The sequence below is a fragment of the Carcharodon carcharias genome, chromosome 25 (genome assembly GCF_017639515.1).
Source record: "Carcharodon carcharias isolate sCarCar2 chromosome 25, sCarCar2.pri, whole genome shotgun sequence".
Lineage (NCBI taxonomy): Eukaryota > Metazoa > Chordata > Chondrichthyes > Lamniformes > Lamnidae > Carcharodon > Carcharodon carcharias.
In genome coordinates, this window is record NC_054491.1 from 19,119,220 (window position 1) to 19,171,719 (window position 52,500).

At 42.7% G+C, this 52,500-nt stretch overlaps 1 protein-coding gene across 5 annotated transcripts; it reads right to left on the minus strand.

Annotated features, from left to right (window-relative positions):
• Positions 1–942: 942 nt before the first annotated feature.
• ttc12 (tetratricopeptide repeat domain 12) lies at positions 943–51,400 on the minus strand. Of its 5 annotated transcripts, none has more exons than XM_041174064.1 (21): positions 51,386–51,400; positions 44,383–44,576; positions 31,907–31,934; positions 31,392–31,469; positions 30,651–30,772; positions 29,401–29,460; positions 27,048–27,119; positions 25,977–26,037; positions 25,149–25,337; positions 22,579–22,648; positions 20,628–20,716; positions 19,646–19,814; positions 17,569–17,661; positions 15,522–15,585; positions 15,137–15,271; positions 13,066–13,170; positions 11,519–11,587; positions 11,242–11,343; positions 5,945–6,044; positions 2,969–3,194; positions 943–2,306 (listed from the first exon to the last, which is right to left on the minus strand). In XM_041174064.1, the coding sequence occupies exons 3-21, from the start codon at positions 31,914–31,916 to the stop codon at positions 2,237–2,239; spliced, it is 1,884 nt and encodes a 627-aa protein (XP_041029998.1). In that variant the 5' UTR covers positions 31,917–31,934; positions 44,383–44,576; positions 51,386–51,400; the 3' UTR covers positions 943–2,236. The 5 variants fall into 5 exon arrangements, with proteins under 5 accessions (XP_041029998.1, XP_041029996.1, XP_041029999.1 ...); XM_041174062.1 differs by lacking the exon at positions 51,386–51,400 and adding an exon at positions 51,073–51,144; XM_041174065.1 differs by lacking the exon at positions 51,386–51,400 and adding an exon at positions 35,431–35,578.
• Positions 51,401–52,500: the final 1,100 nt, after the last annotated feature.

The following is a 52,500-nucleotide window of genomic DNA, read 5'->3' on the forward strand; positions in this document are numbered from 1 at the left end:
TAAATTCCAACTTTTCCTGTTATTTATATTGCTTAATTCAAATTACTCAATTATTTCATTTTTTTGCTACTCATCACTACAAATTTTCAGTAATCTGCAATAGCTTCTCCAAATGAGTTGCTTTTACCATAAATTATAATCTCAAAGCGTTCTTTGAATTTGCAGATTTTTCAAGGTTTTATCTTATGCAGTGAAATCAATTAAGAACACGTAATTCTGTAATTGAATGTTCAAAGGCTTTGCTGAAAATAAATTGATGCGATGATTGCAGCAACCAGCATTGGACACGTGATCAACAGCAGGCAAGGCAGCTTGCAGACAATTGACAAATTTATTTATTTAAATCGGCAGATTGTTAGTCACGCCCAAGGGCAACCCAATCTTTGAAACTGAAACTTCCGCTCTCCGTTTCTGTGTCTTCAGATGCGCAGACGTTGACAAGAAACCACCATCCCCACTTGCTCAGTTCGTTAAGTGAGCTGCCCAGTGAGCCATACAGAGCAGACAGATTGCAGACCTGTGTCAAGGTAGCTGATCAGAGAGCTCAATGATAATTGAACCTTGGTGCCCGAGTTTGGGGAAAGTGTAGAACTGGGGAGTGTTAATTGTCTGAGGTGCTGTCTTCCATATCCAATGTCAAACGCCTTGTTCAGGTGAATGCAAAAGATCCCGTGGCACTATCTGAGAAGATAAGTTCACCTGTTGTTTTAACCAACAATACTCCATCAATTAGCTGGTCATTTGTCTCATTTTTTTGTTTTGTGGGATTTTGCTGTGGGCAAACTGGTTGCCACATTTGCCTATGTAATCGTGACAACCTTTCAAAAAAGTAATCATGGCTTCAAAACATTTGGGACTTTTTTTTAAACACTAGCTTTGAGTACAAATAGCAGTTTGTTTAGACTCTGCTGTTGAAATAGAAAACGCCTTGAACAGCAGAAATGTACTTAGTTTTCTAATATTTATTGAGTTAACTAGTTATACACAAAGATTCAAATTATACAAAAACAAATTACTTTTAACAATTTCACCAAAGATGGAAGAATTGGTTCAATGTATGGAGATGAGAGGAGAATCAGCAGAAATTGACATTTACAGTTCAGTAGAGTCTTTGACTGGTCTAATTTTCCAACATCTATGGTGAGAGCTGAGAATTGCAAAGACTCTGTTCGCAAACAAAATAGAATATAAATAAAAGCTCGCATTATCTATTATCCCGTGTTAATTCCTGAAAGAACAGGATTTAATACCAGTGGGAGTCATCAATTCATACAAATCTGGGCTGCAGTTCTTCGAAACACCTTAAAACTGTGCTGTGCAAATGTTAGGATACAAAATGCTTAGTGTGTTTGTGTGTGATCTTTTTATCCTCTATTTTAATGGAGATGTAAATCATATTTAAATGGATCAACTGCTCTAGTAAAATAGTATCAGGTATTCATACTGCAAAATTTCACAATCAAACAGCAGAAGAGTTGTGAAATAAATTATCAGGAAAGGCCATTGAAACGGGCAACATAAACAGATTCAATGTACAATTAAATGCATTTTTGGAGATTGTAAGAATTGAGGATAAGGCAAGAATAATGGCAGATGTGATGAGAATATATAAAAATGTGACAGGATTATAAGGCTTAACAGTCTTTTCTTTGTTACACTGATGTGTTATGTTTAAAATTGTTAAAAGGATAAAGGATAAATAATTAAAATTGATTTTTTTTCATTGAGAAACCTAGTTTAGGAGCTGAGAGTTAAGAGTCTGGGATATTATCAAGGTTGGAAAACAAAGAAGGGAAGACTGAGCAAATCGAGAATTAACATTAGCTAAGATTGGAACTGAAAATGTTGCAGATAATTAGGTGGATGGAATAATAAGCGAGGGAAAGCATTCCAAATTTTAGAGATAGTGAGAATGAATAAGCTAGAAAAGAAGCTGTAATAATGAACCTTGGTTAGAGCGCAGAGTGAGGCAGGGAACAGGACTGTACAGGATGCTGATTTTACAGCTTAGAAAGAATAAGTATGTAAAGCTTGTGGGAGCATTGTCCATAGCAGTGTCGATGAAATGGGGTCAGAGTGCATTAAACATCAATGAGCCTCAAGTTGAATCACTTCTGCCTCCAATTAATCCAAGTTGCAAAATGTCCATTAACATAACCAGTCTCTTTAGATGATTCCTAAGAAGCATTATCTTCAGGTAAGCAATCCCTGAGCCACAACTGATAATGTCACATCCTTACTTTATGTACTTCATGCAGGACGTCAGAATTTCCAATCCATGTAGTTCTCGGAGTTCAGTCCTATGCCTGCATACAGCAAGAAAAAAATTAGGCAGAAGGGAAACTCATTTGTCAATTTCAACGAAAGCTGTTTCTCGTTAAAATTTACTAGTAAAGTCAGAGACCTTTGGCAGGTTTTTGATCTTTAAAACAATGTTATATTAAAAGTACCAACTCGAGATGGTGGCTGATCCAAGCAAGGCAGACACAAGTAGCTGTGCCAGGGACAAATGGCTCTCTAGCCAGGGAAAATTTATTTTTATTCATTCATGGGACATGAGCATGAGCATGTGAGGCATTTATTGTCTAACCCATGGAGTTATTCACAGGAATGGGTAGAATGGATGGAGACACACATGGTGCATAAAACCAACATGGCCCATTGAGCCCAATGCCTGTTTCTGAACAGACAACTTTATGTAGCGTTTGTAATGATGCATCTGAAGAGCTCCACTGACTAGTGTCAAAAGGCTGGATAAATGTTAATGTTAAAGAATGGATAGCATGATCAGATCTCTGGTAATATTAAATGTTAAGTTTAAATGATTCGCATAATTATGAAAATGGCTTAAATGATTAAATGGGAATTTTTAAAGTCACATCCCATTAGTTTCATTTATACCGCAGTCTGTGTGAAATTGCAGACATGTGATAATCCCTTAATGTGGGGAGCTAATGTTAAACCTTACCTGGGTTCTGCCAAGCAAAGTTTGCCCAGAGCGATTGCTGCATTCTGTTGAAGGCCATTTTCCTTGGCGTCACCACCAGCATGTTTTAACAACGTTCTGACGATGTCGGACTTGAGTAGAGATGTAGCAGCTCCGGGGATCTCGAAGCAATGTGAAAGGCAAAGGGCAGTGTTCCCCACCACCAGCTCATCGTCTGAACTCAGCAGCTTCCTTAGCGCACTGAACTCTGGCAATAGACAATGGAATGAGAGAGACAGAATCATTTAGGGAAAGTGGGTGGTATTCCTAAAAGGCTAATCAACACATTGGCAAGGGAAAATAAAAAGGACTTTCACCATCAGCACCAGTCCCGTGTCATCTCACTGGTTTAAAATGAGCACAGCATGAGAGAAGTTTTAAAATCAGCTCTGGGAACCAGAACTGAAGCTGGGAGGAAAAGCTGCTGTTTAGACATCAGAGCTGTGGAGCAGCAGACCAACGGCTTACAGAACTGCAATGTTTGAAGTGTGAAACAACAGAAAGAATATAGAAAAATTCAAGATGAAAGTGAGAATTATGGTGTTGAATTTTCCCAACTGCGGGATGAGATGCAGGTCCCGAGCCCTGCTTGTCATCAAAGGTCTCTTCTGGAACAAAGTTACGTGAGGCACGCTTCAAATTGTTCGTCTCTACAGTAACCAAGGCGGGAGAGCCAGTGAGGGAGTCAGCAGCACTAGCTGGTCAGCAACCACACCGGGAGAGGTGAGCACTGCTGAGGCAGAAAATTGAACAGGAGGCTGCCTCCAAATGGAGATGCTTTTGGAAGCCTGCTGAGAATGTAAAATTCAAGAAGGCCCACAGTTGCTAGGATCATCAATGTGGAGAGACACCCTCCACAGGAACGATTTTGTCCAAGGCTACCGCCTTTTCACACCTGCGGCTCATTCACTGGGCCAGTGACTGGAGGAATCGATAGCCCTGAGGCCTACCGCTGGTGGCAGTCTTCAAGTTTCTCCCTGCCTCTGGACTCAACAGGGGCCAGTCTATTGCTGGAAAAATGCTGGTGGGCAGTGAAAATGGCCCTTAAGTTGGACCTTAATTATCCCAACTGGTTGCCTAACTCCATGGAGCAGGATGCTAATTCCTGGGGCCCGGGTAACTTGCCAGGAGGCAGGACAGCATCAGATCAGCCATGCCAATATGCAAATAGTAGCATTTCCCAGCTCCTTCCAAGGCAAAATTCAGCCCATGTTTATAAGTTTCAGAAAATTCTCCTGCGCCTTCCACAAGGATCACCAATTTTTTTTCAGGTTTTTTTGAATGGCATTTTGGAGAGCTGTCTTAAATATGGTCACTATGTATGCAAGCATATGCAGTACTAACATATATATCAGCAGCTCACCACCACCTTCTCAAGGGCAATTAGGGATGAGAATAAATGCTGGCCTAGCCAGCGACACCCATATCCCATGAAAGAATAAAAAAATATATAAAATGTATCAAGTGCACAACAGTCCAATCAGCACTGCAAGAGAGAAAAATAGACGCATAACAAAAACGCTACACTATCAGTTGCACGTCATTCACCACATGTCCATCAGACAATGGTCTGCACATAATGTCCTAGGAGCCCTGCAGGAAAAGGAGATGGTGGATCCTGTCGGTTGGTTCCCTCAGCAGACTGTCAAAGTCATTTGGCAGAATGCCTTCGGGCCAGAACTTTCAAACAAGCACCAAGACGTAGCTTGGCTAGTGGTGAGAAAGGCCCTCCCCGTCAGGTCCTTCCTACACAACTGGAGTCTCACCCCTTCCACACGTTGTCCACGAGGTGGCCGTGGAGGGGAAGAGGCTGTTGTCCACCTCCTTTTGAAAAGTGCCTATGCAAAGAAGGTCTGGAGAGAGATGGAATGGGTTTGACCAGGTTCATCCCGAGCAGCTCTGTGACACAGGACTCTGTAGTCTATGGGTTGTGCCCAGGGAGGCACACTGAGACAAACATCAACTGCTGCTGGAGGATCATCAACTCAGTGAAAGACGCTCTTTGGTCTGCCCGAAATTTGCTGGTTTTCCAGTGCAAACAGCTGTCCACGGCCAAGTGTAGCAGACTGGCACATTGCAAGGTCCAGAACTACATGCTGAAGGATGCACTAAAGCTTGGAGCAGCTGCTGCAGAGGTGCAATGGTGAAAGGTCACTGTCTAAGGCCTTTCATCCATACTGCACTGAGGGGCTGGAAATTGTATAGAACCCCTCAAGCTGCATTACTCACATTGAATGTATACAGTAAATATTACATGTATCACCATTGTATTGAAGCACCAAAGAGTGCAACAAGACTTATGTAGATAATTTGAATGCCATTGCACTTTCTGTAATGACCATTTTGAAATGCTTGTGATGTTCTTTTAGATATTTTATGAATAAAGTATATTTTTGCAAAATTTCTACCTTGAGCATATAGTGCCATTCCTTCATCACTGCTAACTCAAATTTCATGATAGCACCGTCAGCAAATGCACTGCACCCAATAGCAGGCGACACTAGTAAAGTAGCATTGTTTTTAATCTATAACTAGTATCTTTGTGAGCCGTAGGTATGGCTACTAAACACAGTTTCTGACGGCCTCAGCCATTATCGGACAACCAATAAAATTAAGCTGACAATTGAGTTATCTTTCTCTTTCAGGTGCTTATTATGTGCACTCCATCTCCACATTCCTTTTACCTCCGATTCCTGGGGTTAGTGTTTTTTTTTAAATCATGATTATACAATGTATTAACAATGGCAGTGTACAGACCCACCATTATAATAATGTTCTGTTTACTGCCAATACTGGAAAAACACCAGAGGGTGCTGTGTGTAATTATTATGGATTATAAGTAGATTGTTCTGCATTTCAATATATGGAGTCCGCCCCTCAGCCCCAAATGCCCTGTTCAAACTTAGTGACAAAGTCATTTTAGCAGATTGCTCAAATCAGAAGATAATTATCACGTACTTTTATCACATTTGACAATCTCTTCTCGGGCCTGTTCACTATTACTGCTGCAGACTGCCAATGTCTTCACAGCATATCGTATAGTTGTCTTCCCATCCGCCTGAAACACAAACAAATCAAACTGTGGTTGTGCAGACAGTGGGACTCAGGCAAGCAAGTGAACAAAAATTTAAGAAAGCTTAAATTTTCCTTTCTCCCTCCCGACCCACCCCATGGTTCACAACCCCCCTACACCATTAAAAGTATCCATTCCTGCTGAAGTATGTTTCCACGGGCACCAGCTGTTCTTTGGTACCTTTCCCAAGTGACCGTTATTCAAGTGGGAGCCTGGTTAGTCTCAGCGGGCTATTGAACTGAAGACATCACAGCCAAACACAATACTGCTCTCGCCTGACGCTCACGCACAATAGGTCCCAGCTGGGGAGTCACTGAACAGCAATCAGGAGCACCAAGAACAAAAGTAGCCCTCAGGCCAGCAGAAAAATCAAACCTGATAGCTGATTCATTTGCTTCTCATTTCACGCATTATTTATCTCCTCTTCCAATGCCTAGGAGAAAAGATGCCCAGCTGAAGAAAAATTAAGTCACTGATACGGACAAGGAGCTAAAGTCATTTAAGTCGAATCATAGAATGATACGGCACAGAAGGCCAATTGACATCATGCCAGCTGTTTGGTAGTTATTAATTAATCTTACTCCCCTGCTCTTTTCCCATATATTTTCCCTTCAATTCCTTAATCAGTTTTACTTTAAAATTTACTATTGAATCTGCTTCCACCAACCTTTTAGTTTGTGCATTCCAGATCACAACAACAGAGTTATTGAGTCATTATGGCATAGCAAGAGAGTATTCGGCCCATCAAGTCATGCTGGTCAGAGGCAGCATAAAAAAATTATTTCCTTATGTCACCTTTGGTTCTGTTTCCAATCACCTTAAATCTGTGTCCTCTGGTTACCGACTGTCACTGGAAACACATATTCCTTATTTACTCGGCCAAAACTGTATGGCATGTATATTTAAAAAGCTGATTTGTTTCATGTACTAAAGTTTCTCCATCTTGCTGTCATGCCCACATTTTTGTCATTGGCCTTCTACATTGCTCCAGTAAAACCCAACGCAAACTTGAGGAACAGCACCTCATCTTCCAATACGGCACTTTCGTTGGAGGTCCCTTGGAATCAAGGATGACGTCCGTCAGGCTTGGTGAGACTTCAGGTGACTGAGGAGCCCAATTCTGGATCCACATGTTCTTCCGCAGTGGAGGTGTGTTGTTGTGCAGAGGAGTGGAAATCACAGCCCCAGGTAGGCTTCCTGCTCCTTCCTCTGCCACCACTGTTTCCGCCTCACTGTTGAGTCACTGAGCCTCGAAGTGGCGTGCGCCTTGATGGGCTAGGTGATGTCATTCTGACAACCGGCAGCATTATAAAGAAGACAAGTGCACATGGAATACAGGGTAATTTGATAATGTGGATTCAAAATTGGCTTAGTTGTAGGAGACAGAGGGTGATGACAGAAGGATGCTTTAGTGACTGGAAGCCAGTGTCCAGTGGCGTACCACAGGGACTTGTGCTCGGTCCCCTATTATTTGTCATTTATATAAACTACATAGATGACTATGTGGGGGGTAGGATTAGTAAGTTTGTGGATGACACAAAGATTGACCGGGTGGTTAATAGTGAGGTTGAGTGTCTTGGGCTACAGGAAGATATAGACGGAATGGTCAAATGGGCAGATAATTGGCAGATGGACTTTAACCCTGAAAAGTGAGGTGATACACTTTGGAAGGAGTAATTTGACAAGGAAGTATTCAATGAACGGCATGACACTAGGAAGTTCTGAGCAACAAAGGGACCTTGGCATGTGTCTATAGATCTCTGAAGGAAGAGGGGCATGTTAGTGGGGTTGTGAAAAAGGCATTTGGGACACTTGCCTTTATCAATCGAGACATAGATTACAAAAGTAGGGAGGTCATGTAGGAATTGTATAGAACCTTGGTGGGGCCACAGCTGGAGTACTGTGTGCAGTTCTGGTCACCACATTATAGGAAGAATGTGACTGCACTGGAGGGGGTGCAGGGCAGATTCACAAGGATGTTGCCTGGGATGAAACATTTAAGTTATGAAGAGAGGTTGGATAGACTTGGGTTGGTTTCATTGGAGCAAAGAAGACTGAGGGGCGACCTGATCGAGGTGTACAAGATTATGACGGGTGTGGACAGGGTGGATAGGGAGCAGCTGTTCCCCTTAGTTGAAGGGTCAGTCACGAGGGGACATAAGTTCAGGACGAGGAGCAGGAGGTTTAGGGGGGATGTGAGGAAAAACTTTTTTACCCAGAGGGTGGTGACGGTCTGGATGCACTGCCTGGGAGGGTGGTGGAGGCGGGTTTCCTCACATCCTTTAAAAAAATACCTGGATGAGTACTTGGCACGTCATAACATTCAAGGCTATGGGCCAAGTGCTGGTAAATGGGATTAGGTAGGTAGGTCAGGTGTTTAATCACGTGTTGGTGCAGACTGGATGGGCCAAAGGGCCTCTTCTGCACTGTGATTCTGTGATTGTCCTCCCAGTTAATGGTGTTAATGCCTCTGCGCTTTAAGGTGACCTTGAGCATATCCCTATACCTTTCCCTTTGGTTGCCCTTTCAGCGTAGGCCAATGGAGAGCTGTGAGAAGCGAACCTGTTGAGGGCGGCAGTTTTCAGGCATCCGGATGCAATGGCCCATCCATTGGAATCGGTTCTGCAGAAGCAGGGCTTTAATGCTGGTGGACGCAGTTTCAAGGAGGACGCTCGTACTACTCTGGCGGTCCTCCCAGTTGATCCCCAGGATTCGACACAAGCACTGCTGATGGAAGGTCTCAAGGGTCTTAATGTTGCATTAGTAGACAGTCCATGTTTTGCTGCAGTAGAGGAGGGGGTCAACACAACCGCTTTGTAAACCAGAACCTTTGTTGATTTCCAAAAGTCCCTGTTATCAAAGACACAATGGCACAGCTTCAAGAAGACAGCGCAGGCACAGCTGACTCGGTGTTGGACTTCCTCAGCGATGGTAGTCCCTTGGGAGAGGTGGCTGCCGAGGTAAGGGAAGTGCTGCACATACTCCAGAGCCACGTGGATGGTGCAGAGGATGCTCATCCGGCCCAGGGAAGGTTGGTTAAGGACTTTGTGATTCAACATAAATTAATTTAGTGATGTTTAAGGACAGACCAAGCCTCTTATATGAGGTGTTGAAGAGGTCAAGTGTCCTTTGTACATCCTGTACAGAGTGAGCCATCATGCAGCATCACTCACAAACTGAAGGTCATGGATGTCCACGGTGGTGAGTTTTGTTTCTGCCCGGAAGCGGTCAAGCTTGAAGAGCTTCCCATCCAGACAATGCTGAATGCTGACACCAGGTCATCTCGAATGAGGTGGACGATAATGGTCAGGTAAACGGTGAACCAGGTGGGAGTGATCACACACCTTGTTTGACTCCGGTCCGGATGTGAAAGATGTCCATTTCAGATCCTCCACTCAGGATGTTGGGGTTCATGTTGTCATGCAGGAGCCTCAGGACGGTGACAGACTTCAACAGGCAACCAAAGCATTGGAGGGCAATCCATAGAGCTTCACAATTTAAAGAATCAAACACCTTGGTCAGGTCGATGAAGTTGAGGAACAATTCTTGAATTTACTCCCGACATTTTTCCTGGATCTGTCTAGCCACAAAGATTGTGTCTGCAGTATCCTGGAATAGTCGGAAGCCACACTGGGTTGCCGGGAGCATCTCTACAGCGACCGGATGAAGATGGTTCAAAAGGATGTGGGTCAGGATCTTACCCACGATGGACAAGGGACAAATCCCCCTGTAGTTTTCACAATCAGATCTGTCTCCCTTCTTGTGGATAGCAATGATGGCCACGTGCCTGAGATCCCTGGGGGATGTCCTCTTTATCCCAGAGGTGGAGGATGAACTGGTGGAGTCATGACCTGAGCTGATAGCTGTCAGCATGGTGGATCTCTGTGAGTATACTGTTTAGCCCACAAGCTTTGTTGGTTTTCATCTTTTGGATAGCCCGCTTAAGCTCATTGATGGTTGGTAGATCACCAAGGGAATCCTCCACAGGGTACTTGGTGGGTCTCCTCCGATATGGTGGAGTCCCAATTGAGGAGAGTTCCAAGTGCTCCTTCCAACACTGACAGATGGCGTCGTTGTCGTTGAGGAGCCGGAAGGCGTCCTGTGATTGGAGAGGGTTTTGTCCGGTCAAGCGGGGTTGACAGATCATCTTGGTAGCCGGGAAGAAGCTGCAAATATCGTGCTGGTTGGCGTAGACCTGAATCTCGTGCGATTTCTCCACCCACCAGTTGTTCTTCCTGTCTCAAATGCATCGCTGGACCTCAGCCTTCAATTGGTACACTGCCGTCATGCACTGGGTACTTGGGTGACTTTGCCAAGCGATGAAGGCTGCTCGTTTCCACTCAAGGAGATCACAGATTGCGGTGTCATTGGCATCAAACCAGTCCTGGCTCCATCCTGACATGGACCGGATAGTCTGTGCGCAGGTGTCTAGGACCGCGGACTTGAGTTGCTCCCAATATGCCTGATTGGAAATGTCATCAGTGGTGGGCACTTGCTCCAATGCACTGTGCAACTGGGCCTGGAACTCTTCCTGCAGTCCTGGGTCCTTCAATGCTGCAACATTCAGCTTTTTCCAGGCAGCTTTTTGGTTCTCTGCTGTCTTGGCCCCAGGCAGATGTTCATCACTGAGCGTGATAGCATTTTATAGCCTTCTGGACTTAACATTGAGTTCAACAACTTCTGACCATGAACTCTGTCCTCTATTTTGATATATATATTTTTTCCAAACACCCTCCCCCGTCAGGGCCAGTCCATAACTTGTTCTTCTGTTTTGCTTTCAGAGAGCACTGACACTTGCTCTGTTATTAACACATTCTGCTCTTTGACCTTTGTGCCAAAAATAGCACCTGCCTCAGTCTTTAACACTATCATTACCACTCCCTTTGCCTTGTGTCCATGACATCTTTGTCAAATCTCTCCTGAGCTCCCACCTATCCCTGACCTTCTATTTTGTTCCACCTGCTTCACCCCATCTCTCCAACAGTATAAAACCCATCACATTTCTAGATCTTCAGCTCTGAAGAAGAGGCATACAGACTCAACATTTTAACTCTATTTCCATCTCCACAGATGCTCCCAGACCTGTAGAGTTTTTCCAGAATATTGTGTTTTTATTTCAGATTTTCAGCATCAGCAATATTTTGCTTTCAATAAAGTTTCCATGTCCATCAGTGTTTTCTACCTTTATAAATCTGTGCATTTTCTTCACCATTCCTGCTTTCACTGCTTTTTCCACTGCTTCAGCAGACTGAGGGAGCACATGACTCAGAAGCCCAGTTGCTCTCTGCAAAATAACAAAAATGACTAACTCTCAAAGAAGCAACAAGGTGATGCAAATGATTAATTAGCAACATAATAGGCCTCACTCTTAAAACACCTTGCAAATTCCTGTTAGGGTAGGTAATTCCAATTTGTGAATGAAACACAGCAATAATTAGACCAGGAATGGACATACTTACTGTGAGAATGCCACCATCTGTACTGCTAAGCAGGAGGATGCACCTTTCTGTAATAGCTGGAGCTTTTGCCTAAAACACATAGGTAGGAAGTAAGGAAGGAAAAGCTAGACACCATGAAAGGGTGATTCACTTACAGCCTTGATCCAATTTTTAAACATTCTTAATCAAATTCCTTTACTTCTTCCAACCCTTTGAGCACAGCAATATATGCCAACAATGTAAATATAAATAAGTGATTTATATTTTACATAATTTAAAAAATTAAACTGAAAGATGCATTTAAGATGACTTAATTTCGTCAATTCTGTACCATCACATCTTTTAGCACCTTAGTCAATATATAGTAATATACTGCAGATTTTTCATTCAGTAGCAGTTATGCTAAAAGTAGGGCTTGCTGCCAAAATTATCACTCTGTAATAAAAGGTGTATAGCTGCATTGCTGCAGGCAGAACAGTCTCATACATATTATCTTTTTTTAAAAAAATTCCTGTTGGTGCAAAGAAAATAGGGACAGCCAGCATTCAATTCCCAGTTTGCACAGAATTGGCTAATCTCAGCGAGCAAAGGCCAGGATTTTCCCATCAGCGAGCGGGGGGGCAGGGCGCACTCACTGACGCGTGGTGACGTCGGGTGGGACTCCCAATGTCACCGCTCCCCATTTAAATTTTCAGGTAGGCGGGGGCTCAGCAAAATCAGCTGTGTGCCCGCTAGCCTGTCAATGGCCAAGTGAGGCCATTGAGAGAGTCATTAAAGTAATTAATGGATCTGCCTGTCCAACCTTAAGGTTAGCGGGCAGGCCAGGAGCCCTGCTGGGCATTAGAAAAGCATGAAACATCATCCATGGGCGGAATGAGGTTTCTGTAGGTTTTCAAAAATGTAATTAAAGTGTTTTTAAAAGTTATGAACATGTCCCAACTCATGGGACAGTGTCACATGAGGGGACATGTCAGGAATTTTTTTTTCTATTTCTAATGTTTTATTTCTATTTTTAATATTTTTAAATGTACAGCCGATCTCCCTAAGGCAGCACTTAGCCTCAGGGAGATGAGTGTGCTCTTTCGTGCGCATGCACTCTCGGGTATAGGGATTTCCCCCCCACCCGCACTGGGAGTGCATAGCGCTTCTGTGCGAACGTCATGCTGGACGGGCCTTAATTGGCCCGCCCACGTAAAATGGCGGTGCACCCCCAATCAGGGGCGCCGATCGGAGACGCACCTCTGTGCGCCCGCTCTTCAACTTCTCCCCCAACAGGAGGAAAATGCTGCCCAGAGTGTCTCAAGGATAGGACAGTTCTCATTCCTGATTACTGTTCAGATAGCCTTGTTGGAAAATGTCCACTTGACTATCAGCTGCAGACTGGTTCAGGATTGGATCTGATGCCCTATGGATGAATAGCATGCCAAATTAATTAGTCAATTGCAAGCATGAAGCACAGTGGTACAAGAGGAATCGTACTGTCACTGCCTTCAGAACAAACGTGGGGAAATGGTTTAAAAACAGCTTCTAAAGATGAGCATTTGTTGTCCTTGTTCTTAATTTCCTACCTGGATGGTGCAGCATTGCTCTATGGAAAAGTTTACCATCAGGCCTAGAAGAGTGTACAGGATTTCCCTGTACTCCGCCTCGGTGACGGATGATATAGCCTCATCCTATTTGAATAGAGAAACAGTGTTATTAAAAATTGGGTGACTAAGTGTGTGAGATGTAACAGCCTCAAGTTTGTACATAAAACACAGGCTCAGAAATCAACGGAGTTGATGCAATCACAAAGAGAAGTCTCAGCTGATGTTTTGTAATCTAACTAAATTAAAGCAGTTTGGACTGAATAAAGAGCATTTTGACTATGTCTAACCCACTCCTTTCACTATTTCAATCAGGATTTTCAAACCCTTCTCCCAGTCCTACATTTCTGAAGTTTTTCCAATACCTAACAGAATCAAGCAGATTTTAATTTCAGGATCAACACTGCAACCCACCACAGCTGTGGCACAGCTAAACCATAACAACAGGAGAAACTGGTTAAAACTTATGTCAGGAAATGCTTCTTCATGCAGAGTGGACCGGATGTCTTGATGGAAGCAAGGACATCTGGAAACATCGATGAAATACTTAGATGATATTATTGGAGAGGGGAGAGTTAATCTGGGTGGGTGAGCTAAGATGATGTTCTGCATTCACAATGATCTTGTGTGCTTGTGTTAAATAAGCTATCCCACCTGAGCCCATAGCCCATTTGTACATTAAAGGTTAATTTCAGCAACATAAGGTGCAATATTTTTTTGCTGATCACAAATGCGTCCTAATTATAGCCTGAACTATAAAGAATGACTTGCATTGACACAACTTTCACAACCTCAGATGCCCCCCAAATATGTTTCACAAAACAAAAGTACTTGAAAAGTAGACAGTGTTAAAACTTTGGTAAATGCAGCAATAACTTCGTGCACAGCAACAAGATAAATGACCAGATAATCTGATTTATGGCAATGTTAGCTTAAGGACAAATGTTGGCCAGGACAAAGGGAGAACTCCCCTGCTGTTTGTCAAATAGTGTAATGGAAGATTTTATAGCCACCTGATCAGGCAGACGTTAATGTCTCTTTCAAAGGACGCCACCTCTGAAAGTGCAGCATTCCCTCAGTACTAAATGTCAATCTTGATTATGTCCTAGAAATTGGTGTATGCTGCATGTGCCCGAAGAGGTTGGCAACAGGGCCAAGGAAAATTGATCTGCCGGCCTCAGTTAGGATAGTACCAACAAGCTGAAAATGTCAGTAGTGGCCCCAGAGTCAACTCAGGTGGTTGATGGTGGGGGGGCTCCATGATTGGACAGCTAGGTTGCAGGGCAAGGTCCTCAGATGAGGGTGGTGAGAGGAGCAATCAAGGGGGTTGGGAAGGGAGGAAGGGCAAGTCACCTGCAGCTCCATAATAAATAAAACTTTCAACTTAACCTTTTGTCTGGTAGCTTCCAGTGGTCCCTTTAAAGACTATTGGTTTGGCATCCACTGCTGAGAAAACTCCATGTAAAATGTAAAATTCACAGGTGACAGACCACAACATGTAGTGTGTTATGCTCCTTGCTGATGTAAATCAGGGGCCTCATGCCAATTTCAGACAGATGCCCTGGACAAATATAGGATGCCCTAACTAATATGGTAGGAGTGCACAACTGGCATAGAATGAGCATTCTATATTGAGTCCTGCAACACCTATTTTTCACCCAAACAAAATGGGCACCAAATAACCAAACCATCTGACTCAGAGACAAGAGTGCGTCACTGAGCCAAAGCTGATGCTTGACACATAATTCCTGTAAACTATGCAGCCACCTGTCACACAATTCATATTATTGCAAGGTTAATAATGAAAGCCATTTACAAATAAAGACCATACAAAATATGTCACATTTCTGATTACTTTCTGTATGAAAAATAAGTCATTTTGAATATGTCAATGCCTGATAACAAGCATAGCTGTTTGTCAGAGAAGAGATACTCACTAAATAGGTGTGTCATATTTAATATCCTAAATGGACACAGGAAATTTCTAACCCAAGGTAAAAATGGAAGCATCAATATAGAAATTCAAGTTTTTCCACATTCTTAGGAAACTTACGATAGCATTTAGGCATGACTCCCAGTATTCTTCTCTTCCTGCTATTTGTCCAGATATTGTCTTGTCAGATGCAATGCTGCCTATGACTGAAATGCATTGTGGAAACATCTGCTTATTCACCAACTTCAAGTTTTGCTGCAACAAGTATCAAACCAGCAAAAATAAAATGTGCATGAGAAAGAGTAAAGTGAATATTTGAAGCATAAACCAATCAAATGAAAAATGCTTTGCTTGAAACTTGAATATTACTTGTGTGGAGTACTTACTAGCAGCAACAAATAAGTGCTGAGGCATTCTAAAGGTAATGTCAAAATACACCCTCAAATACACACTGAAAAAGTTCTGACAGTTGGATATATGGGAAGCCTCAGTATTAATTCCTTACCAGGAGACTTTCAAATGATGGTAACACATTGACCGCAAAGTCATTTCGACAATGCTTTTTAAACCTAATGGGGAAGAAATCAAATATTATAGCCATGTGCTAAAATAGCAAGAATACTCATCATCTTTTTAAAACAAAATTGCCTATGTATATATGCCTGTGTCAGCTTTCAATGTGAACGTTTAGGCTCAGCCAAAGGCTTTTAATAGTCCAAATTTATCAGCTAATGCAGTGTTGAGGAATCATGACTGACAATCACTTTGTGATCGTATCATTATCAAGCGTATCAGTTCTTGATACTTTCAATCAGGGGCATTTTAACTGTCTACCACTGAGATACTCAGAATAAACCTGGTCTAGCCAATTTGAGACCCGCCTCTCTTAACTTGCGGACTTCAGCAGACTTAGGTTTCACATGTCTTGGTGTTTCTTTTTAGTTTGCCTAGCTGTGAAAGGTTTAGTGAGCTATCCTTAGTCTGTTCCCTTCCTTTATTTATTTGATCGTGGGATGTGGGTATCGCTGGCTAGCAGCATTTATTGCCCATCCCTAATTCCCCTTTTTCAGAGGGCATTTAAGAGTCCATTGCATTGCCATGTGGGCCAGACCAGGTAAGGACAGCAGATTTCCTTCCCTAATGGACATTAGTGAACCAGATGGGTTCTTACAACAATTGACAATGATTTCGTGGTCATCATCAGACTTTTAATTACAGATTTTTACTGAATTCAAATTTTACCATCTGCCATGGTGGAATTCAAACAAGGGTCCCTACAGCATTACCCTGGGTCCCTGGAAAACTAGTCCAGTGACAATACAACTATGCCACACCACCTTCGTGCTCTCCACCAAAATGATTCAAGGGAATAAGATTAAGAGTTGGGTTATCCAAGTGTCCATGCAGCAACTAAAACAGTCTTAAAATAATGGAACCATTGGCCTTATAGGTTTTTTCCCTTTACCCATGAGGAAATAGCTAGCCGGACTCAACAGCAGTGCACAATGACAAGACTGAAATATTGAACTATGAAGACCTTCCATGGCTTTGCTTACGGTGAGTCTGGGATATAGAAAATTGATTAGACCATACTTAATGTGCACAGTTCTGGTCCCCATTATGTAAAAAAAGGATATAGAAGCACTGGAGAAGGCACATAAAAGCTTTTCAAAGATGATACCAGAACTGAGAAGTTATATCCATTAGAAAAGATTGAACAGCTTGTGGCTTTTTATTTTAGAAAAAAGAAAGCTGAGGAGTGATAGAGCTTTTTAAGATTATGAAAGGGTTTGATAGGGTAGGTGTAGATGTTTCACCTGTGGGGAGATCAAAACTAGGAGCATAAATATAAGATAACCAATAAGTCCAATAAAGAATTCAGGAGAAACTTCTTTACCATATGGCTAGGATGTGGAAATAGGTACCACTAAAGGAGTAGTTGAGGCAAATAGCATAGATTCATTTAAGAGGAAAGCCAGATAAGTACAAGAGGGAGAAAGGAGTAGAAGGTGATTTTTAAAACATTTTTAAAAAATCCATTCATGGGATGTGGGCATCGCTGGCTAGGCCAGCATTTATTTCCCATCCCTAATTGCTCTCAAGAAGGTAGTGCTGAGCTTTGTGAACCGCTGCCGTCCATGTTGATGAGGTTAGATGAAGCAGGAAGGGAGGTGTCTTGTATGGAAGATAAACACTAATATAGATCTGTTGGGCAGAATAGCCTGTTTCTGTGCTGAAAATACTATGTCATTCAATGTAAATTACAGACCTTCCAGGGCTCTGACTGTGGTAAATCTGATATATGCTGGCTTGCAGTGGTGATCAAATTACAAATAGGAAATCTCAACGGTGTTCGCTTCAGATATACAACAAGCAAGAACAGATCAGTTGGTGGACACTAGAAAATAATGGTCTCTGTTTCTGTGATCTGACTGGTCAAAATGACTCAATATACAACATTGCACACACAAACACAAAGCATTTAATAAGATAGAGCAATTAAGAAAGAGAGATGTACATTTTTTTTAAGCAGATAAATAAAATAAGATTACTTATTCTCAGGCACTAGGCTGGTGAGGATTCCCATGGCATCGCCAACGGTTTCATCAATGCAATTCATGAATCCCATTAGGATCTGCATCAACCTACACAAAAAGGCAATTAACAACAGCCAGTCAGGAAAGAAAGAACTCACATTTATATTGTTTCTCATCACAATCTCAGAACATCCATGAGTGTTTTAAAATCAATGGTTAAAAACATTCACATGTATTACACGGAGACCGCCATGCCGACTGATACCATCATTATAAACTAGGGCGCAGTGTTTCTAGTTGACTAATTGGCAGCAACAAAACTTCAATTCTTTTCACAATAACTGAAGTTTAATATTACATGAAACGAAAATAAAAATAGCTGGAAAAACTCAGCAGGTCTGACAGCATCTGTGGAGAGGAATACAGTTAACATTTTGAGTCCGTATGACTCTTCATCAGAACCCAGTTCTGATAAGGAGTCATATGGACTTGAAACGTTAACTGTATTCCTGTATTCCTCTCCGCAGATGCTGTCAGACCTGCTGAGTTTTTCCAGCTATTTTTATATTTGTTTCAGATTTCCAGCATCCGCAGTATTTTGCTTTTATTTTAATATTACATGGTTTGGCAGGGTAGATGCTGAGACCGTTTCCCCTGGCTAGAGAGTCTAGAACTAGGCTTATAGTCTCAAGGTAAGAGGTCAGCCATTTAGCACTAAGAAATTCGTCACTCGGGCAGTTATGAATCTTTAGAATTCTCTATCCCAGAGGAATGTGTAGATGCTCAGGCAATGAGTATATTCAAAAAAAGAAATAAAGAAAGACTTGCATCTATATAGCACCTTCCACAATGGCAGAACCTCGCACTTTACAGCCAATGAGATACTTTTGAAGCATAGTCACTATTACAATGTAGGAAACACGGCAGCAAATTGGCGCACTGCAAACTCTTGCAAATAGCAACATGACATTGAACAGGTAGCCTGGTCTTTAGTGATATTGACCGAGAGCTAAATATTGGCCAGGAAACCTGGAATGGTTCTTCTTTGAAATAGCACGGTGAGATCTTTTTGGTCCACCTGAGAGAGTAGAAGGTGTCTTGGTTAACGTCTCATTTGAAAGGTAGAGTTGATCATTTTTTGGGCACTATGGGAATCAAGGGATATAGGGATTGGACAGGAAAGTAGAGTTGAGGTAGAATATCAGCCATGACCTTACTGAACGGTGGAGCAGGCTCGAGGGGCCTTAAAACTTATTCCTGCTCCTATTTCTTATGTTCCTAATAGTGTTCAAAATAGTCCCAGCAGTCAATGAAGAAAAATATAAGAAGACTGCTTTTTATTTGATGTACTACTTTTACATAGAAGCATAGGACCCACTTTTATTAAGAAAATATCAATTAAGTTTCCAGCAGGAAACCTATAGAGAAGGAGCTTTCTTACCAGCTAAGCCATCTGTGCAAAATTAACACAGGAATGTCTTGGAGCCACTCCACTGGGGGGAAAAGAGGGGCCACATGAAATGGGTTTGAGACCCATAATGCCACACTGGTTACTCAATGTTATTTCAAGGCTGTCATCCTATGATATGATTTTCCTTCAATTGATAAAGCAATGAGCAATGGGCTCCTGTATAATTGGATCAGATCCCCATGACCAGCACTTTCGTCACCTGCATCAAGACATGTTAGATTAGGTGAATTTTTCACACCCATTTCAGTGGTAATGAGAAGATCTCTAATATTGATTAAACTCCATCAAAAATCTTTGAAAGCTATGAGGTTTAGAATTAAGATAGTAGCTTAGTAGTTCAACCAACTTTAGCCATTTAATAAGACCTAAATAAACTGCACTGGGAAACTGAGGTTACCAGGTCAACTGAAAGCATCAATCTGCCTACCTTTAATTTCCCTATACAACACAAGTATAAGACAATTATCCTTTTAAACATTTATAATCTTTGCTAACACAATGCCTTCTCGTTAAACAACACTTGAACTGCTTTCACATACTGACAATTTAATCGCCCCTTCCTTCTTCACCACAAAAGAAAATCTCTATTCACCCACCTACATGGATGGTGGAGAGGATTACCTGGTTAAATTCAGATTGCACAGCAGTAAACCTTTGCCATATTCCGACAATAAGTAAATGGATATTAGAGTTAGACATTCCTTGTAGATTCCACTCTCCTTACACGACAACAGATCCAGCAACTGTTCACTTGTACCAGAGGAAGTGATAAATAAACGTTGGTTCTCCTCTAAAAGCCAAAAAAGTTACAGATTAAAGATGCAAACAAAGTTAGCTAGCCGTTTTACCAACCCAGAATGAAATCTGTAAAATGAATGCCATTTATTTCACATTATTTCTGGCCTCTTTCTGTAAATGGTGTATGTCCTGGTATTATTTTTATCTCTTGTTTATGGGAAGAACTAATTCATAATCTCACCCGGCCCCCGGAGAGATGAATATTACAATTTGCAGGTTATTACAAAATACGAGAACAACCAAAGAGAAGAAAGACTATTCAGCCCATTGAAACTCCTCATTTTAGCACCTTCTCTGCTAGTCTGGCATGTTGACTGCCTTTATATCCAAGTCCTTATTGGCAGAATTTTTCAAATATGTATCACTTACAGAAAAGAATTCTCAGTTTTAAATGTACTTTTTCTGATTTATTTTCAAGTAATTATTCTGGATTTATTTCGACTGCACCAGTTAATCTTTTATATGCTGAGGTTCCCCTGCCTTAGCCGCTTTCTCTTATGAACTCTGCAATTTAAGGTCTTTGAATATTCAGGACATGATCGCACTGTCCGTAAACAACAGCTTCACTTTTTCTTAAACAAAAGCAGAAAGTGCTGGAAAAACTGAGCAGGTCTGGCAGCAACTGCAGAGACATAAACAGAGTTAACATTTCGAGTCCAATACGACTCTTCTTCGGAACCTTTACTTTTTCTTCCTTCCCTCTCCTCTCCTAGTTGCAGTAACTGAACAGGTTAAAATAAATCAGATGCAGATCCGTTACAAAAAGTGACTTTTTAACTGTGTAAGTATAGATAGGTCTAATTACCATTTCCACGAGAAACTGCCTGCCACAGCACAAGGACAGAAACACATAGCTCCACCTCATATGGTTCCTTCACTGAGCTGGTAAGACTCCTGTTAAAGACATGAATGATAGAAAAATGCATATTTCTGGCCTTTGCAAAATTATACAAATAAAAAAAACATTGGGTGTTCAAAAAATTGGAAAAGCAGTGAAAACTTTAGTTTACAAAAGGACAAAATTGATTGAATTTAGCTTGAAAAAAGCTACACAAAAATAAATTTCTAATATTTGTCAATTTCTTAACATTAATTATCATGTACTTTTGCAATTTTTCAACGTGTATTTATTATGGCCTGAATTTTTCAGTCGGCGGGCGGGCTTGATGGGAGCGGGTGGTCACAGAGCCGATCTCCTCCCGCAAACGGCTCTGCACAACCATTTTACGCGGGCGGGCCAATTAAGACCCGCCTAGCGTAAGACAGGAGCAGTAGCGCTACCTGTACGGGTGAGGGGAGGAGGGAGAGTCGGGGCCAGCATTCTTTAGCACATGCGCGCGAAAGAGTGCTTCAATCTCCCTGAGGCACGAACCTGCCTCAGGGAGATTGAAGCACTATTGAAATAAATAAATAAAAGAAAAATAAATTTAATTAAACATGCCCCATCTCATGTGACTTATATTTCAGAAAACTTTTTTACTTGATTCATAAAAGCTTTAGGAGATCTCATCCCGCTCGTGGATGAGGTTTCCTAAAAAACATAAAAAAAACCTTAAGGTTGGATGGGCAGCGTAAACAATGACATTAATTATTTCGTTAATGGCCTTAGTAGGCCTATCAGTTATCAAAACATCGCAAGACAGCATGATGATGTCGGGACACACACCCTACGTCATCGCGCATCATTTTACCCGCCGGCGTATTGGGTCCGCCCCTGCACGCCGACTGAAAAACTCAAGCCTATGTAAAGTATGCATCAATAAAGAGATAGGCTTTTATATGCATCTGGTAATGTGTGGTTAGTGCACATGTCAGTGACAGCTCCTGAATCTAAAGTGTATGTATGCTTGCTATAATAAAGGCAAGTGAATCTAAACTGGAGGCTGGAAAGCTGATGCATAATTATGCTGAGGTTGCTTTGAAGCCCAACTGGTGTGTGGGCCTACCTCCTTGAGGTGGTATCACAATGCTTGCCAAGGCTTGTCTTTCACTGGTGGAACTCAGAATGCACATCGCCATCATACCACTACTATTTATTTCTGCTGACTCCAAATAGCAGAGGCAGAATTTTTAGGTCGGCATGTGGATGCAGGTGAGCGCCCAACCCAATCGGACGCGAAATCACGCGAGGTGACATTGGGCGAGCATCCTGACATCATCCCGTGCATGCATGGTATTTCAGTCAGCAGGCGCACATAAAAGTCGGAAGTGCACCCGCTGACAATTATGAGGCGAGTTAGTGCAATTAAAGTTGCAATTGTCTCCAATTTTTCATGGTCCGTCCAACTTTACGGTTAGCAGACGGATGTATCAGCCAGGTGGACTTTGCATTTTTCATGAAATCTTATCCAAGGGTGGGATGAGGTTTCCATTATTAAGTACAAAGAGTAAAAATCTATGGACAGCATTTTTATCATGTCTATGTTCAGGTGATTGTTTGTGATGCTTGGATATTTTTCTCCTGTTTTCCCACCCCACCCCGGCAGCGCAGAGCGTGAAATCAGTCGAGGGCCGATCGCAGTGGGCAGCCCGTTCCCCAGCCAATCCCAGACCCACTAATCACAGCCGTCAACCTAAAAATTCTGCCCCAGGTCTTCCAGGCACTGTGGTACTTGGTTTAGTGTAAACTATAAAGGTTAATAGATGCAAAATCCTTTTCAGTATGTCTCTATGCTGTTTTTAATTTCCAAGCCTTTGGTCAGTCTCAGTGTTGGTGTTATCTATCCCTGCTATTGACAATAGTCATAGTCCCTTACCTTCTTATAATCTCATTGTCATTGATAATACTGAATCCATTACTTGTTCTGAATAAAGTCTGTTCAGTGCCTGCAACAGCAAATAAAGGATATAATCATGACAAAGTTTAAAAATAAACAAATGTCCTTCGGCCTTTATTACAGACAATAATGCATCAGTTTCCAAAAACAAGAGATGTTGGAAATACAACAGAAAACCACCCCCATTTGTAAATAAAGAATGAATTAATGTTCCAAGTTTATCAGGACCAAAACTAAGAGATAACCAAGGCCATTTTGCAGGACCAATCAAAACAAAGGAATGTGGAGGGGAGGACCAGGTGAAAGTCTAAATTCAGAGAACAAACCTCCTATCACAAAGAAACAATTAAAACTTTATTAGCAAATAAGTTTTTAAAAATCTGTAAAGAGATATAAAAAGCCCAAATTAGGACCTGCAAGTCACAACCTTCTGACTCAGATTTGGGAGTTCTGCCAATCCAATGAGGCAAACTGCTGCTTAATAATACACGGTTCCACAGAGTGAGCAGTATCCATAAAACCATTCCCCAGCAAAGAGGGCAGAGTACAAGGAATAGACAGGAATTTGTTTAATCTATATTTGCACAGTGAATGGGCTATTGATTTTGATTAGTTAAAAATCTCAAATGTTCTTCCATCCTCATGTTATTTTTTGTGTTTAATACTCTACAACAAGTTAAGGGTGACATTGCCCTCTAATCAAACTGAGGGGATTAGGTAGTAAGCAACATAATGGGGACTGACTATTGGGATGGTTTTTCTGGAATTGTTAGAAAAGACTGTAGGTAGAATCTGCAAAGCACTGGCAGATGTGAGTCTGGTAATAAAGTATTCCAGTCTTAGGATTGGCTTCTACTCGAACCTGTTTACACCAAATCAGAAGAATCTTCTCAGGTGGATTCCCTGATGCATGTTAGAATCATAGGGCTAATTTTTCTCTTCGGCGTGCGGGGGAGAGTCCCACACACTGACGTGCAAAATGACGCGCAGTGACATCACCGCACGTCATTCCGATCTTCCATTTGATGGGCGCGTACCGGAGTCGGCCATTCATAATCAAATTAAACAAATTCACAGGGCTGCCCATCCAACCTTAAGGTTGACGGGCAGGCGAAGAGCCCAGGCGGCCTTCGCATTTTTCATGAAACCTCATCCACGGGGCAGGATGGGGTTTCATGAAGGGTTTATTGAATTGATAAAAATGTTTATTTTTTAAACATTTCATGCACATGTCCCAGCTCATGTGACAGCATCACATGAGGGGACGTGTAAATGATTTTCAACTTTCTTTATTTTGAACTTTAAAACTGAAGTTAATCTCCCTGAGGCAGCTCCATGCCTCGGGGAGATTTCTGCGCATGTGCGAAAGAGCGCAGGCCCGACTTTCCCTCCTTCCCCCCGCCCACACTGGTAGCGCTGAGTGCTACCAGGTGTGCAACATGCTGGGCGGGCCTTAATTGGCCCGCCCACGTAAAATGGCAGCGCAGCCGATCGTGGACAACGATCGACTCCGTGCCCACTCCCAACCGGCCCACCAGACAGAGAGAAAATTCTCCCCAAAGAATCTTGGCCTGTCATGCCGGCTCTTTGAAAGAGCTGCTTCATATAGTCCCTCTCACCGGCTTTCTCCCCATAGCCAGGCAAATTAGTCCTCTTCAAAAAGTACATGTCCAGTTGCCTTTTGAAAGTTTCTGTGGATTCTACTTTCCAGGTAGTGTTCCATGATATGGAACTGAGTCCTACAAACCAGGAGGAGGTGAGCTTCAAACCCACACTTTATGCTAAGTAAGTTGATCTCAGCTGTACAAGTAGTAACAGCAGTATAACTGGCCTCAGCATCCCAGGCCAGTGAAGAAAAAAAATCCTTGAGACACATGTAGAAAAGTGAACATGCGAGTTAACAAATGGACTAGGTTGCATGAACTGACGAACACCAATCATATACAATATTCTCTGCTCACATTGCCATCTTGCCTACACTGAGGTAACCAAATGCAGATGGTTTTGCTGAACACCTCTGTTCAGTCTTCAAGCATGGCCCTGAACTTCTCTGGTCAATTGCCATTTTAATTCTGTCACCCATGCATTGTGACCTCTCTACTTTCCGCCTCCTACAATAATCCAATGAAGTTCAACAGACACTCCAGCAGCAGTGCCTCATCTTTGATTAGACACTCTGCAACCTCACAGACTCAACATTGAGTTCAACGATTTCAAATCATTTCTATTTCTTATTTTTTGGTGGTGGGGGCAGCAGGTGTTGGTAAGGATTCTGCTGTTAATTTATTCACTCCTGCTTTCCACTCTATCACAGACCTTAACATCTTCCAGTACTGACAATAGGTCGCAGGCCTGTAAAGTTAACCATCCACAGATATTCAGCAGTAAAGGCAGTATTTCCAACATTTTCTGTCTATATAGCACCAATTATACCTTTCATTCAGCTGTGTATCTAATATTAATACTACCGCAATGGGATACCATCTCAAAAATGAGTGCATTTAGGTAGCTCTGTGACAGTTAAGGGCACAACTGCATCTTCAACTTACACTCCTTCATCAGCTCAGTCAGTAATCTCACACCACCAAGGTAGAAGAGAGAAATCTTATTGGGACTGGACAGTTTCTTCAGTACTTCATGGGCTGTTGTAGTGTTCACATTGCCCCGTTCAAACTCTTCCACAACTTCTTTCTCCTGCTGCTCTTTTTTTTGAGCCAGCTCCAGTAAATTTGTATATTCTAAATTTTAAAAAAGATTTCCTGTCAGCAGTTAGAAAAGTCAAATGTTATAAACTACAGTAGACAACAAATCAGCACATATTCTGAATTTAACTACTAAAGTTGTGTATACAGTTTTCCCAATGTCTCAATAGGTAAATGCATTATGTGTTGTAACAGCGACCCAGGAAATTTCCAGTTCAATATTTGTTCTTTTCCAAGTGGCAGTAAATGAATTCAATGCTCCCAGTGCCAGAGAACAGAAACTCAGTCAGTCATGGTTCTTGCTCCAGATTGCTATCCAGTGATTCTTATTGGAAAAAGTGTGTGTTTTGGGATCGGTGAGACTGAGACACCACCTGTACTCAAAAGGCCCCACTGATACTCAAGGCCTAGGTTCTTGAATTAAAAGTTAATACAGCAGGAGAGACTAGATAATGATCTGGAGTAGGAACATGGCTGATTTTTCTTATCCCTGGTTTTGGGGCACTAAGACCCTTAATGCCCATTAAGGGAACTCTCTAACCAGTATTTCCAAACAAGGAATAGGCAAACAGGGAATAACTTAGTCGAGGCAAATAAGAACACACATATCATTCTTTATATTTTGGACTGTATAATTGGTTAATGCTTCTTAAAGACAGCAAACCTTTCTTGTACCTTTAACCAGCTTCTCTCGATTTGGATCAATTTCTAAAATCTTCTGATAGCATTGCCGAGCCTGGGGAGGAACATAATCTCATTTAGATCACAGTATTTCTCACTTTCAGCAACACTGACCTTCTGAAGACACAGAACAATGGGCACACAGGATTGACTATACTGCAATGATCAAAATGCAATAATTGCAACAGTATGCTCATGAAGACATCTGTACCCCAAAATACAAGTACACCCATGAAAATACCTCCTTTTATAAACATTAGTTAACCTCATTTGGTGCTACTTATGTCAATAATACACTGTTTTATAAGAACAGGAGCATTATATAAGGAACCGCATAATGTATTTTTCTACTGCAAAGGTCAAGGTACGTCCTTTAAAGCCACAAGGGCTAACTGCTGTTAAGTAAACACTGGGTGAGGTCAGGGTTCAATTGCTTTTCAATCTGCAGGTCACAACTAGCTTTCTTTCTCTTTTTTAGGTCTCGTTAGTAAGGCCACTTATATATCAGATATAGTCACATACCACAGTATTAATAGAGAGAACTTTATTCATGTCTGAAACCATTTTCAGAGTATTTCTATAAGCTGGAGTTTTGATCAGTAATTACAGTAATTCCCAATTATAGGTTTGCTTTGTAATTCAATTAAATAAACATAAATCCTTTCTTTCTATTTTCAATGCTTTTCCACAAAGTGCCTATACTGCGGAAATGCATTATGGTCACATTGACTGTAAAATGATTGTAAACCTTAATTGAATGGAGCATTGAAAAAGCAGACAGTTGTGTGATGTCCAAAACTGGAAACTATACTTAAACAAAAGTAAATGGTTAACTAGCTTTAGTCTATTTGAATCCTAAACATCTGCCTAGTCTTTGTTTATCTGTGGTGACTGTTAAAATGACAAAGGAAGATTTATCTGTAGCACAGTCTCCTGTCTTGCAGGCCGAAAGTAAAATGCTAAAAGCAACTTCAGCAATTTAAAGCAACTAGATTTTTAATCTCATTCATTGCATTAAACGTCAATAGAAAGCTGTAATAATGTAAATTACTGAAACAATCTTACCTCCTCATACTTCTTTAAGCTTAGGTTAGCCTTTCCCATGTGGACGTATGCCTTTACACAATTCTCATTGCACTGCAGTCATAAAGAGCAGCACGTTAAATGACCAAGTGTAATATACCAATAGCCTACCTAGACCAGTTTGACTGTGGCGATCACTCATTAGGCTAGTTATAGGGTTTCTTTAGGATTCGATGCAAAATTTAGACTGTCACTTCAGTGCTGTACTGAGAGGGTGCTGCCACATCAGTAGTGCCATCTTCTGGCTGAAGCAGTAAACCGAGGCCCTTAACAAAAACAAAAATACCTGGAAAAACTCAGCTGGTCTGACGGTATCTGCAGAGAGGAACACAGTTAACGTTTTGAATCCATATGACTCTTCAACAAAACAGTTCTGCTGAAGAGTCATACGGACTCGAAACGTTAACTGTGTTCCTCTCCGCAGATGCTGTCAGACCTGCTGAGTTTTTCCAGATATTTTTGTTTTTGTTTTGTATTTCCAGCATCCGGAGATTTTTGCTTTTAACTGAGGCCCTATTTGGTATTAAAGATCCTGTGGTAATTTTTGAAAGGCCTGTATGGAGCCCTTCCTATGTTCCTCCCTCAGTTACCACCACCAAAACCATAAATGATTTGGTCGTTCATCTCACAGCTGTTTGTGGAACTGTGCCTGTGTGAATAATTAGCTACAGATCAGCAAATGCATTTCAATATAATTATTGTACGTTTTATTGTATTATTATATTTTGGAATGTTTTGAAGTTACAGAATATAATGCTACATAAATGCAAATTTAGTTTAGTTCTGTAAGAAGGACTCTTGAATAATCAATCACTGCATTGAACGGATCAAAGATACTATATAACTCAGGGGTAAAGTGAAGGGTAACTGTGGAATACCCACTCATTCAGCAAGTGAGGAAGATTTAACAAATTAAGTGATATGGTCCAAAGAGAGTCAAAATGTTGCATTATTTATACAATAGATTCTGTATTCCTCAATGGCCATACTATTTATAAATAATAAGAATATCAGAAATAGGAGCATGGAATAGACCATTAAGCTCCTCCACCTGCTCCGTCATTCATTGAGATCATGGGTGATCTTCTATCTCAACTCCACTCCCCTCCTCTGGCCCCATATTCTTTGATTCCTTCGTGTCCAAAAGAAAACACCTCTAATTTCTCCTTTAATTCACCTAATTCTGATTTGGATTAGCATGAATGCTTCAAGATAATGCAACCTTTAACCCTGGTGTAATAAGACTGACTAACTATAGATCATCAATAGATCCAAACCCTCCCCCACCTTATTCGCAGCCATCTTCAAGATACCTTATAAAATTATGAAACAAAAAAATTTACTGTGACTATTTGTGAAGTTTAAGCAGCACCCATGTACTTAATTCTGTACTAGGAATGTATATTTTTCATTTATTATTTCAACATCTGGTCAACTCATCTTGAAAATATGGTAAGTTTCATTTTCTACTGAGCTTGACTTGTTTATTGATTCAGAACATTCTCAAGATGACAGCCACAGCACGTCTGTGGTGAATGAAAGGATCAATCATGTTATTCTGCAGGTATTTCAGCCTCTGAGTGCCTGCACAACAATAAGAAAACAGAACAATCCCAAAAATTCTAGCAAAAAAATTCTAATTAGATAACAATGAACACAAGGCCTCTGCACTCTGGGAATTCATGACAGCAGCAATTAGTCATCTTGCAAATTAAGGCTCAGATCACATGCACCACTTTTCAATTCAAATAGTACCAAATGTGATATGAATTTATGAAAGAAGCTGGAATTTGCCATTCAGGAACTCGCTCTCTGGATCCAAAGGCTGTTACAAAGGGTAATTAACTTATTATGGACATTTTACATGACACTTTCATTGTTTAATTAGTATTTGCCAATATTTTGTGCTTCATATATTCCCTATTCACTATAAATAGTTATTTGAGCCCAAAAACCTGTGTTTAGTATCCACCAGTCCAAAGCATGTGATTGCACAGCACCAACAACAACTTACATTTGTGTAGCACATTTAATGTAACAAAACATTCCAAGGCAATTCACAAGAGCAATTATCAAGCAAGACAGGACCAGAAAGATTATTGAAGGTAGTACAATTTTTAACCCTGGGACATACATCGTGGAAAGGGAATGGCTGCTGAAAAACAATTCCCAGTTGTTGAGTTCAACAATGTTGAGTTAGTATATTCATGAGAATTGCTGCAAAATTAGTGAGAAAATAGTTTCAAAAGAACCTGAAATTGGAACAGTTAGCCACTATACACACTAGTTAGAAACATAAAAAAAGTATCATACTCTTAAATTTAACTGTTCTCACCTTCAAGGCCCACTCACAATCTGTAAGTGCTTCTTCATATTTTTCTAGTTTGATATACGCCTGAAAATAGAAACAAACAGACATTTGATGACGATAAAGGACATTTAACTAAATTATGGCAACTGGTTCAAATCCTAGGAGACATACCAAAATTAGGAAAATTTAGCTGTGAGAAAGCCAGACAGAACCTTTTCATCCAAAAGAAAAGAATAGAACTGTGAAGTAAGTCACCAGGAAAGACTATTGAAGTGAGTAGTTTAAATGGATTCACGAGAGGCTTAACAGTATTTCTGGAAAGAAGATGCATGAATGTGGTGAATGGAGAGAAGCCTCGATGGGCCGTATTTCCTATCTGAAATTATTTTTACCTTCCAGGGTGACTTAAAGGAAAACTCAAGATGTACTACTACTGTCAGTGCTGAATCTTATTATATTCCTTCACAGTTTCAACAGTAGTGCTGTACTGAAAACTATGTTCAGAGCAATAATCTATGTTGCTCAACTTTGTTCTTAAAATGGGTTGGAAAAAGCCCTTCATCTTTCACATAAGTGAACCAACTTTTTGCTGACGCACTTGAAGAAGTTTGTCTAAATTGAGTTACTTTAGTTTGCAAGCTTTCTTGGCCGTTGCAAACTTTCTACTTTTTGCACCTAGTGTCAACATTAAACAGCCCCTGGGCATAATTAAAAGCTGAGTAAAGTACAGTGTATACTGTAAAATTGGGAATATCATCCCTCAGCTGCGACTTTTAAATCTACCTGTTTTGGCAGTTAAAATTAGCGTTAAAGATCCTCTGGTACTATTCACAGAACAGCAAGGAGTTATCTCATGTCATAGACCACAATCCTCCTCAAAATAAAACCGTCCAATACAAATTAACTGGTCTTTCACCTTGCTGCTGTTTGTGGGATTTGGTGTGCAAAATGGCTGCTGTGTCTACAAACTCAGCAGTCATTAACCGCCAAAGTAATTCTGCTTTGAAACATTTCTGAGATGCATGGCAAAGCACTGTATCTAAGACTCATTTCTCTGACAAACCAGCTTGTAGCAGTAGCAACCGAGGTTGAATAACAGGTCCTGTACCCTTCTCAGCCACGAGTGACTTGTGACCCTGGGTAGAAAATAAATTTTGCAGCCTCACAAAAATTACATACAAAAACACCCAGCTTTCTTCAAAATCCATCTTTATAAATTATTTTCATAAAGCAACAATTCCAGAGCACAAGTGGCAATTAATGGTTAAACATACCTGTGCTCGATTGGTGTATAGAGCCTGAAAATCTCTCAACTTTTCCAGGCCATCTGTATAGTACTGCACAGCAGTTGCATAGTCCCCCTTGTTGAATGCTGCATTCCCTTTATCTTTCAATGCTGCAGAAGAAAATATTAATATTCAAAACAGAAAAGTAGAATAAAAATTAATATTGTGTCAATTTTTCCAGAGCGGATTAAGGATCTTAAAAGATGGTGGAAGCTTCTGCTCACCTTCAAAAGCCTACTTAATACATTCTATTTCTTCCAAGCTTCGTTAGTCTATAGCTTCTATTTAATGTTTATTCCCTCCTCCCTTTTAAGAAACACACTGGAACATTTCATTATATTAAGGGCTCTTTAAGTACAAGTTATTGTTCACAGGGAATGATACAAAACTAGATCCAACTATAAACCCGCAGTACAAAGATCCAGAAGGGAAACATATAGAATCATAGAAATGAATCAAGTATATTTAGTTAGTGGCCAGTAAATATTACTTAATAGAACACTTTTGACTTGTGGTTGGCCTTCTGTATAATCCAGAGTGCATCAAGAATCTCTATTTGCATAAAAATATTATTTATTATAATGATACAGGACAGAGCAGCAAAGTGGAGTTCATGTATAAGATCAGCCACAAACTTACTAAATGACGGACTAGGTTTGAAGGGACATATGGCTTATTCCTACTCCTGTTTCTTATGTAATAATTATTGCAGCATTGAAAGTTGCTTACCATTGGCGAGCTTCTGATTTTTCCTTCTTCTCTTCCCTCTTGCCTCTGCATCCCTCTCGAGAATTGTTAAGAAATCCTCTTAAAAAATGTCACAAATAAGTATTTAGCAGAGGCAAACCTAAGCCTGTTACCATTGTGTAAGTGGCGTTTTCTTAAGGTGAATTTTTGTGTTAAGTAAGGTTGTTAATGCTGTGGGGGGGGAATTTTTTTTCGACTGAGGCATAATATCAACATTAAGCATCACAGGTTCAACACAGTATAGTATGCCTCAGCACCTCCCTCAGAAAACACCACCCACTGGACAAACTACCTCATAGCAGACTCCCCAAAACTCATTCGAGTGGTGGGAAAACCAACACAATTGCCAACTGACATTCAAACTCAAGTCTTAAATAGGAGACGGCTACACCTAACCTTGGAATAGATCACTTATAATTTGTATATCTTAATGTAGTACTGCCTTAAAACCATGCATAAACCTAAGTCACAAAAGATGTTTTTTAAAAGTTCATTACCTTGGTACATCTCACTGCTCTCCAATCCCTGCAAGAAAAAGATTTTTAAAATGTCAGTAACTGTGGTGAGCAATGTATAATTTTTAAGTTGAATTATATATTTTTTTATGCTAAGGAAAGTAGAGTGGTTTCAGTTTCATATAGGTTTGGTATGAGCCTTGGTGCCTTGACATCTGGATGAACTGGTAACTAAAAGGTCAGGTCTGCTGGGTTTGTTTGTATACATACATTTTTATTGAGGTTTTACAACCTCTGAGATTAAAGAGGTGGGTTAAAAGTTTAGTGATTCGGGAAAACACAAAGTAGAAAAAGCTTGACTGTTGCTTACCGACAGTGCTCAAGTGACACACACACAGAGAAAGACAGGGAGAGTTCAGTGTGTGTTAGAGAGTGAAAACAAAGGTTTTCAGCTCCTGAAGATAAGAAATACTATAAGGCTACTGAGAGACTGCTCTGCAGTTGAAGCAATAGGGAGTTGAGAGTGCGGTATTGGGTGTTCCAGGGAGAGATATGAGTTGGGTGAAAAGCATCAATGAATGCTCAAGAATTCATTGGAAGAAAATTGTTTGCCAATCCCGAGCAAGGAGCCTTTGTGTCAAGCTAGTGGTAACTCTTCACTAGTGTATGTGTCTGTAAAGATACTGCTGGGTAAAGGAATTTTGGGAAATTGAACCATCTTCTTGTGCTCGTATTGAGATCTTTCCGACCTTTTTGCCTGGTGTAATATAGTGCCTGGTGTAATATAGTTCATTTTTCTGGTTTTAATAAATATTTTATTGTGTGTGTTAAAAGTTCATCAGCAGATTCCTGTGAATTTGTTCAGTAACTTTCCTCCAGTTTCTAAAAGAGGTTAGTATGTATCTATCCCCTTCCCGTTTCTTCCCCATCCTTTTTGTTTTTTCCAATAACTTATATAGATTTTTCTTTTCCCACCTATTTCCATTATTTTTAAATGTATTTCCACCCATTGTTTATTTCTACCTTTTGGTATTCCCCCGCTCCACTAGAGCTATCTGTACCTTATCTGTCCTGTCTTCGACTCTTAATTAGCACATTCCTTTAGATAATATCACCACCTTCAACACCTCTTTGTTCTTTTGTCTTTGACAGCTTTTGGTATCTCCACCTATCCCTGGCTGCTTGTCCCAACAAACCCCACCCCTCCCCCCAACTTAAACCAGCTTATATTTCACCCCTTTCCTATTTTTACTTAGTTCTGTTGAAGGGTCATGAGGACTCAAAACGTCAACTGTGCTCTTCTCCGCCGATGCTAACAGACCTGCTGAGTTTTTCCAGGTATTACTGTTTCTGTTTTTGTTTAGGATCTATCAAGCCAGGTTTCACTCTGGGATCTGACTTGTCCAGTATTAACATCAGCTGGGATCAGAACAGTAGCCTTCAGGTGGGCACTCTGGAATTGTGGAACAGAGCTTTAGTCAGCTAAATTAGTCAGTTAAATGATCTAAAAGTGATTATATTGCAGTAAGGAATGATGTAAACTAATCAAGCAGTGTAAAACTAATTATGCGGAGTATCTTTGAAAAGTTTATGGTTACAACTGCATCCTGTTATGCGCTAAATAAACAATGGTGCCAAACAAAACAATGGTGCCCTGATTAAATCTGCTGATATGGCAATTTATGTAATCTTTATCTAACATAGTTGTAGTTAAACTGTCTCCTGTCTTATTGTGAAATGTACCATCTGCCTGTAATTGTGTTACTGCGTTCTCCCTTTGATCGTGCTAAGCATGACATAACTGTTATTTCTTGATGTATGATGGTATGAATTTCCTGTTATGAGGGGTATAAACGACGCTGGATTCTCTGTTCAGGGTAGTAGACTGACTAGGAACCACGTGTGGTGTCCTGAGCAGCCGACTCCCAAGCATGCTTGAATATAGTTTTGCTTCTAACAAGTCAGTGTTCTCATAGTTGTGTCGCAATTCGACAGTACTTTCTTGGAGGTTACACCGAGATGGCAAGCGTGACTGCCTATGCGAGACCGAACAGTAGTGCCCTGGTAACGGACGACTCCACCGGTAAATAAATAAGGTAAGATTTTACTTACCAGAGTCTGTCCGCTGCCAGTACGCATGCAGGTGCTCAACATGAGCAGTACACCTCTGCCATAGCCTGACTGTTAGAGAGCAAAAAAAAAGAAGGATCTGGGATCCCGTGGCACCTACCTAGGGTTCGAGTCCCTGAGGTTGTGACGGACTGGGTCCGCAGTACGGACAGGGTCTTTAGCAAGCAAGAGAGGTGAGCCAAAGGTTGAGTACGCTAAGAAAGGATCCGCTGCCTGTCTGTGATCCGTGGCCTGTCTGTGAATGTGTTTGAAGGTATATAGGCGAAAGAGAGAGAACGCCAGGCATCTCAAGTGAACTAAGGAGACAGGTACAGTGTAGGAATCAGTATGGGAGCAGCTGCAGCTAATGGGGATAATCCCGTCCCCGCTAAGGGCACACCGGCGTATTATATGCATCAGAATTATGGCCCACCGAGTTGTATTTTTTTTTAAATGGAATTGGATCACCCGAGATGTCCCCAAGAAGCAATTCCCATTGGAAGGCAGTTGGGATCTTGATAAATTAGTGCACTTAAGAGGAGCTCTAGAATCAAAAAGAGGCAAGGTAAAACAACCCCAGTGGGATGCCTATTATAATTGGTATTCAGAAGATTTAAGGAAAAGATGGAAATTTTGCGAAAATGCCATCAGCCCACTAAAGAGGATATTGAGGTGTTAATGGATGCCTGTTTAGGAACAAACAAATGGAAACAGGTTAAGGACAAAAGTGAATGACCGGAAGGACCTCCCCAGGGGCCAAGCTCACTAGCCTCTGGGATCAAATCTAAATGGCCATAAGGGACTGTTACCCCAGGTTGTAGACTAGTTTAGAATTAATGCCACACAGCAGAAACCAGGCGAAGACGTGGGTGATTATGCTAAAAGAGTACAAAAAGTGTTTTCAGAATGTTCAGGTCTAAAAGAGGGTGAAGGACGACCTGCAATGGTTAATGTTGTTGTGAACGGTTTGCAACCCGGTATGAAGAATATGTTTTGTACAACTTGTATTGGATGGGAAGCCAAACCCCTGGTTGAGGTAAAGAGTGTGTTGCAACATTGCCAATGCCAGAATCAGCATCAGCAGCTGAAACCCTTTAAAAAAAATACAAACGAGATGCTTATGTACGCAGGTCCAGTTGAACCTGCTCTGTGCCCACCATACAGTGGGCGCCAGCAAAGAGGCCGAGGGAAGTATACAAGAAGGCAGAACAGAGATAATTTCAACTGTTACAACTGCGGACAACAAGGACATTGGGCTCGTAATTGCCCTCAGCCCCAAGCACCTCCCCTCTCTCCCCCCAGGCCATCAGGGATGGCACAATGAGTTACATTGTATGGCATATTATGATAAGGAAGCCCATGACCAAGACTATGCACTAATGGCAGCCCCACAAGTGGGATCATTCTTTCTTTTGGAAACAGAAAACATTTATATGGCCATGAAGGAATAGACTTGCCAGCAAAAGCGAAGCTGCTATTCCATCATGCAGACGTATCGGCACCGCGTTGCACCTTGTATGTTCGTCCCAGCCACTACGCAAAAGATTTGGGCCTGATGGTTAAGCAACTCTCGACTCGGAAACCCACGTACTCAAGGCTGACACCCTATGGAAGAATCAATGTTTCATCAGACTCCGAGGTGCAGATCGTCATTACTCGGAGGAGGATTCCCACAACGTTTGAGCGCCAACAACCGGGAGATGATTCCACCCCGAAAACAGCGGGACAACAGGAACAGGAATTACTTCAGCAAGTACCAACACAGCTGTGGGCTAAGCACTCGAATGAGGTAGGACGAACTCTATCTGCCGAACCATTTTGCGTTCAAGTTAACCCCGCCAAACCGTTGCCTCGGAAAGCGCAATACCCCTGAAGTCCGGCGGCGGAAAAGGGTATTCAGGAGGTAGTCGCGGCCCTCCTCCAGCAAGGAGTTCTCATCCCAGTCATGAGCCCCTGCAATACCTCTATCCTACCTGTAAAAAAACCTGAGAGCTGTTAATGACTGTTATTCCCAACCTTCCCGATAGTGCCTAACCCAGCCACCATTCAGAGCTGCACAGGCTGCGTAACAGTTTGCACTTACCAGGAACTCCATCTTAGCCCAAGGGAAATCCGTCAATATATATACTGATTCGCGAAATGCTTTCGGGGTAATTCATGATTTTGGTCCACTTTGGAAATTGAGAGATTTTATTACTGCCTCTGGAAATCCAGTCAAACATGGATTGCTTATCAGAAACTTGTTACAGGCTATTTTGTTTCCCAAGTCTGTAACGTTGCTCATACCAAGTGAAACGATGATGTTTCTAAAGGAAATGCAAAGGCAGATCGGGCAGCTAAGGCTGCAGCAGCCCGACCTGACCGGATGGTGGTCAACCAATGTGTTGCGGCCGGTTCCACTACTCCCTCTAACCCTTTAACAATTGACAAAGTGTCCCGATTACAAAGCACTGCTGATGTTGAGGAAAAGAGGGTTTGGCTTGCAGCTGGTTGTTGCCAAAAGCCTGATGGTCTTTGGATCTCCCATGACGGCCACGTGGTGGCTCCAAAGAACCCGCTCCCCTGGCTTGCACATGCGTGTCATTCTTTCACGCATGGTGCAAAAGGGGTTATGAATTATATCATGCAAAAATCCTGGTATGCGCCTGGATTTGCTTCTATTGCGGAAAGCATTGCTACCAAATGTATGACTTGTCAAAAATATAATTCGGGAAAAATGCCTTGTGTTAAACCTGCTTCACAGCCTCAACCATGGGGCCCCTTTGTCCATATGTAAATGGACTTTATACAAATACCCAACTGTATGGGACTACATTATGTGTTAGTAATAAAGGACTTTTTCTCTAGATGGATAGAAGCGTTCCCCACCAGAAAAAACGATGCTACTACGGTAGCCAAATTACTTTTAAAAGAAGTTATCCCTCGGTTTGGAATACCTGAACGGATTTCTAGTGACAACGGACCTCCCTTTACAGGTCAAGTGGTCAAGGAAATAATGAAAGGACAACAATGTAAGCAACACTTGTCCTGCATCTACCACCCGCAATCAGCCAGAGCAGTAGAAAGACAAAATGGTATCCTTAAGACAAAAATAGCAAAGCTCTGTACAGAAACAGGATTAAAGTGGCTGGAAGTTCTTCCCCTAGCACTTATGCTAATGAGATCTAGCCCCAACAGAGTGACAAGAGATAATAAGGGGCTGTTCTGTAAAATTGTCTATAAGTGCTCCCCTGACCATCAAGGAAATGAATATATGCGACATGAGTGAAAATATGTTAGCTTACTGCATAGCACTGACTAAGGCCTTGCAAAGTTTTTATTTCCAGGTAAAAGAAGCACAGAAGGAAGCAACTGCTGAGGTCTGCCTTACCTACGAGCCAGAGGACCACATGTTCGTGAAGACCTTCAGTTGGAAGAATTGTCTGGAACCCCATTGGGAGGGACCGTAACTGGTGCTTTTGACTACATATACGGCTTTAAAGCTTGGAGGGAAACCAACGTGGATACACGCCTCTCACTGCAAAAAAGCCCCTGCAACAGAAGGACATGTGGAACCCTGTGACAGTGTAACCAGTTCTGAAAGGAATAGTCCAAAGTGCTAAAACCAAGAGCCTAAGCTATTAAGTGCTTCAAAATATACAAAACGAAGTAGAAACTGTCACACTAGAAAACGGCACCACAATGCTTTGCTAAGATTGTGGTTCTGATGTTTGCAGGAGCAAGTAAAGTAAAATGTAACGTAAAGGCGGGAGAGCCAAATTGCTCTCTGAGCCAGGGGAATGGCCAAAGGGAAACAGACACCAACGGAAAGCAGTATATGATCATTCGGAAGCAATAACATGTGTCAGAGGGAACCTAAGGTATTATAACTGCGCAGGCAAGTTTGTAAATTTAAAAACTAACCCATGCGGACCATGTAAGGATTATAAGATAAACTGCCAAATGAGGCCCCAGTTAGGAGAAGGATATGTTATGAATTGCAATGACCAGATACTGAGGTGGGCTTGCCTAATATGGCAATATAACTACCCCAGCACCAACAACCACTCGTGCCAGTGACGCTTAACCATACTTTGATCACCAATGAACCTGCTGCCACTCAGTAACTACCCTGGGACCCGCGGAGTATCCCAGAAACAACACAGACATAGTGCCCCTAAATATGGGATTGGTGGCAACACCTGAAAGGGAAAGAGTGGTGATAATACCAGGGTACACTCATGTAAAGATACTAGTAAATCTGACCAAACCCAAATGCCAGAATGGTGCCCTAATGGACTAAGGAGCTTGCAAACTAAACTATTAAGAGAAGCAGTCAGCCAAACAGGATTAAAATTGAAGGTTGAAAAGGAGCAATTAGTAAGTGCCATGACCACAAACCCCACTCAAAAGCACCATGAGAAAAGAGGTATTCTAGAGATACAGGAATAGGATTTGCAGCAGGAACTGCCACGGTAAATACCTTAGATATAGGTGTGTTGCAAACAGGGACTCATGAACTAAAGACCCATATGAAACAGATAGTTCAGGAACAATATAATGTCCAAGCAGAATCAGCCCAGACTAGCAAGCAATTAACTGTCCTTATCCAGGAAGCCAGTAACAAATACAATAAATGCACTGATAGAGCGGGAGGAAGGTGAGGAAACGAACGAAACAAGGTATGCAGTATGTACCTTGTATGGGTCTTGGGTGCTGGCTCAGGTGGACAAAAATTTACTACAACTTAAAACCCATCAAGTACCGATTGGATAGGAGAAAGGGCTTTACAGAAATGAACAGGATCCTCCTTGACGAATGTTAAGGATGTCTCCCTAGCAACCCGCGTTCCTCACCGCGCTAAGAATAATGCAAAGAGAGAGATAATTTTAGGAATGGCTTTGCATATACCAAAAACTAAGGATAATACATTAAGATCACGATTATATAGAATTGAGAATATTTTCCCATGTACTAGTGATCCTCCAAGCATTGGTTATAGTCATAAAAACAAAAGCGTCAACTCGCAGACACTTCCTCCTACCTCTCCCTGGACCATGACCCCACCACTGAACATCAAGCCATTGTTTCCAGGACTGTCACTAACCTCATCTCCTCTGGAGATCTTCCTCCCACAGCTTCCAACCTGATAGTCGCCCAACCTCGGAAGGCCCGCTTCTACCTCCTACCCAAATTCCACAAGCAAAACTGTCCCGGTAGACCGATCGTGTCAGCTTGCTCCTGCCCCACGGAACTCATTTCTCATTATCTTGACTCCCTTCTCTCTCCCCTTGTCCAGTCCCTTCCCACCTACATCCATGATTCCTCTGACACCTTACGTCACATCAACAATTTCCAGTTCCCTGGCCCCAACCGCTTCCTCTTCCCCATGGACTTCCAATCCCTCTACATCTCCATGCCCCACCAGGATTGTCTGAGGGCCCTTAGCTTCTTCCTCGAACAGAGGCCCAAACGATCCCCATCCACCATTACTCTCCTCCGTCTGGCTGAACTTGTTCTCACACTGAACAATTTCTCCTTCAACTCCTCTCACTTCTTCCAAATAAAAGGTGAGGCTATGGGTACCCACATGGGCCCCAGCTATGCCTGTCTCTTTAAGGGGTACGTGGAACATTCCTTGTTCCAGTCCTACTCCAGCCCCCTCCCACAACTCTTTCTCTGGTACATCGATGATTACTTCGGTGCTGCTTCATGCTCTCGTCGGGACTTGGAAAAATTTATTAATTTTGCTTCCAATCTCCACCCCTCCATCATTTTCACGTGGTCCATCTCTGACACTTCCCTTCCCTTCCTTGACCTCTCTGTCTCAATCTCTGGTGATAGACTATCCACCAATATCCATTGGTAGGGAGCCTACCGACTCCCACAGCTACCTCGACTACAGCTCCTCACACCCCGCTTCCTGTAAGGACGCCATTCCATTCTCAGTTCCTTCGCCTCCGTTGCATCTGTTCTGATGATGCTACCTTCAAAAACAGTTCCTCTGACATGTCCTCCTTCTTCCTTAACCGAGGTTTTCCACCCACGGTCGTTAACAGGGCCCTCAACCATGTCCGGCCCATCTCCCGCGCATCCGCCCTCACGCCTTCTCCTCCCTCTCAGAAACATGATAGGGTCCCCTTTGTCCTCACTTATCACCCCACCAGCCTCCGCATTCAAAGGATCATCCTCCACCATTTCCGCCAACTCCAGCATGATGCCACCACCAAACACATCTTCCCTTCACCGCCCCCCCCAGCAGCATTCCGTAGGGATCGTTCCCTCCGGGACACCCTGGTCCACTCCTCCATCACCCCCTACTCCTCAACCCCCACCTATGGCACCTCCCCATGCCCATGCAAAAGATGCAACACCTGCCCCTTCACTTCCTCTCTCCTCAACGTCCAAGGGCCCAAACACTCCTTTCAACTGAAGTAGCATTTCACTTGCATTTCCCCCAAAATAGTCTACTGCATTCATTGCTCCCAATGCGGTCTCCTCTACATTGGAGAGACCAAACGTAAACTGGGCGACCGCTTTGCAGAACACCTGCGGTCTGTCCGCAAGAATGACCTAAACCTCCCTGTCGCTTGCCATTTTAACACTCCACCCTGCTCTCTTGCCCACATGTCTGTCCTTGGCTTGCTGCATTGTTCCAGTGAAGCCCAGCGCAAACTGGAGGAACAGCACCTCATCTTCCGACTAGGCACTTTACAGCCTTCCAGACTGAATATTGAATTCAACAACATAAGATCTTGAACTCCCTCCTCCATCTCCACCCCCTTTCTGTTTCTTCCCCCTTCCTTTTGTTTTTTCCAATAATTTATATAGATTTTTCTTTTCCCACCTATTTCCATTATTGTTAAATCTTTTATGGCCTGCTAGCCTTTCCACCCCACGCCCACTAGAGCTGTACCTTGAGTGCCCTACCATCCATTCTTAATTCATTTAGATATCACCACCTTCAACACCTGTGTTCTTTTGTTCTTTTGTCTGTGACATCTTTTGATTATCTGCTCCTATCACAGCTTGCTTGTCCCTACAACCATACCACCACCCCCCCAGTTCTCCTCCTTCCCACAACCTTAAACCAGCTTATATTTCACCCCTTCCCTAAGATTCACTCAGTTCTGTTGAAGGGTCATGAGGACTCGAAACGTCAACTTTTTTCTTCTCCACCGATGCTGCCAGACCTGCTGAGTTTTTCCAGGTAATTCTGTTTTTGTATTGGTTATAGTCATTTTGATCAACCTAGCGATTAAAGAAAAAGACTAATGCCTGGACAGTAAACCGACTTAAGAAAGACTTGGCTTTGTTAAAGGTTAATACCCACCGGTCTGAATATGACAGACGGTAAGGAGTGTCCTTTAAAGGACAAAAGGGGGGAATGTGGAATAGAGCTTTAGTCAGCTAAAGTGTCTAATGGGTTAAATGGTCTAAAAGTGATTATATTGCAGTAAGGAATGATGTAAACTAATCAAGCAGTGTAAAACTAATTATGCGGAGTATCTTTGAAAAGTTTATAGTTACAACTGCATCCTGTTATGTGCTAAATGAAACAATGGTGACCTGATTAAATCTGCTGATATGGTAATTTATGTAATCTTTATCTAACATAGTTGTAGTTAAACTGTCTCCTGTCTTATTGTGAAATGTACCATCTGCCTGTAATTGTATTACTGCGTTCTCCCTTTGATCATGCTAAGCATGACATAACTGTGATTTCTTGGACATAACTGTGATTTCTTGATGTATGATGGTATGAATTTCCTGTTATGAGGGATATAAATGACACTGCATTCTCTGTTCAGGGTAGTAGACTGACTAGGAACCACGTGTGGTGTCCTGAGCAGCCTACTCCCAAGCATACTTGAATAAATATAATTTTGCTTCTAATAAGTCAATGTCCTTGTAAACAAAAACAGAATTACCTGGAAACACTCAGCAGGTCTGGCAGCATTGGTGAAGAAGAACAAAGTTGACGTTTCGAATCCTCATGACCCTTCAACAGAACTGAGTAAAAAATAGGAGAGGGGTGAAATCGTCAACTTTGTTCTTCTCCGCCGATGCTGCCAGACCTGCTGAATTTTTCCAGGTAATTCTGTTTTTGTTTTGGATTTCCAGCATCCGCAGTTTTTTGTTTTTATCTGTGTTCTCGTAGTTGTGTCGCAATTCGACAGAATCACAGGAAGAAACTGTTCAAAGAAAGTGATTGCGACCTGCTAATAAAACTGAAGGATTCATTCATGAGAGAGATTTTTAATCATCCTCTAAACCCCACATAATGTCCAATGAGTCGTAATGAATCCATGTTAATTACTGTTGGCATCAACATGCAGAAACCAAAAATTACAGGTGGCTTAAAGGGAGCACCCTGTTTCCCAATACCCTGGAAACATACAGAGCATTGTTCAATTTAGTACAAGTACAAAGTTTTTGTTATTCAAAACTTGCCAATTTTGTCTTGCCCTCACACAACCCAAAACCTCCAGCTATTTCACAGTTAAGTATTCAAAAAATACAACTACTTCCAGTTCTATTAATGTAGTAATTCTTCCCCTAAGCTTTCCATTTATTCCTCCATTACAACTCCTGGTGAATTTCTCTGCTTCACTGTGACCTCACTGTATTAAAATCAAGACTGTTCACACTCAGTTCACACACTGCTTTCAAAGTTCTGGGACATACTACCCAATGCAGCCTGACCCATCACTCCTGTAGAGGGTCTGAAACCCCAAGCTTAATAATCATTGGCCAAAATATTGGTGTCAGCATGCGGGGGCGGGCTCGACACCCCGATGCGCAAAATGACGCGCAATGACGTCATGTGTCCCGACATCATGGCGCGTCATTTAGGTATTTCATTCGAAGGGCGCGCGCACTGTCAACGGTCTATTAAGGCCATTTAAAAACCAATTAAACTTGTGAGCAACACTAACCGTCCAACGTTAAGTTTGGTGGGCAGGCGAAAAGCCCAAGCGGCCTTCACGTTTTTCAGGAAACCTCATCCACATGCGGGGTGAGGTTTCCTGAAGGTTTTATAAAATAATTAATTAATTTTTGCACAATTCACAAACATGTCCCAGTTCATGCGACACTGTCACATGGTGGGACATGGTTAAATAATTTTTTTCCTTATTAAAAAATTTTACTATCAACTTAATCTCCCTGAGGCAGCTCTGTGCCTCAGGGAGATTACTGTGCTCTTTTGCGCACAAGCGCGAAAGAGCATGGGCCCCGACTTTCCCTCCTCCTCCTGCCCGCACAGGTACCGCTGAGTACCATCGGCTGTGTGTCACACTTGGCGGGCCTTAATTGGCCCGCCATGTAAAATGTCTGCACACAGCCGATCATGGGCGGCAATCAGCTCCGTGCCCGCCCCTGCCCAGCCCGCCCGAGATAGGTAAGATGTTGCCCATTATTGCCTCATCTCCCTACATCCTTGATTCAACCTATGTATTGTCCTTGACCCTTCATCTGGTTTCCTTTGTTGTAAATAAAATGCTAAACAAGGCAGCTGGTCAGTCGGCAACAATAAATGGAAGAGACAAGTAATGGCATCTTCTGATGAACAGCTATACACCCAATATACCATTTCTGTCTTTTCTCTGGAAAGATTCTGATCCCTTAGAGACCACTAATTAGGGAAGTACATAAGACTATAAGATGTAGGAGCAGAAGTAGGCCATTCGGCCCATCAAGTCTGCTCCGCCATTCCATGAGGTCACAGCTGATCTGATAATCTTCAACACCACTTTCCTGCCTTTTCCCCATAACCCTTGATTCCCTTACTGATTAAAAATCTATCTCAGCCCTGAATATGCTTAATGACCCAGCCTCTACAGCCCTCTGCAGTAAAGAACTTGACAGATTCACTACCCTCTGAGAGTAGAAATTCCTCCTTATCTCAGTCTTAAGTGGGCAATCACCTACTCTGAGATTATGCCCTCTGGTCCTAGACTCTCCCACAAGAGGAAACAACCTCTCAGCATCTACCCTGTCAAGCCCCCTAAGAATCTTATATGTTTCAATAAGGTTGCCTCTCATTCTTCTAAATTCCAATAAGTATAGGCCCAACCTACTTAACCTCTCCTTATAAGAAAATCCCTCCATGCCTGGATCAACCTAGTGAACTTTCTCTTGACTGCTTCCAATACCAGTGTATCTTTCCTTAGATAAGGGGACCAAAACTGTTCGGCTATTCTAGGTGTGGTCTAACTACTGCCTTGTATAGTTTTAGCAAGACTTCCCTATTTTGATACTCTATTCCCTTTGAAATAAAGGCCAACAATCCATTTGCCTTCCCTATTATCTGCTGAACTTGGACGGCACAAACCAGTTTCACAGTCAGCAATTCAGGCTTTCAGTTTTTGTTCCGCAGTGCCAGAAGTAAAAGGCATTTCTAATTATCAATCTAATCAAAAACTCACATATTTTCCCGGCAGATTAGGAGGCTGTGGCGGTCTACCGCATGAAGGGTTCGGGTTGATCAGTGTCCGGTTCAGTTTTGTTCTGCATCCTTCCACTATCTCAGTTCCTCCTTTTTCCAACTTCTCATCTGCTTTCTGAAAAGCTTTATCTCGTATTTTAGGGTCGTCAGACTTAAGTTCTTCAACCAGATCCGCTAAACAAGGAGATTCAATTAGAAAACATTTGAGTTTTAAAGGAGCTGCAACCCCTTCGATTCTATACAGACTGGGTTAGTGAAATGGATGTTAGGAAGAGCAAAAGGTCTTCAGTCCCAATAAGTCTGTTCTTTTCCAGTAGCCCAACCCCATATTCACACTATATCTTTTCTCTTTTCTGAAAGACATCTAAATGTTTCTTGAGCTAGCTATACTATTGCCCATCTCAATTGCCTTCCCTGGTATTTCACCCCTTACTCCTCAAGTACCTTCTCCCACCATTTCAATTCTGGGGTCATCAACACTTCCTCAAAAAAAATCCTTTCTATCAGCCCAAACTATCAGCCCATCTCAAATCTCTGATTCCTCTCCATTGTCCCTGAACATGTTGTTGCCTCCTGTCTGTCCCAAAATGCCATGTTTGAACCAGTCCAATTAGATTTCCGCTCCTGCCAGAACACTTAAATGGCCCATATCAAAGTAGCTAATGACATCCTCTATGTGACCATGACTGTATTATCCTCTCCTTCCACAGCCTTGTCTTAAGCTGCACTAGGCTGTTTGCAACCTTGGTGTCATACCTGATCATGACGTGAGCTTCCAACCACATATCTCACCACCATTAAAGTCATCTATTTCCACTTTTGAAACAGTGCCTGATTCTGTCCCTGCCTCAACTCATCTGCTGCTGAAACCTACATCCATGCATTTGTTACCTTGAGATTTGAATATTCCAGTACACTCCTAAACAGCATCCCACCTTCCGCCCTCCATAAATTTATGCTAATCCAAAATTGCTGTCCATGTCATAACTCCCACCAAATTCATTTCACCCATCATCCATGTGATCATTGATATACACTGGCTCCCGGTTAAGTAATGCCTCAATTTTAAAATTCTCATCCTTCTTTCCAGATACCTCCATGCATCTCCCCTCCCTATCTCTATAATCTCCTCCTATAATCCCGCAATCCTCTTAGATCTTTGCACTCATCTAATTCTCTTCTACATCCCAATTTTAATCTCTCTACCATTGGCAGTCATGCCATCATCTTGCTTGGACCTAACCTCTGGATTCACTTGTTAAACAACTTCACTTCTCTACTCTCTCTCGCCTCTGAGTTGCTCCTTAAAACTTACCTCCTTGACCAATTTTGCAGTCACCTGTCCTAATATGTCCTTGCTGTCAAATTTTGTTTGATAATGTTCCTATGAAATACCTTGCGGCATTTTACTGCATTGAATTAAAAGTTATTATTGCAATGTAGAATTACGTATAATCACTATATACAAGATTCAATATAGCATTACAACATTATATGTAAACTTTAATATAGGGTGTGATATATGCTTACTGTATCGAAACCCTAATATACAAGTACACTTGTTCATAATATCACAGTATAGTTAGAGCACAGGAGTGCAATTTTTGGCACGTTGTGTCTGTAATAGTTCTCCAAAGGAGCAATGTGCCTCATGCCAATCCACATTTTCTCCCCATAACCCTGCACACTTTTTTTTTCGATAATAATCCAATTCCTCAATTGAACCTGCCTCCACCACACACCCAGGCAGCGGATTTCAGATCCTAACTACTCGCCGTGTGTAAGAGATTTTCCTTATGCCGTCATTGTTTCTTTTGCCAATCACCTTCAATCTGTGCCCTCCAGTTCTTAATCCTTCCACCAATGGGAAATTTCTCCCATCTACTTTGTCCAGATCCCTCAAGATTCTGAACATTATCAAATCTGCTCTCAACCTTCTCTTCTCCAAGGTTATAGGATCTCCTATATATGAGACCTCCTATATATGAGACCTCCTATATATGAGACCTCCTATGTTGTGCAGAGCCTAGACTTACTTTTCTGGCAAATCTGGCATTAAGCAAGACTCCCAGTAGACCTAAAGGATATCAAGATTGTCTCATTCTTCAAGAAGGGAAACATGGCTGAATGTGACAAATACCAAGGCATAGCTCTATTCTCCACCACAGGAAAGATCCTTGTCGGAGTACTACTGGATCGTCTACATCCATTTGCAGAAGCCATTCTGCAGGAATCCTAATGTGGTTTCAGTGCATCGCGTGACATGACGGATCCGATCTTTACCATTCAGCTGATCCAAGAGAAATGCAGCAAGCAAAACCAAGCTCTCTACATGGATCTTTATCATCTACATCTCTCCATATCATCGATCTGACAAAGGCCTTCAACTCAGTCATCCAGGAGGCTCTCTGGAAGATCCTGAGCCGCACCAGCTGTCTGCAGAAATACATCAAGGTTATGCGGCTTCTCCATGACGAAATAACCGCCACCGTTCTCTGTAATAGAATGCAGTCTGATGCTTTTCTAGTCAGAACTAGCATCAAGCAAGAATGTACGCTTGTGCCCACATTTTCTCTATTTTCCCAGCTGCCATCCCCGACATGGTCAAGGACAGCCTACCAACTGGGGCCCAAAAAAAGTACAGGTTCAACGGGAAGCTTTTCAACCTCCAGTGGCTGAAAGCAAAGACCAAAGTCTCACACACAACCATAACGCACCTCAAGTATGAAGATAATTATGTTATCCTGGTGCACACAGAAGACAACCTATAGAACACCTTTGACCTGTTCAAAGAAACGTATCAAGACCTAGGGCTGCAACTGAATGCTGATAAGACAAAGGTCCTCCTCCAGCCAAAACTGGCGTTCACACCAAGTACCCCCAGCATCATGGCTGCAGTTGGCTACCTGGAGGCAGTCAAGCACTTCTGCTATCTTGGAAGCCACATGCCCCAGTCAGCAACCGTAGACTTGGAGATCCTGCATAGGATCCAGTGTGCAAGCTGCTCAGATGAGCCTTCATTAACCATCACCTGCGGAAGGAAACAAAGGCCGCAGTCTACAAGGCAGTCCTCCTCCCGGCACTCCTCTACAGCTGTGAAACCTAGGTGATGCATTGCCGACACCTGAGAAAGCTCGAGACATACCAGCAGCCCTACCCACAGAAGATCTGAACCGCTGCAGCCTATGTGTTGTAGGAATACTCACAGTGCTTTTAGGCAGAAAGTTTCAGGATTTTTACCCAGCAACGGTGAAAGGACAGCAATATAGTTCCAAGTCAGGATGGTGTGACTTGGGAAACTTGTAGATGATGGTGTTCCCATGCATCTGCTGCCCTTGTCCTTCTGGATGGTAGAGGTCATGGGTTTAGAAAGTGCTGTCAAAAGAAGCCTTGGTGAGTTGCTGCAGTACATCTTGTAGATGGCATGCACTTGCTGCCATGGTGCGTTGGTGACATAGGGAGTGACTGATTAAAGTGATGGTTGGGGTGTGAATCCAGCGGGCTGCTTTGTCCTGGATGGTGTCGAGCTTCATCAGTGTTGTTGGAGCTGCACTCCAGGCAAGTGGAGAGTATTCCATCACATTCCTCACTTGTACCTCTTAGTTGGTGGACAGGCTTTGAGCAGTCAGGAGGCTAGTTACTCTTTGCAGAATTCCCAGTCTCTGACTTGCTCTTGTAGCCACAGTACTTATTTGGCTGGTCCAGTTTCTGGTCAATGGTAACCCCCAGGATGTTGACAGTGGTGAATCAGTGATGCTAATGCCATTGAATGTCAAGGGGAGATGGTTAGATCTCCCTTGTTGGAGATGACCATTCCCTAACACTTGTGTGGTGTGTTTGTTACTTGCCACTTATCAGCCCAAGCCAGGTCTGTCCAGGTCGTACTACATATGGACACAGATGTGTATTTTTACACATACAGTGTATGTGTGTGTTATGTGTTATAAATAATATACATCTATAAAAATGTTTATATATGCACATACATAAATGTGTGTATATAAATATATACATATATTTTGTCTGTATAGGATGTTCTACACATAAGCTCTAATGTACATTATCAGGCATTCATAATGTATATCCATCCCTTTAGCCTTCACCCTATGGATCTGCATTGATTGACCCCTCTTCCCCTGACGTTGCTCTCTCATTGATCTCCCTCCCTCACTGATCACACTCACTCACTGATCTCTCTCTCTCTATGATCTCTCTCCCTCTCTGATCTCTCTCCCATACTGATCTCGTTCTCTCATTGATCTCTCTCACTCTGATCTCTCACTCACTGACCTCTCTCTCACTCACTCATCTCTCACTCACTCATCTCTCTCACTCTCCGATCTCACCCTCACTGATCTCTCTCCCTCTCTGATCTCTCTCTCTGATCTCTCTCACTCTCTGATCTCTTTCCCTCTCTGATCTCACTCACTCACTGATCTCACTCACTCACTGATCTCACTCACTCACTGATCTCTCTCTCACTCTGATCTCTCTCCCTCTCTGATCTCTCTCCCTCTCTGATCTCTCTCCCTCTCTGATCTCTCTCCCTCTCTGATCTCTCTCCCTCTCTGTTCTCTCTCACTCTCTGATCTCCCTCATTCTCTGATCTCTTTCACTCATTGATCTCTCTCACTCATTGATCTCTCTCACTCACTGATCTCTCTCCCTCTCTGATCTCACTCACTCACTGATCTCTCTCTCACTCTGATCTCTCTCTCTCACTGTTTTCTCTCTCCCTCTGATCTCTCTCACTCACTGATCTCTCACCCTCACTGATCTCTCACTCACTGATTCTCTTTCACTCACTGATCTCTCTCTCACTCACTGATCTCTCTCTCACTCACTGATCTCTCTCTCATTCTGATCTCTCTCTCACTCTGATCTCCCTCACTCGCAGATCTCTCTCTCCCTCAGTGATCGCTCCCTCTCTTTCTCTCACTGATTTCTCTCTCTCTCGCTCACTGATTTCTCTCACTGATTTCTCTCTCACTGATCTCTCTCCCTCTCACTGATCTCGCTCTTTCTCACTGATCTCGTTCTCTCTCACTGATCTCGTTCTCTCTCACTGATCTCACTCTCTCACTGATCTCTCTCTCACTGATCTCTCTCTCACTGATCTCTCTCTCACTCACTGACATCTCTCCCTCTCTGATCTCTCTTTCTGATCTCTCTCACTCACTGATCTTTCTCCCTCCACTCTCTGATCTCACTCATTCACTGATCTCTCTCACACTCGGATCTCTCTCCCTCTCTGATCTCTCACTCACTGATCTCTCTCCCTCTCTTGATCTCACTCACTCACTGATCTCTCTCCCACTCTGATCTCTCTCACTCTCTGATCTCTCTCTCCCTCTGATCTCTCTCTCCCTCTGATCTCTCTCCCTCTGATCTCTCTCACTCACTGATCTTTTTCTCTCTCACTCTGATCTCTCACACTCTGATCTCTCTCCCTCTCTGATCTCTCACTCACTGATCTCTCTCCCTCTCTTGATCTCACTCACTCACTGATCTCTCTCCCACTCTGATCTCTCTCACTCTCTGATCTCTCTCTCCCTCTGATCTCTCTCTCCCTCTGATCTCTCTCACTCACTGATCTTTTTCTCTCTCTCACTGATCTCTCTCTCTCTCTCACTCACTGATCTCTCTCTCTCACTCACTGATCTCTTTCTCTCACTCACTGATCTCTCTCTCTCTCTCACTCATGATCTCTCTCTCATTCACTGATCTCTCTCTCTCTCACTGATCCCTCTCTCACTCACTGATCTCTTTCTCTCACTCACTGATCTCTCTCTCTCACTCACTGATCTCTCTCTCAGTCACTCACTGATGTCTCTCCCACTCTGATCTCTCTCTCCCTCTGATCTCTCTCTCTCTCTCCCACTGATCTCTTTCTCTCACTCTCTCACTCACTGATCTCTCTCTCAGTCACTCACTGATCTCTCTCCCACTCTGATCTCTCTCTCCCTCTGATCTCTCTCTCCCACTGATCTCTTTCTCTCACTCACTGATCTCTCTCTCTCTCTCATGATCTCTCTCCCATTCACTGATTTCTCTCTCTCTCTCTGATCTCTCTCTCTCACTCACTGATCTCTTTCTCTCACTCACTGATCTCTCTCTCTCACTCACTGATCTCTCTCTCTCACTCACTGATCTCTCTCTCTCACTGATCTCTCTCTCTCTCACTGATCTCTCTCTCTCTCACTCACTGATCTCTTACTCACTGATCGCTCTCTCCCACTCATGATCTCTCTCTCACTCACTGATCTCTCTCCCACTCTGATCGCTCTCTCCCTCTGATCTCTATCTCTCACTGTCTCAATCACTGATCTCTCTCTCTCTCACTCACTGATCTCTCTCTCTCTCTCACTGATCTCTCTCTCTCTCTCACTCACTCACTCACTGATCTCTCTCACTCACTGATCTCTCTCTCACTCACTGATCTCTCTCTCTCTCTCTCTCACTCACTGATCTCTCTCCCACTCTGATCTCTCTCTCCCTCTGATCTCTTTCTCTCTCTCTCTCACTCACTGATCTCTCTCCCACTCTGATCTCTTTCTCTCACTCTCTCACTCACTGATCCCTCTCTCTCTCTCTCACTCACTGATCTCTCTCCCACTCTGATCTCTTTCTCTCACTCTCTCACTCACTGATCTCTCTCTCTCTCACTTACTGATTTCATCCACCTCTCTCAGGAACCTCTCCAGCTCCGGGTTCTGACCGGCCGCCATCTTGTTCCAACCGCTGCTCCAGCCGCTCGGCCAATGGGCCGCGCTCTTGCTGCGCCCCCTGCAACAAGCCCGGTGCCCATTGGACGGCGGTGGAGCGGGGACGCCGTTGTCCGTGGTTACCAGTTGGCTCCTGATTAATAACTTCATAAAAATATAATAATTTCAATGGAAAATAATAAAAACATCATCGTCTTCATGTTTACCCTTAAAAAAAATTAATATGTGAAGATATGTCAATGGTTCTATTGACCCTACCTCCACCACACTCTCAGGCAACGCATTCCCGTGGAATCCTAACCACTTGCTGCATGAAAAAGATTTTCCTTATACCGCCATTGCTTCTTTTACTAATTACCTTAAATCTGTGCCCTCTGGTTCTCCATCCTTCCGCCTGTAAGGCCGTGCGGGTCCCTTGCAGAGTCTCACTTAGGTTCAGAGCCGTACTCTGGACGTAACAGGGATGAGTGACAATGTCAGGTAACATTAAAACAGTAATTTTATTGAATATTAAGGCCCGCCCAGCGTACTACGCGACAGCGGCATCAGCGAGAAAGGGTGGGTGCTCAATCTCCGCTGGATCCAATGGCGACCCGGCGACCGATTCAAAATGGCCGTGGCAGCCATGCGAAGGCAGCCAGTGACTCGGAGGAACCTCGGCATGGGGCACTTCACTGCTGAACACAGCAGGCAGGAGGGCAGGTCGGCGGGGCGATCGGCCCCACGTTTTTCCCAACAAGTGTCTCGCTGCCCTCCTGGAGAAGATGGCAGCAGCACGCAGGGATATACTTGGCCCCAGGGCGGGAGGAGGAGGCCACCCCTCCCCACCTCACCAAAAATGCCTGGGAGGAGGTGGCATCCAGGGTGAGCTCCCATGATGTGGTGAGGCGCCGTGGGTGCAGTGCCGTTAGCGCTTCAATGATCTCCTGCGATCGGGAAGGGTGAGCACCCCCACCTGCTCCAGACCTCAGAGTTGTTAGAGCGTGAGGGAAAATGTCGATGAGGCAGCATTTGGGCAAGGGGGTGGGGTGAACCCAAGCTGCTTGGAATGATTGTCTTGCAGCTCCAGGGTGACAAATTGGCTGAGTCCTGTGAGGTATTCCTCAGGTGGAGTTGGCCAGGCCGCAATGGCAATGCAGGAACAGTGTGGATTAATCAACGTTCCTCTGTCCTTCCAGGAGAAGACATCCCATAACAATGCAGAAATGTTGCAGACTGGCGGAGGACGGCCCCACCTTCTATTCTTGAGTAGATATGAGCAGAAGGCCCTGGAGCTGGAGAGGCGCCATGCACCAAGGTCAACCAGCCACGGTGAGGTTGGGGTGCAACAGGGAGGTGAGAGTGCAGTGCACTGAGGTCAGAATGCCTGTAAT

Coding starts and splice junctions, on each gene's coding strand:
- ttc12 (XM_041174062.1), bottom strand. CDS start 51,130: ATGGCGGCCGGTCAGAACCCGGAGCTGGAGAGGTTCCTGAGAGAGGTG. Junction 17,662..19,645: donor TGCAATCTGAATTTAACCAG/GTAATCCTCTCC, acceptor CTTTTTGTGTAG/GTTGATGCAGATCCTAATGG. Junction 6,045..11,241: donor AAATGCACAGATTTATAAAG/GTAGAAAACACT, acceptor TTTGTGTTTCAG/GCGGATGGGAAGACAACTAT.